General features: G+C 47.8%; 1 protein-coding gene and 1 long non-coding RNA gene across 2 annotated transcripts; one reads left to right on the top strand and one right to left on the bottom strand.

Moving 5' to 3' along the window:
- Positions 1-9,345: 9,345 nt before the first annotated feature.
- LOC144590580 (ribonuclease T2-like) lies at positions 9,346-36,987 on the bottom strand. Its single transcript, XM_078395099.1, has 9 exons — positions 36,886-36,987; positions 33,736-33,794; positions 32,328-32,382; positions 24,879-24,937; positions 21,992-22,078; positions 20,031-20,064; positions 16,453-16,497; positions 11,147-11,179; positions 9,346-9,810 (listed from the first exon to the last, which is right to left on the bottom strand). The coding sequence occupies exons 1-9, from the start codon at positions 36,985-36,987 to the stop codon at positions 9,778-9,780; spliced, it is 507 nt and encodes a 168-aa protein (XP_078251225.1). The 3' UTR covers positions 9,346-9,777.
- Positions 36,988-38,886: 1,899 nt separating this feature from the next.
- Positions 38,887-55,034, top strand: LOC144590577 (uncharacterized). The gene is made up of 5 exons (XR_013546450.1): positions 38,887-38,974; positions 43,761-43,794; positions 46,947-46,991; positions 52,248-52,280; positions 54,541-55,034. It is a non-coding gene; the product is annotated as an uncharacterized LOC144590577 (long non-coding RNA).
- The last annotated feature ends 3,749 nt before the right edge of the window (positions 55,035-58,783 follow it).

Below are 58,783 nucleotides of genomic sequence, written 5' to 3'. Positions count from 1 at the left end.
TGAGAATGGGGACTGGGGAGGGGGACAACAGGGGTCGTCCGGAGGGGGCTTGGTGGTGGGGGGAATAGGGGTACTGGGAAAAGGGGAGGTCGTGGGGAAAGGGGGAGTGTGGGGAGAGTAAGATTAGGGTTGGGGGAGGAGAGAATGGGGGGTGTGGGAATGGGCCCAATGGGAGGAAGCCAGCTTCGGGGAGCGCCGTGAATTGGAGGTTGTCAGGTTGGGAAACAAGGGAATGGGAGGTAGCCAGCTTGGGGGAGTAAGGGATGGGAGATAGCCAGCTTACGGGGGTAAGGGATGTGAGCATGCCAGGTTGGGAGAGTACTGTGGCTGAAATGAAGCCAGCTTAGGCGAATTAGGGATTGGGAGACTGCCAGCTTGGGGGAGAAAGGGTTGGGTGGTAGCCAGCTTGGGGGAATAACGAATGGGAGGTTGCCAGCTTAGAGGGGTAAGGGATGTGAGGATGCCTGCTTGGGCGAGTAAGTGGATTGGGAATTTGTGGGAGTATTGGGAATGGGAGGAAGACCGCTTGGAGAAGTTAGGGATGGGAGGAAGCCCGCTTGTGGGAGTAAGGGATAGGAGGAACCCCGCTTGTGGGAGTCCGGTGAATGGGAGTTAACCAGTTTGGGGGAGTAGGGGATTAGAGGTAGCCAGTTTAGGGGGGGGGGGTAAGGGATGGGTGGTAGCAACCTAGCGGGAGTAAGGGATTGGACGTGGCCAGATTGGGGGAGTAAGGGATGGGAGGTGGTCAGCTTGGGGGAGTAAGGGATGGTCGGCAGGCCGCTCATGGGAGTAAGGGATGGGATATAGACAGCTTGGGATATTGAGTGGAAAGGGAGGAAAACAGCTTAGGTTAGTAAGTGGTGGAGGTAGGGAGTGACGTATGGGAGAAGTGACGTATGGGAGGTTGCCAGCTTGGGGGAGTTAGGGAAATGGGAGCTACCAGCTTGGGGATGAATGGGTTGGGTGGTAGACAGCTTAGGGGAGGAAGCGGAATGTGAAGTCACCAACTTAGGCGAGTAATAGATGGGAGGCAGCCAGCTTGGGGTGTAACGTTTGGGACGTGGACAGATTGAGGGGGGGGGGGGGAGGGGTGAGAGGATGCCAGCTTGGGCGAGTAAGGGTGTTGGGATGTTGGGGGTGTATTGGGAATGAGAAGAAGACAGCTTGGGGGAGTAAGGGATGGGAAACAGCCAGCTTCGGGGTGTATGCGGAATGGGAGGCAGCCAGGTTGGGAAAAAAAAGAAATGGGAGTTAGCCAGATTGGGCGAGTAAGGGATGGGAGGTAGCCAGCTAGGGGGAACTGTAACTGTAACATTCTCTCTCCAGAACGGAGACGTGACCTTTGTTCTGTGCCGTGTCTCCGTTCCCGTTGCGGCCTACCACCGGCCATGCACCTGGGACCACCTGGGTCTCTGGTTCGCAGAGCCCACGGCCCGGACTCACCACCTGCGGCGCTGGCTGCCTGCGGATGCTGCGGGAGCGGCTGCGACTCGTCTCCGGAGGCTCCGGCGCGGGCCGCGTGGACGTCGGTAGCCCGCAGGCCCCTGGGTGGGGGCCGACATCGGGAGCTCCAGCAGCGGCAGAGGCAACGTGTTCGCCCGCCCCGAATCGCGGGGCTTGGGTCGGCCCCCCGCGGACCTTTCACCGTCCGGCGGGGGCTTCAATATCGGGAGCCCCGACCGCCCCGACGTGGCAACTCCAACAGCCTGACCTCGGGAGAAGACGGCAGGGAAGAGAAAAGACATTCTGGCCTTCCATCACAGTGAGGAGGGACTGGAGGAGACTCACTGTGATGGATGTTTCTTTTTGTTTGGTGTTAGTTGTGATTGTATGTGTTATTGCATTTTTATTGATTAATCTTATTGGTCTTATTGTTCAACTGCGGGTAATGTTTCATTTTACTACACATTTATGTGTATGTAACAAATAAACCACTATTGACTATTGACTATTGAGTTGGGGGAATGGAATGTAGCCAGGGTGGGTAAAAAGGGAATGGGAGGTAGCCAGCTTATGGGGGTAAGGGATGTCAGGATGTCAGCTTTGGGGACTATTGGGACTGGATGGAAGCCATCTTAGGGGAATTAGGGATTGGGACGCTGCCAGCTTGGAGTAAGGGAAATGTGAGGTACCATCTTGGGTGAGAAAGACTTGGGTGGTAGCCAGCTTGGGGACATAGCGGATGGGAGATTAATGTTGAGCTGTACTGTGGGAGGGGCAGTACTGATGGAGCGCCACACTGTGGGAGGGGCTGTACTAAGGGAGCGCCGTACTGTGGGAGGGGCAGTACTAAGGGAGTGCCACACTGTGGGAGGGGCAGTACTAGGAGCGCCGCACTGTGGGAGGGGCAGTACTAAGGGAGCGCCGCACTGTGGGAGGGGCAGTACTAAGGGAGCACCACACTGTGGGAGGGGCAGTACTAAGGGAGCACCACACTGTGGGAGGGGCAGTACTAAGGGAGCGCCACACTGTGGGAGGGGCAGTACTAGGAGCGCCACACTGTGGGAGGGGCAGTACTAAGGGAGCGCCGTACTGTGGGAGGGGCAGTACTAAGGGAGTGCCACACTGTGGGAGGGGCAGTACTAGGAGCACCACACTGTGGGAGGGGCAGTACTAAGGGAGCGCCACACTGTGGGAGGGGCAGTACTAGGAGCACCACACTGTGGGAGGGGCAGTACTAGGAGCACCACACTGTGGAAGGGGCAGTACTAGGAGCACCACACTGTGGGAGGGGCAGTACTAAGGGAGCAGTGTGGGCGACACATATCCTTCTGAACCGTTCTTATCCATGTACCTGCCCAAATGTTCTTTGCCAATGTCGTTATAGTCCCGACCTGAACTAACCACTCGGACAGTCCGCCCAATATACCGACCACCCTCTGTGTACAAACATTGTCCGTACGGTTCGTAATCATTTGTCTTTTTGCACAATTACCAACTGCTCCCTTGTTCTTGATACCATTACTCAAAAAAATACACAAAAAAATACTCTGCCCATCTAACTTATCTATTTCTCTCCTGATTTTGTACACCAGCTGTCATCCTCCTGCGCTCTATGCAATACAACCCGCGCCGTCGAAAACGTTCCCTTTAAGTCCTACCTCTTGGCATGATATTAAAAAGAGATAGGTATTGATCAGGTGAGGGGAGGGGGGATAAAGTTGATGGAGGGGGGAAGGAGTGTGTGACTGGGGTTCTTTAAAACAACCTTAACTCAATTTCAGTTAATGTAGGGGGGGTTTTGGGGAGCTTTTAAGTGGGGGTTATCTTTAACAGCTCAGCAGCAAATAAAATCTTTATACAAAAACTCTTGTTTGTTTGTTCCGGGACTACAGCCAAAACGGTACACGTTAGCACGACAATTTTAAGCCCACCTTACCATCGTCCGGTGGTCTTATTGGAAGACGTTTCATCGAAATAGGTGTTATATTTTTTTAAGTTATTCACATTTTAAAGTTTAAATCTGTCTCCTTGGGAGGAGGGGGGAGGGAGGAAAGGAGAGGGGGGGAGAGAGGAGAGGGGGGAGAGAGGAGAGGGGGCGAGGGAGGAGAGGGGGAGAGGGGGGAGGGAGGAAAGGAGAGGGGGGGAGAGAGGAGAGGGGGAAGAGAGGAGAGGGGGAGAGAGGAGAGGGGGGAGAGAGGAGAGGGGGAGGGAGGAGAGGGGTGTGAGGGAGGAGTGGGGGTCAAGGAGAGGAGGGGGAGAGCAGGGGGGGAGAGAAGAGAGGAGAGGGGGGAGAGGAGAGGGGGAGAGGAGAGGGGGAGAGGAGAGAGGGTGGGAGAGAGAGGGGGAGAGGAGAGGGGAGAGGAGAGAGGGCGGGAGAGAGAGGGGGGAGAGGAGAGGGGGAGAGGAGAGGGGGAGAGGAGAGAGGGTGGGAGAGAGAGAGAGAGAGGGTGGGAGAGAGAGGGGGGAGAGGAGAGGGGAGAGGAGAGGGGAGAGGAGAGAGGGCGGGAGAGAGAGGGGGGAGAGGAGAGGGGAGAGGAGAGGGTGGGAGAGGAGGAGGGAGTAGAGGGGGGCAGAGGAGAGGGGGGAAAGGAGAGGGGGGAGAGGAGAGGTGGGGGGAAAGGAGGGGGGGGGAAGAGGTGATCGGGCGCTGCGCGAATGCGGGAGGAGTTTGGGCCCAGCTGGTCCGCTTGGTCTAATCAGTCTGATAGGTGGGCCTAAAAATGTTGTGCTATCTAGTACAGTTTTGGCTGAAGTTCAGTCACAAATAAACAAACAAACAAGAGTTTTTGTATATAGATAGATGACTGTATGGTAACTCAAATTTCACTGTACATGTGACAATAAATTGGATCTTGAATCTTGAATCCTGAATCTAGTACGTGCCTCAACTCCGGCAGCTCGTTCCATACACCCACCACCCTCTCTGTGAAAACGTTACTGCTCAGTTTCCTATTAAATCTTTTCCCCTCTCCTTAAACTTATGTTCTCTGGTTTGTGATTCCCCTACTCTGGGCAAGAGACTTTGTGCGACTACCCTATCGTTTCTTCTCATGATTTTGTACACGTCTATATGATCACCCCTCATCCTCCTGCGCTGCAAGGAATAGAGTCCCAGCCTGCTCAACTTCTCCCTGTAGCTCAGGCCCTCGAGTCCTGGCAAAATCCTCATAAATCTTCTGTGCACCCTTTCCATCTTGACATCTTTCCTATGTCATGGTGCCCAGAACTGGACACAACCCTCTCAATGCTGCCTCACCAACGTCTGATACAACTAAATCATGACCTTCCAACTTTTATACTCAATACTCTGAATGATGAAAGCCAATGTGCCAAAAAGCCGTTTTGACCGCCCGATCTGCCTGTGATGTCACTTTCAACAAACTATGTATCTGCACTCCTAGATTGTCTGCTTTCCAACACTCCCCAGAGCCTTAACATTCACTGTGTAGGTCTTGCCCATGTTTGACTTTCCAAAATGCAACACCTCACATTTCTCAGTGTTAAATTCCATCAAGTATTTCTCAGCCCACATGGCCAACTGATCAAGATCCTGCTGCAATTTGAGTTGTGATGGTGGGTGGGTTTATTGGCTGTTTTGAATTGCCCTCAGGGTGTGCGTGTGCTGGGGGGGTGTTGGTGTGAATGTGGGGAGAGTGAAGTGGGTGAATGTGGGATCAGTGTAGATGGGTGTGTGGGTGGTCACTGCACGGCTGGAGGCACTGCCACTGTGCTGTATGACTGAGAGCATCTCTCCCTCCCACCACCAACATCACAGAATCCAGTCCATTCCCCACTCCGTATCAGTCAGCTACTGCCTTGCTGTGGTTCTCAGCTCTCCCTCAGTGGCAGGCACACCATGGAATCAGAGCCTCCACCTTACCATCCACGGTAATGATACAGCCCTGCAATCTCTCGAACCCCGCTCGACCACCCTCTGATACAGAGGTATCCACTTGGCATGCAGTCTGCTGCTCTTCCTTGGGTGCTTGCTGTTGGGATCAGCCAGCCACTGAGCCGCTATCATGGCTTTGCCCACGTTGATGGAGTCTCCACCCTTCATCCCCTCATTTATCGAATATTGTGCCGAACCTGATGCCAAATTAAACCAATCCCCCCTGCATGCACATAATCCATATCCCTCCATCCCCTGCATATCCATGAGCCTGTCTAAAGCCTTTTAAATCCCACTATCATATCTGCCTCTACCATCACTCCCAACAGCACATTCCAGGCACTCCCCACTTTATGTTGTAAAAACTAAATTTTCCCCTTATATTCAACCTCCCAAAATGCAATTCCGCATATTTGCCCGGGTAAACACTGCCTGCCATTTCTCCGCTCACATCTGTAACTAAGTTATATATACATTTGAGTCTTTTTTTCACTGTCCCTGAGCACCAATTTGTGCATCATCTGCACATTTACTGGCCAACTAATTTTCATCGCTATCATTAATATATATACTGTTAAAATAGGTGCCAGCACTAATCCCTGTGGAACTCCACTGGTTATGGGCCTCCAGTCAGAATAACATCCTTTCGCCACAGCCCTGTGTCTTCCCTGGGTGAGCCAGTCTGAATCAAACTATCACTGGTCATCTATTGTATATATTGTACGTGTTTATAGTATGATGTTCATAATGCATAGGAGCAGAATGAGGCTATTCAGCCCATCGAGTCTACTCTGCCATTCAATCCTGGCTGATCTATCTTTCCTCTCAACCCCATTCTCCTGCCTTCTCCCCATAACCTTTGTCGGAGCCATGTGTATTTGCTAGCTGTCTTAGCATATTATATTCTTTTGTATCCTATTTTTGGGGGTTGTCGTCAGATGAATACTAGGCTTACATACATGGGCATATGTGCATATATGGACTGGGAGGAGCCAGGGGAGGGGCCAGAATTATAATTGGGAAGACAGCGATGTTATGCGATAGACACGAGAGGAGCTGTGGTGGGATACAATTCTTACCAAGTCAATGACTAGAGATATACTAATCTGTTTGTATAACTACTTCAATAAACGACTAATTAAACTGAAACGTCATGAAGATTTCTGTCGTTGTTTGCGTCAAGAATGTTCACTCCACTCCTTTCGTAAAAGTGGTAAGCTTAAGGACTTTATTGGGAAGGACTAAGTTGCTGCTACAACCTTTGACGCCCGGACTAATCAAGAATCTTGATTAGGTTGAAGGAGCCGAGAGAGGGAAGAAGGTCCAGAAGAGGCTCATGAGAGTTATCCGGGGGGTGATTGGGTTAACCCGTGATGTGTGTTTGAAAGCTGTTTGTCAGAGGGTGGTGAACCTGTGGAATTCTTTGCTGGCTGTGGAGGCTAAGTTATTGGGTATTAGAGAAGAGAGTCTAAAACTAAAGGGCATACGTTGACGCAGAGAGGGAAAAGATTTAAAAGGGATACAAGGGGCAACTGCTTCCCCATACAGAGGGCTGTGTACATATGGAGCTGTCAGATGCCATGGTAGAAGCAGCTACAATTATGACATTTGAAAGCCACTGACAGCTACATAGAAGGGGGTGTTTGAAGGGATAGACAGAGTGCTGGAGTAACTCAGCATCTGCAGTTCCTTGATAGACACAAAAAGTTGGAGTAACTCAGCGGGACAGGCAGCATCTTTGGAGAGAAGGAATGGGTGACGTTTCAGGTCGAGTCCCTTCTTCAGACTGGTTAGGGATAATGGAAACGAGAGATATAGATAGCGATGTGGAGAGATACAGAAGAATGAATGAATGATTGACAATAGACAATAGACAATAGACAATAGGTGCAGGAGTAGGCCATTCAGCCCTTCGAGCCAGCACCGCCATTCAATGCGATCATGGCTGATCACTATCAATCAGTACCCCGTTCCTGCCTTCTCCCCATACCCCCTCACTCCGCTATCCTTAAGAGCTCTATCCAGCTCTCTCTTGAAAGCATCCAACGAACTGGCCTCCACTGCCTTCTGAGGCAGAGAATTCCACACCTTCACCACCCTCTGACTGAAAAAGTTCTTCCTCATCTCCGTTCTAAATGGCCTACCCCTTATTCTCAAACTGTGGCCCCTTGTTCTGGACTCCCCCAACATTGGGAACATGTTATCTGCCTCTAATGTGTCCAATCCCCTAATTATCTTATATGTTTCAATAAGATCCCCCCTTGAATGAAACAATGAATGCAAAAAAGATATGCAGTTCCTTGTTTCTATCAAGGGTTGAGGGGATATGGGCCTGGTACAGGCAAGCTGTGGCTGGATAGTATGCAAAATAAAATATTTCATTGCATCTCGGTACACGTGACAGCAATAACAGAACTAAACTAAACCAATTGTCTCGATCAGGCTGCCATGAGGAACTTTATCAGGATGCATCTCTGCTTGGCTTGGGAACAACTCCATCCAAGACCACGAATTGTGGACGCAACCCAGACCATCACACAAACCAACCTCCCTTGTATTGACTCTATTTATATCTCATGCTGCCTCGGCAAGGCCAGCAGCATAATCAAGGACATCACACCTTAGCCACTACCTCTTCTGTCCTCAGGCAAAAGGTATTAAATGTGAAAACGCACACCTGCCGATTCAGGGACAGTTTCTTCACAGCTGTTATCTGGAAAGTGAACTATCCTATCACAGCCAGAGAGCAGTTCTGAACTACTCTCTATCTGTTATGGTAACCCCCAGATTTCACTGACACTAATGTCCATGAAGCCGGAATTAAGAACAGAGTTAGGCCATTTGGCCCATCGAGTCGACTCTGCCATTTATTCATGACCGATCTATCTTTCCCTCACAACCCATTCTTCAGCCTTCTCTCTGTAACCTTTGACACCCTTACTGACCAGGTCAGCAGCAACATTCACTGACACTCTTGTCCATGAATCCGGAATTACGAGCAGAGTTCGGCCATTTGGCCCATCGAGTCTACTGTGCCATTCAATCATGACCGAACTATCTTTCCCTCTCAACCCATTCTCCTGCCTTCTCTCTGCACCCTTTGACCCCCTTACTAGTCAAGAACCTGTCAACCTCTGCTTTGAAAATACCCAATGACGGCCTGCACAGCTGTCTATGGTGATGAATTCCACAGATTCACCACCGTCTGGCGAAAGATATTTCACCTCATCTCCATTCTTATGGTCCGTCCTTTCATTCTGAGGCTGTGCCCTCTGGTCCCAGACTCTGCCACTAGTGGAAACATTCTCTCCACATGCACTCTATGTAAGCCATGTCTACTGGTCACTGCAAACCTCCCATGGCCTCTGCATTGTCCTCCACTACCTCCCCCCCCCCCCCTCACCCCAACCACACACACTGAACTACAAACAATTAACCCCTTCAAAACCTTTACACATTTCTGGATTTCTTTATGAGGAAAGCCCTTTCAGTCCTTCCAGTCTGTGCAATCGTATTGGCCCACAAAGTTTACCTGTGGCCCAGGATGGGCTACCAGAGTGACCGATCACCCCGTGGGGCAGGGGATGTGGGAGGAGTGCCAGGGGAACCCACGGACACAGGAAGAGCATATAAACTGCACACGGATTAGAGCTGGCAGACAGCAGCACTAACTGCTGCTCCACTGTACCCTCTACTTGGTTTTCTTTCTTCCAGCCTGTTTCATCTGCTTTGCAGACTCATTTACTGAAGGCACCCAGCGGTCCTGAATCATTGTGGGTTTCCCTTCACCCTGCCAATCCAGCTCTGAGCCTGACCATTCAGTTTGGCTGCCCTGCCCCAGGAATCCAAGTCCTTCCTCTTGCATCAGTTGTGGGTCACACATTCACCTGCACCCCCTCCTGTCTCCATCCATGGCACCAGGAGAGGTCCAGACATACATAACCAATACAAGACAAGTTTTGAAATGATTTTTTATTGCTTAAAAGCCACAAAGCAAAGCATAGCTCGCATTTGCTGAACCCCTGGAGTTTCAATCTGTCTATCACACCACTTCTTTGCCTGTTTGTGTGGTGTCCTTCCTCTGCTTGTACATATGTTTCCTCTAGGTCTCTCCCCATAATAATTTTGAGAACATTGAAAGGTGCATGTCCATGTAGTGACGATGTGTGATGTGAGCACAGGTCACAGCTGAGTCTCCAATAAAGAATATTACCTTCAGGTGATAACTGCAGTGAGAATTTAGCAGCTCGACAGGACTAACACATGAACACCTCCAACTTTCTCTCTTTCCCTCTTTCAACCTGCCTCTTTTTCCTGTTTATCCATCCACCAGAGTGTCTCTGGCAGTCTCTGTTCTTCCATCCCTTTCCATCCCCTGTCCCGCTGAGCATTTGCAGAATCGTAGCGTGCTGTGCAGTTGATTGGCTGTGAGCTCTGTACGGTTACTTGAGATACAATAGTGCTTCAGTAATAATCTGCGGGCAAAAGAAAGTGGTGAAAACCTTTCTGGGAAAGGAGCTGGAGTGAGGGTGACCAACAGTCGGTGAAGGGTCACCCCTCACTCACTCACTGTGCAAACCCCCCATTAACTCAGACTATCACCCCAACCCACTGGCAGGCCCTTGTCCTTGTCAACCCAAACCCTACTACCTCTCCCCCCCCCCCTCCCCCCCATTCACTGACGACCACCGCCCCATCCACCCATTCATCCTCTGGGGCTCTGTCACTCCAGGTCTGTCCCTGCCCAAGAATAGATGGGAAAACCATGCTGCTAGGGGAAGTGAGCAGGTTAGGCAGCATCTGTGGAGGGAAGGCACAGTGGACAGGACTAAATAATCTAGAAATAATTTACCAGAATTTTTCATGGCTTGATGGCCTGAGTTAGAGAGAGTGATGTGTTTTGGGTGTTTAAAATCATGAGGAGAGTGAATAGAGTCTTTTATCCAGGATAGACAATCAAAAGTCAGAGGTCCTAGATTTAAGGAGAAAGGGGCAAGATGTAATAGGAACCTGAAGACCACTTTTTTCAATCAGAGGATGTTGGGTCATGGAATTAGGTGCCAGTGGAGATCATTCTTGCAGGAACTATAACAGCATTTAAAAGACTCTTGAACAGGCACATGGATATGAAAGACATTGAGGGATATGGGCCAAACACAGGCAAATGGAACTTGCTTATATGAGGCATTTTGGTCGGTGTGGACAGGTTAGGCCGAAGCAGCTGTATCCATGCTGTAAGAGATAGATTGTAGGAAATGTTTCCCAATGGTACATGTGTCTAGGGACAGAGGGTGTTGGTCTAAGGAGGATCCGAGGAAGACCTTTATCCATTCAGAGGGTGATTGGAATCTGGAATGATCTCCTTGAAGGGATGGTGGAGGCAGAAATTTTCAGTGTTGAAGAAACATTTGCATGAGCTCCTGAATTACCAAGACTGAGTAGGGTGCGGACCAAGTGGTTGGAGTTGGATACCTAATGGTCAGCATGGACACAATGGACTGAGGGTTCTGTGTTGCATGATGTGGCCATAACCCTTGCATTTCTCTTTGCCACTCTTTCTTCTCTTCTCTATTTCCCTCTCCTTCCTCCCGGTCTACCTATCTGCCTCCCTCACACTCTCCCCCCAAACTATCTCTCCCCTGTACCCCTCTCACCTCACTCTGCCTTCCAGTTCTCTGTTTCACTTCTCTCACTCACTTCCTGTTCCACCCATTGTCCTGTCACCAACATCACTTCTCCCCACTAGCGCTTAGTTGCAGACACCTTCTCTGGATCGAGTGTTCGCTTTTATACTCAGGACTTGATACTCACTTTATTTCCATTTACGTTTCCCCAGATTATTTGCTGTGAACAGAGAGCGGAAAGATAAGGTTACCAGGTACGGACGGATCTAAGTTAGGACATCAGGAGCAGAAATAAGGAGAGATTATCAACTACTGAACCGTGGAGAGGGAGAGCCAGGCACAGGGTGGGAACAAGTCCCACATCCCCTCCCCCTCTGGAATTCTAGATTGGATTTGAGAATCGGTGAATGACAGGAGTCCACTCAGCCCATCAGGCTTGTTCCAGCTTGATGGTGGAGCTCCTTGCTGAGTCTCACTCCCCATTCCTCCCCACAGTCCAGACTTTCTCCAGTTCCCTTTACCCAATGCTGTGAATCTACTGAGCTCCATTCAGGCAGCACATCCCAGATCACTGGAGTTCCTCGCCTGAAACATCTCTGCTGTTGTCAATCCCCTTCCCCCCCCCCCCCCCCCCCGTATCTTCTGCTCTCCCTCTCTCCTGCCATCCTCCATCTATTCAATCTCTGAGAGGGCTTTCAGGGGTTTGATGAAGTCCTACCCTCAAGGCTGTGTGAAACTGGGCCAGAGGGGGTTAAAGATTGGGTAGCAGCATGGACCGGCAGCTGAGAGTGGGGGATAATTGTATTTCAGACTGTAGGCAATGGAAACATCAAATTCATATCAAATCCAGTAAAAATTTGTGTTTCAATGAGATCACCTCTCATTCTTGGAACTAGAGTTTAGACCAAGTTTGTTCGTTCTCTCTACAGAGGAGCAGCCAGACCCCATCCCAACCCACCATTCAACCTGGTAAAGCAATGCGGCTCACCCTCCATTGAGGGTAATCTTTCCTCAGGCAGGTACAGCAGATCTGTACATATTCCAGATCCTGTCTCACCAGTGCCCCATATAATTGGAGCAATCCTCTTAAAATAAAGCTCAACACACAACAAATAGCTCACTACCCTACATGTGAACTTTCAGTGGTTGGTGTGCAAGAACCCCATACTTGGACCTCTCCCAACACCAACGCCGTTCATTTTCCCACCATTTAAAATTCTCCACCTTTCTCCACATTATTTTCCATCCGCCATGTTCTGCCCGATGTCTCTGCATAATCCTGGCTTGGTATCGTCAGCTACCTTGGATACATCATGTAGTGAGCTGGTGCAGGATCCTGACCCCAAACAGGCACCATCCCTCTGCCTCCACTGATGCTGAGTTCCTCCAGCAGTTTGTGTTTTGCTTGGACATATCCAACCTGATCTTCTAATACAATTCAGGGATATCAATTGTGAGCAGCTGGGCCCAGCATTAATCCAGCATCATTCCTGGTCACAGCCACCCAGTCCAAAAAATGACCCATTTTATCCCACTCCATCTTCTCTCAGTTGACCAAGTCCTGGCTCGTATATTATCCTCATGGCCGAGCATGTAAATTTTGTTTAATAACCTCCTATACTCCACTTTATTAAAGGCCTCTGAGTCCAAATACATATCAACTGGGTCCTCTTTTTCATTCCTGCCTGTTGCAACTTCGAAAGACATTAAGGTTTCAGGTTGGGACACTTCTTTGGACTGATTTTGGGGGTGGGTGGGGTGGGAAGGAAGTTGGATGAGAGGAGGGGCAGGACAAAGCCTATGAGTCACGGGTGGACACAGACAAAGGTTTTTTGATCAGCGAATGGTTGAACAAAGTCCAGAGGGTGAGTTGAAAATTGTGAAGCTAGAGGAAGGAATGTAGTTGGAAGGAAATGGGTGAGAGAGAAATGGTTATGAGTCCAGGTGTAGCACAGGGAAGAGAGATGGACTGGGGGGAAGGAAGGGGGGAAGAAGGTGGGGGAGTTTGGTAAGTTACCCAAATTGGAGAATTAAATGTCCATATTATTAGGTTGTAAGCGACCCGTGGAATTTGAGGCACTGTTCCTCTAGTTTGTGTCTGGCCTCACTCTGGCAATGGAGGAAGCACAGGACAGAAAAGTCAGTGTTGGAATGGGAAGGGGGTTTAATGTGGTTAGTAACTGGGAAATCCAGTCATCTTTGGTGGGTCGAGCTCAAGTGTCCGGCAAAACAGTCGCTGAATCTATGCTTTGTGTCACCGATAGAATGAAGGCCACATCCGGAACACCTGGAACATCTGGAAGGTTAGATCGCATGTGATCTAAGGAGAGATAGCTGGATGGATAGAAAATTGGCTTCATGAAAGGAAGCAGAGGCTGATGGTGGAAGGTTTCTTTTCACAGACTCGAGGCCTGTGACTGGTGGTGTACCTCAGGGTTTGGTGGTGGGCCCATTGCTGTTTGTCATCTATATCATTGATTTGGATGGGAATGTACATGATTAGCAAGTTTGCAGATAACACGAAAGTGGGTGGTATTTTAGATAGTTAAGATGGAGCTTAACTACAGCGCCTTCGAGAGCGAGTTGGCAAGCTCGCACCTGTGCCGACGTCCCGCCATGGTACATTCCGCCTGTTCATGCCATCGGCCCTCCGGGACTGCACCCATGTGTTCCTGCGCCGTGACACCCACCGGACGCCACTCCAGAGGCCTTATGAGGGCCCGTACCGGGTGCTGGAGCACGGACAGACAACCTTTGTCTTGGACATGGGGGGCCGGACGGAGGCCATGTCAATTGACCACTTGAAGCCGGCCCACTTGGACATCGACCAGCCTCGGTCACGAGGTTGCCCCTCTTTGCAGGTCCCACCACCTGTCCCTCCAACTGTGCCTCCGCCGGCCCCTCTGTTGGCCGATTTTCGTACGCAGTCCGGTCGGGTAGTGCGACCACCAGTGCGTTTCGTGCCTCCGGTTCTGGGGGGCGGTATCCTGTGGCGGCTCCCAAGGGTCGGGCCATACCACTACCGACCCCTCGGCACGGGAATGGACCGGTTCAGGGGGGCAGCCCTTTGCTACGGTTATAAAGGACAAGGTTTTGGGCACGATTTCACTCTGACAGACTTGACCGGTCTAGCAAACGTAATAAAATCAAACCTCCCGAAATACCCGGCTCCTTGCCTTTATTTCGGGCCTTTCTCGATACGTTGCCACAGTTGTCAAAAATTGCAGCAGGATCTTGATCGGTTGGCCAGGAGGGCTGAGGAATGGTTGATGGAATTCAATCAGAGAAATGTGAGGTGTTGCATTTTGGGAAGACTAAAATGGGCAGAATCTACACAGTGAACGGTAAGTCTCTGGGGAGAGTTGTAGAGAAGGAAGATCTAGGAGCGCAGGTACATAGTTTGTTGAAAGTGGCAACACAAGTAGATAAGGTGGTCAAAAAGGTTTTTGGCACACTGGCCTTCATCTGTCAGAGTATTAAGTATAGAAGTTGGGAAGTCCTGTTGCATTTATATCAGACATTGATTAGGCATTAGGCAAGATGGTGTCAAGCTGGAAAGGGTGCAGAGAAGATTTACAAGAATCTTGCCAGGATTCAAGGGCCTGAGATTTATGAGTCGTAATTATATGGAGGTTGAGCAAGCAGGACTCTATTCCTTGGAGCGCAGGAGGATGAGGGGTGATCTTATAGAGGTGTACAAAATCATGAGAGGAATAGATTGGGTAGACAAACTGAGCCTCTTGCCCAGTGTAGGGGAATCAAGAACCAGAGGACATAGTTTTAAGGTGAGGGGGGGGAAAGTTAATAGGAACCTAGGGGTAACTTTCACACAGGTTGTGGATGTATGGAATGAGCTGCCGGAGGTAGTAGAGGCAGGTAGTATCACAATGTTTAAGAAACATTTGGACAGGTGCATGGATAGGACAGGTTTAGAGAGATATGGGCCAAACATAGGCAGGTGGGGCCAGTGTAGATGGGACATGTTGGTTGGTGTGGGCAAGTTGGGCCGAAGGGCGTGTTTCCGCGCAGTATGACTATCCTCCTGTCGCCTTCAGTTCTCTCTCCAACGCCATTCTTGCGAAGTACATTAATGACTTGGATGAAGGGATTAAAAGTACCATTAGTAAATTTGCAGATGATACAAAGCTGGGTGGCAGTGTGAACTGTGAGGAAGATGCTATGAGGATGCAGGGTGATTTGGACAGGTTGTGTGAGTGGGCAGATGCATGGCAGATGCAGTTTAAGGTGGATAAATGTGAGGTTATCCACTTTGGTGGAAAGAACAGGAAGGCAGATTATTGTCTGAATGGTGTCAAGTTAGGAAATGGGGAAGTACAAAGAGATCTGGGTGTCCTTGGTCATCAGTCACTTAAAGTTAGCATGCAGGTACAGCAGGCAGTGAATAAAGCTAATGGCATGTTGGCCTTTATGACAAGAGGAGTTGAGTATAGGAGCAAAGAGGTCCTTCTGCAGTTGTACAGGGCCCTAGTGAGACCACACCTGGAGTTCTGTGTGGAATTTTGGTCTCTAAATTTGAGGAAGGACATTCTTGCTATTGAGGGCGTGCAGCATGGATTCACTAGGTAAATTCCCAAAACGGTGGGACTGTCGTATGTTGAAAGACTGGAGCGACTAGGCCTGTATACGGTGGAATTTAGGATGAGAGGCGGTCTTATTCAAACATATATTATTAAGGGATTAGGCACATTAGAGGCAGAAAACATGTTCCCAATGTTGGGGGAGTCCAGAACCAGGGGCCACAGTTTAAGAATAAGGGGTAAGCCATTTAGAACGGATATGAGGAAATACTTTTTCATTCAGAGAGTTGTAAATCTGTGGAATTCTCTGCCTCGGAAGGCAGTGGAGGCCAATTCTCTGGATGCTTTCAAGAGAGAGCTAGATAGAGCTCTTAAAGATAGCGGAGTCAGGGGGTATGAGAAGAAGGCAGGAACGGGGTACTGATTGTGAATGATCAACCATGATCACATTGAATGGTGGTGCTGGCTCAAAGGGCCGAATGGCCTACTCCTGCACCTATTGTCTATTGTCAAAATCTGTTGTAATTTTAAGGGGTTGCAGCTCAGGGTGAACTTGTTGTGGTACATTTGGACCAGAGTGATTTTATCCTGAGGAGAGATTAAGCAGAATGGGCCTGTCCTCTCGAGTGGAAAATAATGAGTAATAACCTCTTGATGATTTGCATATCCATTATAGGCTTTGGGAGGGGATTTATTGCAATGTTGGTTCCTCTAGTTGAGAAGTGTAGAAGTAGGGGGTTGTTGGGATTGCAAGTTGGGACAGGCTGTTGAGTACTGAGATAAGAAAAAAATCCCCATCCTCATAGGTGGCGATTCTTTAGATTTCATCACACAGGGGTGTGGGAGCTCAGCCACTGAGGGCATTCACAACAGAGATTACTAGATTTCTGGATATCAAGGGGAACATGGATTATGGGCTGGTTGTGAGCTTTTTCCTTCAGGACCTGATACTTACACATCTCTTCACAGATGGTAGATTTGTGAAGCATGCTTTGGCTTTCTGTGAACAAAGGAAAGTGGAGGTTACCAGGAGTGGACTGACCAGCTATGATCCTTCAGACAGAAAAGACGATGACAAACTAATGAAACGCAGAGAGGGAAGTGCTCCGAGCACATTACATCAGCACGTATTACTGGATGACGGATTGGCTGGAAATCTAAATAAAATAGAAAACAATAAATAACCTCAGCAAGTCAGGTAACGTTTATGGGGAAAGAAACAGATTTAACATTTCAGGTTCAAGATCCCACTACAGTATCGGCAAAGGAAAGCACAAAAGGTAATTGAAGTTGCAGAAACGTCCTGAAAAGGTCAGGAAAAAGGAGGCTTGGATCAGGTCCAGGTGGCTGGGACAAAGCGTATCCCTGGAGAATGTAGTGGACTGCAGGGCACATTTATAGTAATGGAATCACACAGCACAGAAACAGGCCCATAGGCACAACCTGCCCATGCTGACCAATATGCCCCATCTATATTAGACAGTAGATAATAGGTGCAGGAGGAGGCCATTCGGCCCTTTGAGCCAGCACCGCCATTCAATGTGATCATGGCTGATCATTCTCAATCAGTACCCCGTTCCTGCCTTCTCCCCATACCCCCTGACTCCGCTATCCTTAAGAGCTCTATCTAGCTGTCTCTTGAATGCATTCAGAGAATTGGCCTCCACTGCCTTCTGAGGCAGAGAATTCCACAGATTCACAACTCTCTGACTGAAAAAGTTTTTCCTCATTTTTTTTCTTCTTTTTTTTTCTTTCATATTTCAGATACAGCACGGAAACAGGCCTTTTTGGCCCACCAAGTCCGCGCCGCCCAGCGATCCCCGCACACTAACACTATCCTACACACACTAGGGACAATTTTTACATTTACCCAGTCATTTAAACTACATACCTATCCATATCATCTCCGATCTAAATGGCCTACCCCTTATTCTTAAACTGTGGCCCCTGGTTCTGGACTCCACCAACATTGGGAACATGTTTCCTGCCTCTAACGTGTCCAACCCCTTAATAACCTTATACATTTCGATAAGATCTCCTCTCCTCCTTCTAAATTCCAGTGTATACAAGCCTAGTCAATCCAGTCTTTCAACATATGACAGTCCCGCAATTCCAGGAATTAACCTAGTAAACCTACGCTGCACGCCCACAATAGCAAGAATATCCTACCTCAAATTTGGAGACCAAATCTGCGAATTTGCTAATGGTACTTTTAATCTCTTCATCCAAGTCATTGATGTATACTGTAATTCGCTGCGGTCCCAGCACCGAGCCTTGCGGTACCCCACTAGTCACTGCCTGCCATTCTGAAAGGGACCCATTTATCCCCACTCTTTGCTTTCTGTCTGTCAACCAATTTTCTATCCATGTCAGTACCCTACCTCCAATACCATGTGCTCTAATTTTGTCCACCAATCTCCTATGTGGGACCTTGTCGAAGGCTTTCTGAAAGTCGAGGTACACCACATCCACTGGCTCTAGCCTGTCAATTTTCCTAGTTACATCCTCAGAAAATTCCAGTAGATTAGTCAAGCATGATTTCCCCTTTCGATAAGATCCCCTCTCATCCTTCTGAATTCCAGTGTATACAAGCCTAGCCACTCTAGTCTTCCAACATATGACAGTCCCGCCATTCCATGAACTAACCTAGTATACCTACGCTGCACGCCCTCAATAGCAAAAATATCCTTCCTCAAATTTGGAGACCAAAACTGCACACAGTACTCCCGGTGCGGTCTCACTAGGCCCCTGTACAACTGCAGAAGGACCTCTTTGCTCCTATACTCAACTCCTCTTGTTATGAAGGCCAATATTCCATTGGCTTTCACTGCCTGCTGCACCTGGAGCTTCCTTTCAGTGAATGATGCACTAGGACACCCAGATCTCGTTGTACGTCCCCTTTTCCTAACTTGACACCATTCAGATAATAATCTGCATTCCTAATCTTACCACCAAAGTGGATAACCTCACACTTATCCACATTAAACTGCATCTGCCATGCATCCGCCCACTCACACAACCTGTCCAAGTCACCCTGCAACCTTATACCATCTTCCTCACAGTTCACACTACTACCCAGATTTGTATGATCTGCAAATTTGCTAATGGTACTTTTAATCCCTTCATCCAAGTCTTTAATGTATATATTAAATAGCTGCGGTCCCAGCACCGAGCCTTGCGGTACCCCACTAGTCACTGCCTGCCTTTCTGAAAGGGACCCATTTATCCCCACTCTTTGCTTTCTGTCTGCCAACCAATTTTCTATCCATGTCAGTACCCTACCCCCAAACCCATGTGCTCTCATTTTGCCCACTAATCTCCTTTGTGGGACCTTGTTGAATGCTTTCTGAAATTCGAGGTACACAACATCCACTGACTCTCCGCTGTCAATTTTCCTAGTCACATCCTCAAAAAATTCCAGAAGATTAGTCATGCATGATTTCCCCTTGGTAAATCGATGCTGACTCGGAACGATCCTGTTACTGCTATCCAAATGCTCTGCAATTTCATCTTTTATAATTGACTCCAGCATCTTCCCCACCACTGATGTCAGACTAACTGGTCTATAATTTCTCGTTTTCTCTCTCCCTCCTTTCTTAAAAGTAGGATAACATTAGCTACCCTCCAATCCACAAGAACTGATCCTGAATCTATAGAACATTGGAAAAGGATCACCAATGCGTCCACAATTTCTAGAGCCACCTCTTTAAGTACCCTGGGATGCAGACCATCAGGCCCTGGGGATTTATCAGCTTTCAGTCCCATCAGTCTACCCAACACCATTTCCTGCCTAATGTTCCTTCAGTTCCTCCGTTACCCTAGGATCTCTGGCCACTAGAACATCTAGGAGATTGTTTGATTGTTATACTAGTCCCACCTACTTGCACTTGGCCCATATCCCTCCTTCATTATCCATGTACCCATCCATATACCCAACATTCCATTTACCCACCACCCTCTGTGTGAAAAAGTTGCCCCTTAGGTTCCTATTAAATCTTTCCCCTATCACCCTAATCCTATGGCTTCTGATTCTTGATTCCCCTACTCTGGGTAAAAGACTGTGCATTCACCTTATCTATTCCACTCATGATCTTATACTCACTCCTCTGTAAGTTCATTCCTCATCCTCCTGCATTCCAGGGAATAAAGTCCTAGACTGCCCAATCACTCCCTGTAGCTCAGGCCCTCAAGTCCTGGCAACATCCTTGTAAAGGATGTTCGTAAAGGAAAACTAAAGGGCAAAAAAATAAGGCCTGGCAGACCTCTGGCAGATAAGATGCAAGAGACTCCAATGAGTTTTTGTAACATTTTATGCGTGGGTTGGGGGTGGGAGACACGACATGGGGGGGGGGAGATATGACACGGGGGGGGGGGGATATGACACGGGGTGGGGGGGGGAGATATGACACGGGGGGGGGGGGGGGGGATACGGAAGAGACGGCGCCGAGGACTCCTGTACATTGGTAACATTAGGTCCCTGTCTCATAACATAAACACCTTGTAACAAAGAACCATTAATTGAGCATGACTTACCTCTGGGTCTTGGTCTACACAACCTTTCACACGTCTGCAACAAAACAAAGAAGTTTTGTTTCCGCTGCACATCAACATTCAACGCTCATAAGTAAATACAAATTATTGTATCCCTTCCTCCCCCTCACCAACATACCGTCCCCACATTCCTCACCCTCTCTGCTTAATCCCCATTAACCCATGCGCTCCCTCTCAGTATTCCCACCTCTCCACACACTCTCCCTCTCTGGCACACAATCACATTGGAGAGTAGCAACGATTTGTGAACAAAAACTGATCTGTGTTCCTGTTGCATTGTGCAGCTCTCTGTCCATCTACACAGGTTCACAACCCAATGGTATGAACATTGAATTCACCAATATCAAGTAATACCCCCATGCCCTCTCTCGTTTCCGTTCCCCCCTCCGACACCTGGTGCAGCCCATTTATTTCACTATCTCCCATCTGCCCCTTCACACCCCACCATTTTCCTTCCTCAGTGTGCTCATCTCCCATCCCCAGATCCCTCATTTCTCTTTTATTCCCCCCTCTTCCCCCCCACACACAATACTGCACACAATACTCCAAATGTGCCCTGACCATAGTTTATAAAGCTGCAACATGATCACCTGATTGTAAAACCCACATCTGACTGATGAAGGTAAGCAAGCTGTCTGCCTTCTTTACCTCCCTATCCATGTTGTGCTTCCACTTTCAGTGAACTATGGACTTGCTCCTCAAGATTCCTCTGCAGATAATGCTATGGAGGGTTTAATTTATAAGGACCAGACTCAAAGAGCAGAGGGCAAAGCTTTAAAGTGAGAGGGGCAAAGTTTAAAGGAGAGTGGTGGGTGCCTGGAACACACTGCTGAGGGTGGTGGTGGAGGCAGATACAATAGTGACATTTGAGGCCTTTAAATAAGTACATGGATATGCAGGGAATGGAGGGATGTGGATCATGTGCAGGTGGAGGAGATTAGTTTATCTTGGCATCATGAACAGCACTGACATTGTGGGCCAAATGGCCTGTTCCTGTGCTGCATTGTACTGATAGGCCTGGAACAATGCAGGGTGTAACACAGGGAACTTCGATCATGTGGATGATCACAGTCTTTTCCCAAGGGCGGGAAAGTGTAAAACTAGATTTTCGATGAGAGGGGAAAGATTTAAAAGAGATCTGAGGGTGGTGGGAGTATGAAATGAGCTGCCAGAAGAGGTAGGAGGAGCGAGTACAATAACAATATTTCAAAGTTATACGGACAGGTACATGGATTGGAAAGGTTTAGAGGAGTATGGGCCAAACGCAACCTAATGGGTGTGGCTCGAGGTGAACACTTTGGTTAGCATGGAAGAGGTGCTGAAGGCCCTGTTTCCATGCTGCATAGCACTCTGTCTATATGATCTATATTCTGCCTCTCCCTCTACCCATCCATCTCTTTCTCCCTGCCTGTATAGCTCTCCATCTCTTCACATCTGTCCTCCTCCCCTCTTTTCACACATCTATCTGTAACTATCTATCTATCTTCCTGTGTCTGCCTGTTTCCCACATCTGTTTGTTTTGTCAGGCATCTGTGCATCTCCCCCTTCTCTCTCTCCCTCGCTGCATCCTTTATCTCCCACTCTCTCTCTGCCACTCACACTCTGTTGCTCTCTCCTTCCACTCTCCATCTTTTCCCATCTCTTTGTGCTCTGTCCTCAATCTCCCCTCTCCTTCTCATTGTCTCCCCCTCTGTCACTCTTACTCTCTCCATCACTTCTCCCTCAGACTCTCTCTCTGTCCGTCCTCCTCCTCTCCCTCCTTCCATCTCTCTCTCTCTCTCTCTCTCTCTCTCTCTCTCTCTCTCTCTCCATCTCCCTGCCTCTGTCTCTCTTCTTCCATATATTTGTCTCTCTGCCACCCTTCCTCATTTTGTCTCTCTCTCCTCCTGTGGATGGTGGTGGTGGGGCTGTATGTCAGTGAGATACACACATCAGGTCCTCACCTGTAGTAGTTCAGACCTTTCTCAAAGTACCGATGCACTGTTAATGTCTGAGTAGCAGGCTTACCGTATGTATCCCACTGTTGGGGCCTGTGGAAAGAGATTAGGAACAGCAATGTTTCAATATGAAGAGTTTTCAAGAGTGCAGAGCTGAAAGATGGATTGAAGGAGAAACAGAAACTGTCTTTGAATGATATTGTTGGTGAGACCACACTTGGACTATTGTGCAGAGTTCCAGTCACCCAACTACAGGAATTATTCCAACTAAATATATAGGAATAATTTCAACAATGGGAACCCCGTCATTAAGTTGGAAAGGGTACAGAAGAGATTGATGAGGATGTAACAGGGACAGGAGGGATTGAATGATATGGAGGGACTGGACAGGCTGGGGCTGTTTTCACTGGAGCGAAGAAGGCAATAAAGTGACTGCTTTCCCAGGGTTCGGGTGTCTAAAACATGAGGGCATAGGTTTAAGGTGAGAGGGGAAAGATTTAAAGGGGACCTAAGGGGCAATCTTTTCCACACAGACGGTGCTACATTTATGGAATAAGCTGACAAAGGTCATGTAGAGATGGATTTAAAAGACATTTGGACAGGCATTTGGATAGAAATGTTTAGAGGAAATTAAAAACAAGTTGGTGGAGACCAGACAGTATCTACAGGGAGAAAATGCACAGATGACCATTTTTTCCAGTCTGAAGATCAGGAACCAAAACATTATTTGTCCAGTTGGAAGGGGAGGGGAGGGGGGGGGGGGTGGGGAGAGTGGGTGATGAAGGAGAGTGTCCATGGTGGGGGTGGGGGTGGGGGTGGGGAGAGTGGGTGATGAAGGAGAATGTCCATGGGAGGGGAGCGATGATGGGGGAGAATGTCCACAGGAGGGGTGGGGGCAGGGAGGGTGGGTGATGAGGGAGAGTGTCCGTGGGTGGGGAGGGGGTGGGGAGAGTGAGTGGTGGGGGAGAGTGTTCAGAGGAGGGGTGGGGGCAGGGAGAGTGGGTGATGAGGGAGAGTGTCCATGGGAGGGGAGGGGTGATGGGGGAGAATGTCCACAGGAGGGGTGGGGTTGGGGTGAGTGGGTAATGAGGCACAGTGTCCATGGGTGGGGAGAGTGGGTGATGGGGGAGAGTGTCCGTGGTAGGGGTGTAGAGTGGGTGATGAAAGTGTCCGTGGGAGGGGTGTAGAGAGTGGGTGGTGCGAGTGTCCGTTGAAGGGTGGGAAGGGGGTGGGGAGAGTGGGTGATGGGGGAGAGTGTCCATAGGAGGGGTGGGGATGGGGAGAGTGGGTGATGAGAGTGTCCATGGGAGGGATGGGGATGGGGAGAGTGGGTGATGGGGGAGAGTGGGTGATGGGGGAGAGTGGGTGATGGGGCAGAGTGGTGGGGAGAGTGGGTGATTGGGGCAGAATGGTGGGGAGAGTGTCCGTGGGAGGGGATCCAGTGGGTTGGAGATTTGACTGATATGAAGGTACAGCACAGCAGTCAGTTATTTGGCTTATTGAGTCTGCACTGACCACCAAGCACCCATTTTATGATCAATTGCCCCATAGATTCTCCCCCTTCATTTATAGCAGCCAATTAACGTAGCCCTCACACATCTTTTGAATATGGGAAGAATCCAGAGCACCCTTGGGAAGCCCACAGAATAACAGGGAGAATGTACAAACACAGGCAGCAGCAGATATCAGGATTGAACCAGGGGTTACTGGAGCCGTGTGGTGGTAGCTTTACTAGTTGTACCACTGTGCCACCTAAACCATTGAACAGACAAACTTTGGTGTTCAAACCCAAGGATTGCAGGTGTGCAGTACACAAGGTTGCCAGCACAGGTGTGCACAATATTTCCCTTCATTTGTCAGGCACTAAATAAGAACAGTGTTACAACTTTATCTATGGGTCAGGCCACACCTGGAGAACTGTATAATTCTGATCTAGGATTAGGCACCTGAATTATGAGGAACGACTGGATAGACAGCGTTAGCTTTCCCGGGAGTTGAGGAGGCTGAAGGGGACCCGGTGGACATGCACAAAGGTATGAGAGTAAGAGACAGAGCAGATAGTAGGAAACTAGATGGCTCACTTTTAGGAGAAGTGGGAAAAGATTTAGAGATCTGAAAATAACTTTTTCAAGAGAGGGTAGTTGGAATCTGAAACACACTGCTCGAGGCAGTGGAAGCAGTGACTCTCACAACATTTAGAAGTTAGAAGAGGATTGATGAGGGCAGTGTGGCCTGCTAAATTCAGCAAGGCCTTTGACAAGGTATCGCATTGTAAGCTCGGCTGGAAGGTTAGATCACATGGGATCCACGGCAAACTAGCCAATTGGTGAGAAAATTGGTTTGATGGCAAGAGCCAGAGGGTATAGTAAAGAGTTGTTATTCAGATTGGAGATCAGAAACCAGTGGTGTGCCACAGGGATCGATGCTGGGTCACTATTGTGGAATGACCGAATGGCCTAATTCTGCTCCAATCACTTATGACCTTGTCATGGCCCAGCTAATGTCCACATAGACAACGATCTTTAACCTCAATCAATCCTCTTGGTCACCTCTTTAAAAAACTGTCTGCTTTGTGAGATATGATTTCCTATGATTATCCCTGATCAGTCTTTATCTATCAACTGCTGGTAAATGATGTCCCTCAGAATCACCTGCAGTTACGTACCCACTACTGATGCAGGCTCACTCACCAGTGGTGCCCTGGCTTGTCCTTGGTGCCCTTAAATAACTGTACATTAGCCACCCTCCAGTCTACTGGAACTTCACCTGTGCCTAAAGATGATGGTAATATCTGTGCAAGGGCTCCACAATTTCTACCCGAGCTTTTCACAAGGTGCAAGTATACATTTGGTCAACCCCTGGGGATTTATCCACCTGAGGTACAAACCATTACCAAAGAGCGTTATGGCTAGACAGATCGGGCCAAACGACGGTCAACTCTTCCATTAAATCCTGAAAATAAACAAATTAAGTTTGTGTCAGGACAAGAGTGAAATAAAAACTGAAAATACAAGAAAGAGAACATCACATCACAATAGCAGCTGGATTGCAAACAAGTTGGTCCATACCGGCCAGCAGTGGCCCAGCTACCCTAGTCCCATTTGCTTGGTCCATTATACTACAAACCTGTCCTATCCATGTACTTGTCCAACTGTTTCTTAAACAATGGGATAGTCCCATCCTCAACTACCTCCTCTGGTAGCTTGTTCCATACACTCATCACCCTCTGTGTGAAAAGGTTACCACTCGGATTACGATTAAATCTTTGTCCCTTCACCTTGAACCTATGCCCTCTGGTCCTTGATTCTCCTACTCTGGGTAAAAGACTCTGTGCATCTACCCGATCTATTCCTCTCATGATTTTGTTTACCTCTATAAGATCTCCCCTCATCCTCCTACGCTCCATGGAATAGAGACCCAGCCTAGTCAACCTCTTCCTATAGCTCACACCCTCTAGTCCTGGCAACATCCTTGTAAATCTTTTCTAAACCCTTTCAAGCTTGACAATATCTTTGCTATAACATGGTGACCAGAACTGAACACAATATTCTAAATGTGGTCTCACCAACGTCTTATAAAACTGTAACATGACCTCCCAACTTCTATACTCAATACTCTGACTGATGAAGGCCAAAGTGCCGAAAGCCTTTTTGATTACCTTATCTACCTGCGACGTGACCTTCAAGGAACCATGCACCTGTACTCCTCGATCCCTCTGCTCTGTAACACTACACAGAGGCCTACCATTTTACTGTGTAGGTTCTACCCTTGTTCGACGTCCCAAAATACAACACCTCACACTTCTCTGCATTAAATTCCATCACAACTCCTCCGCCCACCTTGCCAATCGATCCAGATCCTGCTGCAATTGTTCACAACCATCTTCACTATCTGCAAAACCACTAACTTTGGTATCATCAGCAAATTTGATAATCTTGCCCTGTATGTTCTCATCCAAATCATTGATGTAGATGACAAACAGTAATGGGCCCAGCACCAAACCCTGAGGCACACCACGCGTCACAGGCCTCCATTCTGAGAAGCCACCTTCCACCATCACCCTCTGCCTCCTTCCATGGAGCTAATTTGCTATCCTTTCAGCTGTCTCTCCTTGGATCCCATGAGATCTAATCTTCCAGAGCAGCCTACCATGTGGAACCTTGTCGAACACCGTACTGAAGTCCATTAACACAACTTCTACAGCTCTGCCCTCATCAACCTTTTTGCTCACGTCTTCAAAAAAATCAATCAGAATTCTGAGACATGACCTCCCACGTACAAAACCATGCTGACTATCCCTAATTAGCCCTTGCCCATCCAAATGCCTGTATATTCTATCCCTCCGAATACTCTCCAGCAACTTACCAACTACAGATGTTAAGCTCACCGGCCTATAGTTCCCAGCATTTTCCCTGCAGCCTTTCTTGAAAAGAGGCACAACATTTGCCACCCTCCAATCTGGCACCTCTCCTGTATTTAAGGATGACTCATAAATTTCAACCAGGGCTCCCGTAATTTCCTCTCTAGTTTCCCGGAATGTCGTCGGATATATCTGATCAGGCCCCGGAGATTTGTCTACCTTCATACACGACAGTACCTTCAGTACTTCCTTGACGGTAACAATGACTCTCATGACACTTCCAGTGACTGCTCCAATTTCCTCTGTCCTACTGTCTTTCTCCTCAGTAAATACAAAGGAGAAATTCTCATTTGAGGACCTTGCCCATCTCCTGTGGCTCCACACAGAGGTGACAGTTTTTATTCCTGAGATGTCCCACTCTCTCTCTAGTTACCCTTTCTCCCTTAATTATTTATAAAATCTTTTGGAATTGTTCTTGAGGCTACTCGCAAGAGCTATCTCCTGGCCTCTTTTTTGCCCTTCTGTTCTCCTTTTTTTAGTTGCTCCTTAGTTCCCAAAACTCCTCCAGGGGTGCACTTGATCCCAGCTGCCTATACCTGTCCCATGTATCCTTCTTGTTTTTGACTAACATCTCAATTTCCCTCATCAGCCAAGCTGCCTTGTTTGCCTGCTATGCCTTTCACTCTAACGGGGACGTACACATCCTGAGCTCTCTTTAGTACACTTTTAAAAACATCCCACTTGGCCGATGTTCCTTTCCCCATCAAATAACCTGCTCCAGTCAACTTGAAGGTTCTCTCATACCCTCAAAGTTGGCCTTGCCACAGTTGAGCATTTTAACACATGGACCCTCTCCATCCCGATCCATAGCTTTCTTAAACCTCATCTGAACCCTTCATGCTATGATTTTCCCAGTCTATATTAGGAAAGTTAAAATCCCCTACTACAACAACCTTATTTGACCTGCAGCTGTCTGCAATCTCCTGGCACATTTGCTCTTCTAATTCCCGTTGATTATTTGGACGTTTGTAGTACACCCCTTTCCTGATCATCCCTTTCTTGTTCCTCAGCTCCACCTATATAGTTTCAATAGACGAACCGTCCGTAATGTTACCTCTGAACTTAACCTCTGAACCTAGCCGTGCCATCCTCCTTAATCAACAATGCAACTCCCCCTTTGCTTTTTTCGTCACCCATGTCTCTCCTGAAGTTTCTGTACCCCGGATCATTGAGCTGCCAGTCCTGCCCCTCCCTTTTCCAGGTTTCAGTCATGGCTACAACGTCCCAGTCGTTCGAACCTAACCACGTCCTAAGCTCATATGCCTTACCCATCAAGCCCTTGCATTAAAATACATGCAGTTTAAACCATCCCTCCTTCCACACTCTCCGGCTTTTTCCCTCTTCTGTCCATCAACCTTTCCTACACCACCCTCCATTCTAACCTCTCCTGTGCCTCTGTCCTGCACGAGATCCCACCCCACTGCCAATCTAGTTTAAAGCCTCCCATGTAGCATTAGCAAACCTTCCCGCTAGGATGCTGGTCCCCCTCCAGTTTAGGTGCAACCCGTCCCTTTTATACAGGTCACCCCTGCTCTGGAAGAGATCCGAAAGATCCTGAAATCCGAATCCCTGCCCCGTGCACAAACTCTTCACGGAGTTGGACAAAAGAAAATTCACCAGGATGTTGCCTGAAAAGGAGGTTGATAAAGGATAATAAGATCATGAGGGGCATAGACAGCATAGATAGTTGGAGTCCTTTCCCCAGGGTAGGAATGTCCAGATACATGGGTAGGAAAGGAATAGAGAGATGAGATCCCAATGTGGTCAAATGGGGTCATGCAGATGAGGATCATGATCAGCATAGACAAGGTTACCTGAAGGAAACGTTTCTGTGCTGCACTACTCTACAACTCTATAAGCATCGAATTGAGCTCTTTGGCATACTGGGTTCATGCAATTTACCCAACTACACTAATCCCATTTGCCCACATTAAGACAGTATCCCTCTCTGCCAAGTCCTATTTAAGCATTTGACTCAAAGCTTTTTAAACATAGGATTCAGATTAACATTCAGCGCGGAAACGGCCCCTTTGGCCCAAGTCCTCGCCAACCAGCGACCCCCGCACATTAACACTATCCTACACACACGAGAGATGGGGTTTTTAACATTTACCAAGCTTACAACCCAAGAGTATGAACATTGAATTCTCCAATTTTAGGTGACCTCTAACAACCCCCCCCACCCCCCGCCTTACCTGGCTCACGCCTATTTCTCCCTTCCCCCTCCTCTTACATCTCTTCCTATGGCTTCACAATTTGTAATCCCCCTCCTCTCTCCAGCTTTCTTTCCCCCCACCTCTTACAATCAGTCTGAAGAAGTATCCTGACTTGAAACGTCTCCAATCCACATTCCTCAGAGATGTTGCCAGACCCACTGAGTTACTCCAGCATTTTGTTTCTTTGTTTAACACAGACCAGACTTAGACCCAACCAGTGACCCAACCAACACAATCACTGACTTGTCAGACCCTGGTCATCCTTCTCCCTGTTCCCTTCCAGCAGAAGGTACAGAAGCTTGAAAGCGTGCAACACTAGACTCCAGAACAGCTTCTTCCCCTCTGTTATCAAGCTTCTGAACGGTCCTTCCATTAACTAGGGGACTAAACCAATTCACCTCTACTGCATTGCAGACATTGGACTTTGTTTCTGGAACTAATGCACTACAAAGCTGAGAAACATATTCTCAGTTACTCCAGCACTCTGTATCTTCCCCTTTGTTCTATCTATTGCATTCGAGTTTGGCTTGATTGTATTTATGTATAGTATTTTCTGATCTGATTGGAAAGCATGCAAAAGAAAGCTTTTCACTGTATCTCGGCACATGTGACAACAATAAACTTAAGCCGAACCTAAACCTAATATTGTGTAGGAAAGAACTGCAGATGCTGGTTTAAATCGAATGTAGACACAAAATGCTGGAGTAACTCAGTGGGACAGGCAACATCTCTGGAGAAAAGGAATGGATAACATTTCGGATAAGACTTCTTCAGACTGAAGGGTCTCGACCTGAAATGTCACCCAGTCCTTCTCTCCAGAGATGCCTCCTGTCCCGCTACACCTAATATTCACAGGTGAAATACTACAAGATTGGAAGGCTTGAGTTATTAGGTGACATTGGATCAGCTGGGGACACAAGAAACTGCAGGCGCCGGAATCTTTAGCAAAAACAATGCTGGAGTAAGATGCTGGATTCAGGCAGCATCTGCAGAGGGAATAGACAGGAGACCTTTTGGGTTGGGAACCTTCTTCAGATTGATCAGACTGAACAGACTAACTAGCCAATAATATAAAGGAGGATAGCAAAAGTTTTTTTAGGTACGTGAAGAGGAAAAAAATAGTCAAGGCAAATGTGGGTCCCTTGAAGACAGAAGCAGGGGAATTTATTATGGGGAACAAAGAAATGGCAGACGAGTTAAACCGTTACTTTGGATCTGTCTTCACTGAGGAAGATACACACAATCTCCCAAATGTTCTAGGGGCTGGAGAACCTAGGGTGATGGAGGAACTGAAGGAAATCCACATTAGGCAGGAAATGGTTTTGGGTAGACTGATGGGACTGAAGGCTGATAAATCCCCAGGGCCTGATGGTCTGCATCCCAGAGTACTTAAGGAGGTGGCTCTAGAAATAGTGGAAGCATTGGAGATCATTTTTCAATGTTCTATAGATTCAGGATCAGTTCCTGTGGATTGGAGAATAGCAAATGTTATCCCACTTTTTAAGAAAGGAGGGAGAGAGAAAACGGGTAATTATAGACCAGTTAGTCTGACATCAGTGGTGGGGAAAATGCTGGAGTCAATTATAAAAGACGAAATTGCTGAGCATTTGGATAGCAGTAACGGGATCGTTCCGAGTCAGCATGGATTTACGAAGGGGAAATCATGCTTGACAAATCTACTGGAATTTTTTGAGGATGTAACTAGGAAAATTGACAAGGGAGAGTCAGTGGATGTGGTGTACCTCGACTTTCAGAAAGCCTTCGACAAGGTCCCACATAGGAGATTAGTGGGCAAAATTAGGGCACATGGTATTGGGGGTAGGGTACTGACATGGATAGAAAATTGGTTAACAGACAGAAAGCAAAGAGTGGGGATAAATGGGTCCCTTTCGGAATGGCAGGCAGTGACCAGTGGGGTACCGCAAGGTTCGGTGCTGGGACCCCAGCTATTTACGATATACATTAATGACTTAGACGAAGGGATTAAAAGTACCATTAGCAAATTTGCAGATGATACTAAGTTGGGGGGTAGTGTGAATTGTGAGGAAGATGCAATAAGGCTGCAGGGTGACCTGGACAGGTTGTGTGAGTGGGCGGATACATGGCAGATGCAGTTTAATGTAGATAAGTGTGAGGTTATTCACTTTGGAAGTAAGAATAGAAAGGCAGATTATTATCTGAATGGTGTCAAGTTAGGAGGAGGGGGAGTTCAACGAGATCTGGGTGTCCTAGTGCATCAGTCAATGAAAGGAAGCATGCAGGTTCAGCAGGCAGTGAAGAAAGCCAATGGAATGTTGGCCTTCGTAACAAGAGGAGTTGAGTATAGGAGCAAAGAGGTCCTTCTACAGTTGTACCGGGCCCTGGTGAGACCGCACCTGGAGTACTGTGTGCAGTTTTGGTCTCCAAATTTGAGGAAGGATATTCTTGCTATGGAGGGCGTGCAGCGTAGGTTCACTAGATTAATTCCCGGAATGGCGGGACTGTCGTATGTTGAAAGGCTGGAGCGATTGGGCTTGTATACACTGGAATTTAGAAGGATGAGGGGGGATCTTATTGAAACATATAAGATAATTAGGGGATTGGACACATTAGAGGCAGATAACATGTTCCCAATGTTGGGGGAGTCCAGAACAAGGGGCCACAGTTTGAGAATAAGGGGTAGGCCATTTAGAACGGAGATGAGGAAGAACTTTTTCAGTCAGAGGGTGGTGAAGGTGTGGAATTCTCTGCCTCAGAAGGCAGTGGAGGCCAGTTCGTTGGATGCTTTCAAGAGAGAGCTGGATAGAGCTCTTAAGGATAGCGGAGTGAGGGGGTATGGGGAGAAGGCAGGAACGGGGTACTGATTGATAGTGATCAGCCATGATCGCATTGAATGGCGGTGCTGGCTCGAAGGGCTGAATGGCCTACTCCTGCACCTATTGTCTATTGTCTATTGTCTATTGACTGGGACTGTTTTCCCTGGAGTGAAGGAGGCCGAGGGGTGATCTTATGGAGGTTTATGAAATCATGGGAAGCATAGAGAAGGCGCATGGTCACAGCCTATACTCCAGCATAGGGGAGTCTAAAACTAGAGGGCGCAGCTTTAATGTGAGAGGGGAGAGACTTATTCCCACATAGGGTGCTGGGTATAAGGAAGAAGCTGCCACAGAAATTGGTAGGGATGGGTAGAATTATAACGTTTAAAAGACACTTGTACAGGTTTATGCATAGGAAGGGTTTAGAGGGATATGAGCCAAACAGGCAAAGCTCACTAGCTTTGGTAGACATCTTGATTGGCATGGATAAGCTGACAGGTCTCTTTGCATGCTGCATGATTCTAATATCAGATATCTGTGGGGGAGTAACATGCTTGGATCTATGGCAGGAGTTCAGATAGTTTATGTGTGGAAATAACAGATACCAGAGTTACAGAGTGGGATGTCATTCATTGTCTGTAGGAAGTAATTTACATGTTGAATAACAGATACTGGGAGTGGGTTACAAACTGAAGGTTTTCAATGGGTTTGTGTGTTTCTGTACACAATCTCAAATACTGCAGCTGAGGCCAATGTAAAATGCCCAGAGAACAGACCTGAGGACACTTCCTGTTGCTGTGTGATTTGAAAAGCCCACCCACCCTCTAGAGAAATTGACCAAAGGCCTGTGTGCCAGCGTATCACCCCAGACCCAAATCCCACGATGGTCTTGAACCGTAAGTACTACTGACCTTTATTTTGTTGTAGTTATACGGATCCCTATTCACATTGCGACCCTGGGGGGGCCTGGAAGATAAATGGAAGGGGTGAGTTACTACCTCCAAGCTGAAGAGTTCCTGCACTTTGCTGACAACTTCTTCACAGGGACAACACTTCCTGTTCTGTCTCAGTGCCAGAGACCAGGGGCTCCGTGGTAACTCCAGCGTTGCAGAATCGGTGCTCCCACACTGCAGCTTGGAGCAATGACAGCAAATATACCCCGTCCCGGGTTTGCCGGGTGTGAAGTGTAATAGTGAGGAGGTGTGGGAATTGTGGGAAGAACTGAACTGCTCTCTGTCTTGTTATGAGCACTTCGTACCGTGGAAATAGAACTTTATTTTAGTGAAGTGTCTCATAGGTTGAACATGTCTGACCTTGTACTTTTGATCTTTAATGTTAAGGCTGATAAGGGAAAGAGGAGAATTCTGGATCACAATAGTTAACCATGTTAACAAATATACGTGACCCACTCCACATTTCTTGCTATTAAATATGATATTAAAAGGTCGCATGCTCTGAGTCAGCAGAGCAGTCTCTGGCTTGACACGTTATTGTGAACAAAGAAGTTCATTGTCACTCACGTCTTGAATATATTATTCCAACAGAGGTCTGGCTTTGTCTCTGCAGACCTTTAGTGACATCACAACAGATTCTTGGTCTCTTTATTTAAAGAGAGGTATAGCTGCCATGGAAGCAATAGACAATAGACAATAGGTGCAGGAGGAGGCCATTCAGCCCTTCGAGCCAGCACCGCCATTCAATGCGATCATGGCTGATCACTCTCAATCAGTACCCCGTTCCTGCCTTCTCCCCATACCCCCTCACTCCGCTATCCTTAAGAGCTCTATCCAGCTCTCTCTTGAAAGCATCCAACGAACTGGCCTCCACTGCCTTCTGAGGCAGAGAATTCCACACCTTCACCACTCTCTGACTGAAAAAGTTCTTCCTCATCTCCGTTCTAAATGGCCTACCCCTTATTCTTAAACTGTGGCCCCTTGTTCTGGAGCAGTTGGGTGAATGGTGAAAGGTTGAGTCCTGGGATGGGGTGCTGTATGAGAGATTGAGCAGGTTGGGCCGAAGCTCACTGGAGATTTTGGAATGAGAGGTGATCTTCATGAATTGTCTAAATTGTGCGGGGGACTGACAGGGTTGTGTCAGATTCAGGGGCGGCCATTTGAGGTGGAGCTGAAGACCTTTGCTCAGAATGCAGCCGTGCAGCTGCAGAACCAGCTGTTGTTCTGGCGCTGGTGCCCAGTGCCTGGGCTCAGTGGAGACCACAGCCCAGCACCACAGCCCGACACTACCACTGGAGACCCCCCTGTCAGCTCTCCCTGACAACTCCCATCTCTCACTAGAACCCATCTGAGTAACGAGACTTACCACCAGCCATGGATGGTCCACCACTCAAATTTACATCCTTTGCCGGTCCAGTGATTCACCTGGAGAAAGAACAAAGAAAACCCATCACTGAAACAAAATGGATGAAAAAGTGTAAAAAAAAGATAGATCATTGGGGTCATTGTCAGGCAGAGAGTGGGCAGGCAATGGGAGGGTTTGGCAAAAGGACAGAGGGGTGAGTGAACAAAGGGAGGGGTGGAAGAGACAGGTGGATGGGTCAAAGTGACTGTGGGATTGGTTGCTTCTCTCCAGGTGGATGTTTCTCTGCTTCTCAGGATATGAGTGAAAGGGTGCAGAGGAAAGTGGGACCCAGAACAAGTGGTACACATTGGTACCAATGTGGAGAAGGCAGCAATGGAAGTCTGTCAATGTTGCCAGAGGTGGACAGGTGGCAATCTCTGGGCTGCTGGCACGGCCAGGCTTCAGGGAGAACAGAATATGAAGAGAAGGTGGTAGACTGGTAACATCCATGATGCATGCAGGTACATTCAGATTCAGAGGCAGATGAAACCTGCATGAGATGGACGGGTCACAAGTTAATAGGATTGGGACAATGCCCAAGTCATGACAGTTGAATCAAGATCAGCAGGGTATGGGCATACCAGGCAATAACAGCAAAAATAAATAAGGGGAACAGAGGGTGTGAGTGTTGGATGATGACAGAGAAGGAATTGTTGGATAGGAGCAAATTGAGAGACACAATCTGGTGTCCACAATATACACAGAATGTGATGAGTAAGATTGGTGAGCTGCAGGTACAAAGAGCCATGTGTGATTATGATGTGCTGCTGATCACATGGCTCATTCTCGGCAGAACAGACCTCTTAATATTCAAAGATATGGTGGACAGAAAAGGCAAGGATGGAAAACAGGAGATGGGGGGCAGAGGAAAATGGTATTATAGACTATTGATTAAACATTCCCTTCTCCAAACAAGACAGCATCAAAGCTTCACCGTCGCCTCTCGCCGATGGACGGATGCCAACTACTATAGACTGAAGAGAGGGGATGTCCTTGAGGCCATGCACAAACTCGCTTGGGCTGGAATTCACTTTGCAGAACTTCCTCTTCTTCCCGACGTCGTTCATGCCCACGTGCACAACCACTTCTGGCTGTTCACCCTTCCTCTTGAGGATGTTCTGAAGTCGGTCTGTGACATATTTAACCCTGGCACCAGGGAGGTAACAGACCATCCTGAAGTCCCGCCTGCCGCTACAGAATCTCCTGCCCACACTTCGGACAATGGAGTCACCCACTACTATGGCTCTGCCTGACGTCGGTCTCCCCAGTCGAGTCTCCTTGCCAGGATTGGAGCCACCGACCTGTTCACCGCTTGGACTGGAAGCGTCTTCTGCTCCGACAACTCCTAAGGGGGCATACCTGTTTTCATTCGGCACAGCCACCGGGGTCGCCTGCTCTCCACGTTTACTCCCTTTTCTCCCAGTCACCCACCTGCTCTCCTCCTGAATCACTGGCGTAACAACCTCACTTGTCCAGGAAACTCTCATTTTCCAGGATGGCCCTAAAGTCATCCAGCTGCTTCTCCAGTTCCCCAACACGTTCACTCAGGAGCTGCACCTGGACACAATTCCTGCAGGTGTAGTCTCCAGAAGCTCCATAGGCATCCTTGACCGCCCATAACCTGCAGGAAATACACTGCACCAACCCGCCTGCCATTTCTTCAGTGGACAAAAAATCACAAGTTTCAAAGATCTGGGATACCAAAGAAAATTAGAGATTGCCAAATTTTATTTGGAGAAAAAAATAAATGGACAGAATACTTTTCAACTCGTGTTTCCTTACGCAAGCATAGATAATGTGCTTTGTGTTAGTAGATAGCGATATGGACCGCTCTCCCCAGTCCTCATGTATCACCAGTGTTGATGTTGTGGCAGCTGGCACTGTCACTGAAGAATGGGAGATGTTTTATGTACAGACGAGGAGTATTCCCACACCAGGGAAAAGTAAAGGAACTCTGGTGCTCCCTGGATCACCCAGGAGGGAGTGAAGGAAGGAGTGAGCATGAGGAAGGTGAGACTTCAATGGAAACCCACCTGAATGTGGTGAGATGGGAGAGGCAGTGAGTACAAAAGGAGAGAGGCTTTTCAAGGGAAAGTGGAACAGAGCCTTCCAAAGGCCTGTAAATGGGATGAGCGGAGTGAGGAGATCAGGGTATAACGGAGTGATCTGCATCAAGGTAGAGGCACAGCTGGAACATGGCTGAGGGCATTGTATCACCCGTTATCAGGAAATGGGAGCTGCCAGAAGCGGAGGGATGCAGATCTGGGAGAGGGGGTGGGGGTAACTGATGAGGAGGAGGAGGTAACACTAACAAGTCACTTGCACTGGAAGGGATAATCCCAGGTTGTTAAAGGAGGCAAGGGTCGTGGAGCAGGTGGCTGTAATCTATGTTGCCACCACCTTCTGTGTGAAGAAATTGACCCTCAGGTTCCAATCAAATCTTGCCCCACTCACCTTTAACCTAAGTCTTCTTGTTCTTGATTCCCCCACGTTCGGTAAAATACCCTATCTATTCCCCTCAAGACCTTATACTCCTTTATAAGATCATTGCTCATCTTCCTGCACTCCAAAGAATAACGTTCTCACCTACACAACCTCTCTCTGTAGCACAGGCTCACAAGTCCTGGCAACATCCTCTTCTAGCTTCTCTGTGCTCTTTACAGCTTAATGACATCCTTCCTATTGCAGAGTGACCAAAACTGAACACAATACTCCAAATGCAGCCTGAAAGTCTTGTGCAACTGTAACACAATATTGCAACTTCTTTACTCAACACCCTGATTAATGAAGGTATCAAAAGCCGTTACTACCCATTCCTCAAACCTCCCTGAGAGGATGTTGGTCCTTTTCCAGTTTTGATGCACCCTGTCCCTCTTGTACAGGTCACACCTGCCCAGAAGTTATCCCAGTGATCTCATCAGCTAAAGGCCTGCCTTCTGCACCAGTTCTTCAGCCATGCGTTCATCTATTCTAGTGTTACCATCATTGGCATATGGCACTGAGAGGAATTTTGAGATTACACTCTGGAAGTTCTGCTTTGTAAACTTCTACCAAACTCTCTAAGTTCACCCTGTCGGATCTCACCTCTCGTTCTGCCTAGGTTGTCAGTACCATTGTGTACAACAATCTCAGCTGTTTTCTCTCCCCTTTCACAATGTCCCGGATCCAATCCAAGACATCCCTGTCCTTGACACGTGAGAGGCAACAAACCATCCTGGGATCTCGCTCTGAGCCAAGGGGAAGTCCATCTCTTCCCCACACCACAGCTCACTGAGATGTTTCCTTGCCCTGCTGTGCATCACAGCCAACTGTGGTGCCACACCTTGGCTACTGCTGCAACTTTCCTCTGAGAGACCTACTCTGTCTGCAAGGGGAATGACCACAGGGCACTCACTCCTGCACGACCTGCCTGCACTTACTGCTCCAGGTGTGGCCTGACCAATAGATAAAGTTGTAACACTGTTCTTATTTAGTGCCTGACAAATGAAGGGAAATATTGTGCACACCTGTGCTGGCAACCTTGTGTACTGCACACCTGCAATCCTTGGGTTTGAACACCAAAGTTTGTCTGTTCAATGGTTTAGGTGGCACAGTGGTACAACTAGTAAAGCTACCACCACACGGCTCCAGTAACCCCTGGTTCAATCCTGATATCTGCCTCTGCCTGTGTTTGTACATTCTCCCTGTTATTCTGTGGGCTTCCCAAGGGTGCTCTGGATTCTTCCCACATTCAAAAGATGTGTGAGGGCTACGTTAATTGGCTGCTATAAATTAAGGGGGAGAATCTATGGGGCAATTGATCATAAAATGGGTGCTTGGTGGTCAGTGCAGACTCAGTAAGCCAAATAACTGACTGCTGTGCTGTACCTTCATATGAGTCAAATCTCCAACCCACTGGATCCCCTCCCACGGACACTCTCCCCACCATTCTGCCCCATCACCCACTCTCCCCACCACTCTCCCCCATCACCCACTCTCCCCCATCACCCACTCTCCCCATCCCCACCCCTCCTATGGACACTCTGCCCCATCACCCACTCTCCCCACCCCCTTCCCACCCTTCAATGGACACTCACACCACCCACTCTCTACACCCCTCCCACGGACACTCTCCCCCATCACCCACTCTCCCCATCCATGGACACTGTGCCTCATCACCCACTCTCCCCAACCCCACCCCTCCTGTGGACATTCTCCCCCATCACCCCTCCCCTCCCACTGACACTCTCCCCCAACACTCACTCTCTCCACCCCCTCCCCACCCACGGACACTCTCCCTCATCACCCACCCTCCCTGCCCCCACCCCTCCTATGGACATTCTCCCCCATCATCGCTCCCCTCCCATGGACATTCTCCTTCATCACCCACTCTCCCCACCCCCACCCCCACCATGGACATCACCCACTCTCCCCACCCCCACCCCTACCCCTACCCCTCCCCTTCCAACTGGATAAATAATGTTTTGGTTCCTGGTCTTCAGACTGGAGAAAGGTCCTGATCTGAAAAGTCATCAGTCCATTTTCTCCCTGCAGATACTGTCTGGTCTGCTAAGTTCCTCCACCAACTTGTTTTTAACTTCCTCTAAACATTTCTATCCATATGCCTGTCCAAATGTCTTTTAAATCCATCTCTACATGACCTCTGTCAGCTTATTCCGTAAATGTAGCACCGTCTGTGTGGAAAAGATTGCCCCTTAGGTCCCCTTTAAATCTTTCCCCTTTCACCTTAAACCTATGCCCTCATGTTTTAGACACCCCAACCCTGGGAAAGCAGTCACTTTATTGCCTTCTTCGCTCCAGTGAAAACAGCCTCAGCCTGTCCAGTCCCTCCATATCATTCAATCCCTCCTGTCCCTGTTACATCCTCATGAATCTCTTCTGTACCCTTTCCAACTTAATGACGGGGTTCCCATTGTTGAAATTATTCCTATATATTTAGTTGGAATAATTCCTGTAGTTGGGTGACTGGAACTTTGCACAATAGTCCAAGTGTGGTCTCACCACCAATATCATTCAAAGACAGTTTCTGTTTCTCCTTCAATCCATCTTTCAGCTCTGCACTCTTGAAAACTCTTCATATTGAAACATTGCTGTTCCTAATCTCTTTCCACAGGTCCCATGAATGGGAGGCACACGGTAAGCCTGCTACTCAGACATTAACAGTGCGTGAGTACTTTGAGAAAGGTCTGAACTACTACAGGTGAGGACCTGATGTGTGTATCTCACTGACATACAGCCCCACCACCACCATCCACGGGAGGAGAGAGAGACAAAATGAGGAAGGGTGGCAGAGAGACAAATATATGGAAGAAGATAGACAGAGGCAGGGAGATGGAGAGAGAGAGAGATGGAAGGAGGGAGAGGAGGAGGACGGACAGAGAGAGAGTCTGAGGGAGAAGTGATGGAGAGAGTAAGAGTGACAGAGGGGGGACAATGAGAAGGAGAGGAGATTGAGGACAGAGCACAAAGAGATGGGATGGAAAAGATGGAGAGTTCAAGGAGAGAGCAACAGTGTGTGAGTGGCAGAGAGAGAGTGGGAGATAAAGGATGCAGCGAGGGAGAGAGAGAAGGGGGAGATGCACAGATGCCTGACAAAACAAACAGATGTGGGAAACAGGCAGACACAGGAAGATAGATAGATAGTTACAGATAGATGTGTGAAAAGAGGGGAGGAGGACAGATGTGAAGAGATGGAGAGCTATACAGGCAGGGAGAAAGAGATGGATGGGTAGAGGGAGAGGCAGAATATAGATCATATAGACAGAGAGCTATGCAGCATGGAAACAGGGCCTTCAGCACCTCTTCCATGCTAACCAAAGTGTTCACCTCGAGCCACACCCATTAGGTTGCGTTTGGCCCATACTCCTCTAAACCTTTCCAATCCATGTACCTGTCCGTATAACTTTGAAATATTGTTATTGTACTCGCTCCTCCCACCTCTTCTGGCAGCTCATTTCATACTCCCACCACCCTCAGATCTCTTTTAAATCTTTCCCCTCTCATCGAAAATCTAGTTTTACACTCTCCCGCCCTTGGGAAAAGACTGTGATCATCCACATGATCGAAGTTCCCTGTGTTACACCCTGCATTGTTCCAGGCCTATCAGTACAATGCAGCACAGGAACAGGCCCTTTGGCCCACAATGTCAGTGCTGTTCATGATGCCAAGATAAACTAATCTCCTCCACCTGCACATGATCCACATCCCTCCATTCCCTGCATATCCATGTACTTATTTAAAGGCCTCAAATGTCACTATTGTATCTGCCTCCACCACTACCCTCAGCAGTGTGTTCCAGGCACCCACCACTCTCCTTTAAACTTTGCCACTCTCACTTTAAAGCTTTGCCCTCTGCTCGAGTCTGATCCTTATAAATTAAACCCTCCATAGCATTATCTGCAGAGGAAATCATGAGGAGCAAGTCTATAGTTTACTGAAAGTGGAAGCACAACATGGATAGGGAGGTAAAGAAGGCAGACAACTTGCTTACCTTCATTAGTCAGATGTGGGTTTTAGAATCAGGTGATCATGTTGCAGCTTTATAAACTATGGTCAGGGCACATTTGGAGTATTGTGTGCAGTATTGTGTGTGGGGGGGGAAGAGGGGGGAATAAAAGAGAAATGAGGGATCTGGGGATGGGAGATGAGCACACTGAGGAAGGAAAATGGTGGGGTGTGAAGGGGCAGATGGGAGATAGTGAAATAAATGGGCTGCACCGGGTGTAGGAGGGGGGAACGGAAACGAGAGAGGGCATGGGGGTATTACTTGATATTGGTGAATTCAATGTTCATACCATTGGGTTGTGAACCTGTGTAGATGGACAGAGAGCTGTACAATGCAACAGGAACACAGATCAGTTTTTGTTCACAAATCGTTGCTACTCTCCAATGTGATTGTGTGCCAGAGAGGGAGAGTGTGTGGAGAGGTGGGAATACTGAGAGGGAGCACATGGGTTAATGGGGATTAAGCAGAGAGGGTGAGGAATGTGGGGACGGTATGTTGGTGAGGGGGAGGAAGGGATACAAGAATTTGTATTTACTTATGAGCGATGAATGTTGATGTGCAGCAGAAACAAAACTTATTTGTTTTTGCGCGTAGTATAAAAAATAAAGTGGATGAGCTTGAGGCTCAGTTAGTCATGGGCAAGTATGATGTTGTAGGGATCACTGAGACATGGCTACAAGAGGACCAGGGCTGGGAACTGAATATTCAGGGGTACACAACGTATAGAAAAGACAGACAGGTGGGCAGAGGGGGTGGGGTTGCTCTGATGGTAAGGAATGATATTCATTCCCTTGCAAGGGGTGACATAGAATCAGGAGATGTTGAATCAGTATGGATAGAAATGAGAAATTGTAAGGGTAAAAAGACCCTAATGGGAGTTATCTATAGGCCCCCAAACAGTAGCCTCGACTTAGGGTGCAAGTTAAATCAGGAGATAAAATTGGCATGTCAAAAATGTAATGCTACGGTGGTTATGGGAGATTTCAACATGCAGGTAGACTGGGAAAATCAGGTTGGAAATGGACCCCAGGAAAGAGAGTTTGTAGAGTGCCTTCGAGATGGATTCTTAGAACAGCTTGTACTGGAGCCTACCAGGGAGAAGGCAATTCTGGATTTAGTGTTGTGTAATGATCCTGATCTGATAAGGGGACTAGAGGTAAAAGAGCCATTAGGAGGCAGTGATCACAACATGATAAGTTTTACTCTGCAAATGGAAAGGCAGAAGGGAAAATCGGAAGTGTCGGTATTACAGTATAGCAAAGGGGATTACAGAGGCATGAGGCGGGAGCTGGCCAAAATTGATTGGAAGGAGGCCCTAGCAGGGAAGACGGTAGAACAGCAATGGCAGGTATTCCTGGGAATAATGCAGAGGTTGCAGGATCAATTTATTCCAAAGAGGTGGAAAGACTCTAAGGGGAGTAAGAGACACCTGTGGCTGACAAGGGAAGTCAGGGACAGCATAAAAATTAAGGAGAGGAAGTATAACATAGCAAAGAAGAGTGGGAAGACAGAGGATTGGGACTCTTTTAAAGAGCAACAAAAGTTAACTAAAAAGGCAATACGAGGAGAAAAGATGAGGTACGAGGGTAAACTAGCCAATAATATAAAGGAGGATAGCAAAAGTTTTTTTAGGTACGTGAAGAGGAAAAAAATAGTCAAGGCAAATGTGGGTCCCTTGAAGACAGAAGCAGGGGAATTTATTATGGGGAACAAAGAAATGGCAGACGAGTTAAACCGTTACTTTGGATCTGTCTTCACTGAGGAAGATACACACAATCTCCCAAATGTTCTAGGGGCTGGAGAACCTAGGGTGATGGAGGAACTGAAGGAAATCCACATTAGGCAGGAAATGGTTTTGGGTAGACTGATGGGACTGAAGGCTGATAAATCCCCAGGGCCTGATGGTCTGCATCCCAGAGTACTTAAGGAGGTGGCTCTAGAAATAGTGGAAGCATTGGAGATCATTTTTCAATGTTCTATAGATTCAGGATCAGTTCCTGTGGATTGGAGGATAGCAAATGTTATCCCACTTTTTAAGAAAGGAGGGAGAGAGAAAACGGGTAATTATAGACCAGTTAGTCTGACATCAGTGGTGGGGAAAATGCTGGAGTCAATTATAAAAGACGAAATTGCTGAGCATTTGGATAGCAGTAACGGGATCGTTCCGAGTCAGCATGGATTTACGAAGGGGAAATCATGCTTGACAAATCTACTGGAATTTTTTGAGGATGTAACTAGGAAAATTGACAAGGGAGAGTCAGTGGATGTGGTGTACCTCGACTTTCAGAAAGCCTTCGACAAGGTCCCACATAAGAGATTAGTGGGCAAAATTAGGGCACATGGTATTGGGGGTAGGGTACTGACATGGATAGAAAATTGGTTAACAGACAGAAAGCAAAGAGTGGGGATAAATGGGTCCCTTTCGGAATGGCAGGCAGTGACCAGTGGGGTACCGCAAGGTTCGGTGCTGGGACCCCAGCTATTTACGATATACATTAATGACTTAGACGAAGGGATTAAAAGTACCATTAGCAAATTTGCAGATGATACTAAGTTGGGGGGTAGTGTGAATTGTGAGGAAGATGCAATAAGGCTGCAGGGTGACCTGGACAGGTTGTGTGAGTGGGCGGATACATGGCAGATGCAGTTTAATGTAGATAAGTGTGAGGTTATTCACTTTGGAAGTAAGAATAGAAAGGCAGATTATTATCTGAATGGTGTCAAGTTAGGAGGAGGGGGAGTTCAACGAGATCTGGGTGTCCTAGTGCATCAGTCAATGAAAGGAAGCATGCAGGTTCAGCAGGCAGTGAAGAAAGCCAATGGAATGTTGGCCTTCGTAACAAGAGGAGTTGAGTATAGGAGCAAAGAGGTCCTTCTACAGTTGTACCGGGCCCTGGTGAGACCGCACCTGGAGTACTGTGTGCAGTTTTGGTCTCCAAATTTGAGGAAGGATATTCTTGCTATGGAGGGTGTGCAGCGTAGGTTCACTAGATTAATTCCCGGAATGGCGGGACTGTCGTATGTTGAAAGGCTGGAGCGATTGGGCTTGTATACACTGGAATTTAGAAGGATGAGGGGGGATCTTATTGAAACATATAAGATAATTAGGGGATTGGACACATTAGAGGCAGATAACATGTTCCCAATGTTGGGGGAGTCCAGAACAAGGGGCCACAGTTTGAGAATAAGGGGTAGGCCATTTAGAACGGAGATGAGGAAGAACTTTTTCAGTCAGAGGGTGGTGAAGGTGTGGAATTCTCTGCCTCAGAAGGCAGTGGAGGCCAGTTCGTTGGATGCTTTCAAGAGAGAGCTGGATAGAGCTCTTAAGGATAGCGGAGTGAGGGGGTATGGGGAGAAGGCAGGAACGGGGTACTGATTGATAGTGATCAGCCATGATCGCATTGAATGGCGGTGCTGGCTCGAAGGGCTGAATGGCCTACTCCTGCACCTATTGTCTATTGTCTATTGTCTATTGTTGCAGACGTGTGGAAAGTTGTGCAAACGTAATACCAAAGGTATGTAATGCTCAATTAATGGTTCTTTGTTGCAAGGTGTTTGTGTTGTGAGACAGGGACCTAATGTTACCAATGTACAGGAGTCCTCGGCGCCGTCTCTTCCGTATTCCACCCCCCCCGTGTCATATCTCCCCCCCCCCCCCCCCGTGTCATATCTCCCCCCCCCCCCCCCCCCCCGTGTCATATCTCCTCCCCCCCATGTCATGTGTCCCACCCCCACCCACGCATAAAATGTTACAAAAACTCATTGGAGTCTCTTGCATCTTATCTGCCAGAGGTCTGCCAGGCCTTCTTTTTTGCCCTTTAGTTTTCCTTTACGAACATCATTTACAAGGATGTTATCATATCATATATCATATCATATATATACAGCCGGAAACAGGCCTTTTCGGCCTCCAAGTCCGTGCCGCCCAGCGATCCCCGTACATTAACACTATCCTACACCCACTAGGGACAATTTTTACATTTACCCAGCCAATTAACCTACATACCTGTACGTCTTTGGAGTGTGGGAGGAAACCGAAGATCTCGGAGAAAACCCACGCAGGTCACGGGGAGAACGTACAAACTCCTTACAGTACAGCACCCGTAGTCAGGATCGAACCTGAGTCTCCGGCGCTGCATTCGCTGTAAAGCAGCAACTCTACCGCTGCGCTACCGTGCCGTGCCAGGACTTGAGGGCCTGAGCTACAGGGAGTGATTGGGCAGTCTAGGACTTTATTCCCTGGAATGCAGGAGGATGAGGAATGAACTTACAGAGGAGTGAGTATAAGATCATGAGTGGAATAGATAAGGTCTTTTACCCAGAGTAGGGAAATCAAGAATCAGAAGCCATAGGATTAGGGTGATAGGGGAAAGATTTAATAGGAACCTAAGGGGCAACTTTTTCACACAGAGGGTGGTGGGAAAATGGAATGTTGGGTATATGGATGGGTACATGGATAATGAAGGAGGGATATGGGCCAAGTGCAAGTAGGTGGGACTAGTATAACAATCAAACAATCTCCTAGATGTTCTAGTGGCCAGAGATCCTAGGGTGACGGAGGAACTGAAGGAACATTAGGTAGAAAATGGTGTTGGGTAGACTGATGGGACTGAAAGCTGATAAATCCCCTGAGCCTGATGGTCTGCATCCCAGGGTACTTAAGGAGGTGGCTCTTGAAATTGTGGACGCATTGGTGATCCTTTTCCAATGTTCTATAGATTCAGGATAAGTTCCTGTGGATTGGAGGGTAGCTAATGTTATCCCACTTTTAAGAAAGGAGGGAGAGAGAAAACAGGAAATTATAAACCAGTTAGTCTGACATCAGTGGTGGGGAAGATGCTGGAGTCAATTATAAAAGATGAAATTGCGGAGCATTTGGATAGCAGTAACAGGATCGTTCCGAGTCAGCATGGATTTACGAAGGGGAAATCATGCTTGACTAATCTTCTGGAATTTTTTGAGGATGTAACTAGGAAAATTGACAGGGGAGAACCGGTGGATGTGGAGACTTTCAGAAAGCGTTCGACAAGGTCCCACATAGGAGATTAGTGGGCAAAATTAGAGCACATGGTTTTGGGGGTAGGGTACTGACATGGATGGAAAATTGGTTGGCAGACAGAAAGCAAGGAGTGGGGATAAATGGGTCCCTTTCAGAATAGCAGGCAGTGACTAGTGGGGTACCGCAAGGCTCGGTGCTGGGACCGCAGCTATTTAATATATACATTAATGACTTGGATGAAGGGATTAAAAGTACCATTAGCAAATTTGCAGTTGATACAAAGCTGGGTGGTAGTGTGAACTGTGAGGAAGATGTTATGAGGTTGCAGGGTGACTTGGACAGGTTGTGTGAGTGGGCGGATGCATGGCAGATGCAGTTTAATGTGGATATGTGTGAGGTTATCCACTTTGGTGGCAAGAATAGGAAGGCAGATTATTATCCGAATGGTGTCAAGTTAGGAAAAGGTGACGTACAACAAGATCTGGGTGTCCTAGTGCATCAGTCACTGAAAGGAAGCATGCAGGTACAGCAGGCAGTGAAGAAAGCCAATGGAATGTTGGCCTTCATAACAAGAGGAGTTGAGTATAGGAGCAAAGAGGTCCTTCTGCAGTTGTACAGGGCCCAAGTGAGACCGCACCTGGAGTACTGTGTGCAGTTTTGGTCTCCAAATTTGAGGAAGGATATTCTTGCTATTGAGGGCATGCAGCGTAGGTTTGCTAGGTTAATTCCCGGAATGGTGGGACTATCATATGTTGAAAGACTGGAGTGGCTAGGCTTGTATACACTGGAATTCAGAAGGATGAGAGGGGATCTTATCGAAACATATAAGATTATTAAGGGGTTGGACACCTTAGAGGCAGGAAACATGTTCCCAATGTTGGGGTAGTCCAGAACCAGAGGCCAGTTTAAGAATAAGGGGTAGGCCATTTAGAATGGAGATGAGGAAAAACTTTTTCAGTCAGAGAGTTGTAAATCTGTGGAATTCTCTGCCTCAGAAGGCAGTGGAAGCCAATTCTCTGAATGCATTCAAGAGAGAGCTAGATAGAGCTCTTAAGGATAGCGGAGTCTGGGGGTGTGGGGAGAAGGCAGGAACGGGGTACCGATTGAGAATGATCAGCCATGATCACATTGAATGGCGGTGCTGGCTCGAAGGGCCGAATGGCCTACTCCTGCACCTATTATCTACTGTCTAATATAGATGGGGCATATTGGTCAGCATGGGCAGGTTGTGCCTATGGGCCTGTTTCTGTGCTGTGTGATTCCATTACTATAAATATGCCCTCCAGTCCGCTACATTCTCCAGGGATACGCTTTGTCCCAGCCACCTGGACCTGATCCAAGCCTCCTTTTTCCTGACCTTTTCAGGATGTTTCTGCAACTTCAATTACCTTTTGTGCTTTCCTTTGCTGATACTGTAGTGGGATGTTGAACCTGAAATGTTACATCTGTTTCTTTCCCCATAAACGTTACCTGACTTGCTGAGGTTATTTATTGTTTTCTATTTTATTTAGATTTCCAGCCAATCCGTCATCCAGTAATACGTGCTGATGTAATGTGCTCGGAGCACTTCCCTCTCCGCGTTTCATTAGTTTGTCATCGTCTTTTCTGTCTGAAGAATCATAGCTGGTCAGTCCACTCCTGGTAACCTCCACTTTCCTTTGTTCACAGAAAGCCGAAGCATGCTTCAGAAAGCTATCAATTGTGAAAGATTGCGTAAGTATCAGGTCCTGATGAAAAAAGCTCACAACCAGCCCATAATCCATGTTCCCCTTGATATCCAGAAATCTAGTAATCTCTGTTGTGAATGCCCTCAGTGGATGAGCTCCCACACCCCTGTGTGATGAAATCTACAGAATCGCCACCTATGAGGATGGGGATTTTTTTCTTATCTCAGTGCTCAACAGCCTGTCCCAACTTGCAATCCCAACAACCCCCTACTTCTACACTTCTCAACTAGAGGAACCAACATTACAATAAATCCCCTCCCAAAGCCTATAATGGATATGCAAATCATCACGAGGTTATTACTCATTATTTTCCACTCGAGAGGACAGGCCCATTCTGCTTAATCTCTCCTCAGGACAAAATCACTCTGGTCCAAATGTACCACAACAAGTTCACCCTGAGCTGCAACCCCTTAAAATTACAACAGATTTAGACAATAGACAATAGGTGCAGGAGTAGGCCATTCGGCCCTTTGAGCCAGCACTGCCATTCAATGTGATCATGGCTGATCATTCACAATCAGTACCCCGTTCCTGCCTTCTCCTCATACCCCCTGACTCCGCTATCTTGAAAGCAGCCAGAGAATTGTCCTCCACTGCCTTCCGAGGCAGAGAATTCCACAGATTTACAACTCTCTGAATGAAAAAGTATTTCCTCATATCCGTTCTAAATGGCTTACCCCTTGTTCTTAAACTGTGGCCCCTGGTTCTGGACTCCCCCAACATTGGGAACATGTTTTCTGCCTCTAATGTGTCTAATCCTTTAATAATATATGTTTCAATAAGACCGCCTCTCATCCTAAATTCCAGCGTATACAGGCCTAGTCGCTCCAGTCTTTCAACATACGATAGTCCCACCGTTTCGGAATTTACCTAGTGAATCTTTGCTGCACGCCCTCAATAGCAAGAATGTCCTTCCTCAAATTTGGAGACCAAAATTCCACACAGTACTCCAGGTGTGGTCTCACTAGGGCCCTGTACAACTGCAGAAGGACCTCTTTGCTCCTATACTCAACTCCTCTTGTCATAAAGGCCAACATGCCATTAGCTTTCTTCACTGCCTGCTGTACCTGCATGCTAACTTTAAGTGACTGATGACCAAGGACACCCAGATCTCTTTGTACTTCCCCATTTCCTAACTTGACACCATTCAGACAATAATCTGCCTTCCTGTTCTTTCCACCAAAGTGGATAACCTCACATTTATCCACCTTAAACTGCATCTGCCATGCATCCGCCCACTCACACAACCTGTCCAAATCACCCTGCATCCTCATAGCATCTTCCTCACAGTTCACACTGCCACCCAGCTTTGTATCATCTGCAAATTTGCTAATGGTACTTTTAATCCCTTCATCCAAGTCATTAATGTACTTCGCAAGAATGGCGTTGGAGAGAGAACTGAGGGCGACAGGAAGATAGTCATACCGTGCGGAAACAGGCCCTTCGGCCCAACTTGCCCACACCAACCAACATGTCCCATCTACACTGGCCCCACCTGCCTATGTTTGGCCCATATCTCTCTAAACCTGTCCTATCCATGCACCTGTCCAAATGTTTCTTAAACATTGTGATACTACCTGCCTCTACTACCTCCGGCAGCTCATTCCATACATCCACAACCTGTGTGAAAGTTACCCCTAGGTTCCTATTAAATTTCCCCCCCCCCTCACCTTAAAACTATGTCCTCTGGTTCTTGATTCCCCTACACTGGGCAAGAGGCTCAGTATGTCTACCCAATCTATTCCTCTCATGATTTTGTACACCTCTATAAGATCACCCCTCATCCTCCTGCGCTCCAATGAATAGAGTCCTAGCTTGCTCAACCTCCATATAATTACGACTCATAAATCTCAGGCCCTTGAATCCTGGCAAGATTCTTGTAAATCTTCTCTGCACCCTTTCCAGCTTGACACCATCTTGCCTAATACCTAATCAATGTCTGATATAAATGCAACAGGACTTCCCAACTTCTTTACATAATACTCTGACAGATGAAGGCCAGTGTGCCAAAAACCTTTTTGACCACTTATCTACTTGTGTTGCCACTTTCAACAAATTATGTACCTGCGCTCCTAGATCTTCCTTCTCTACAACTCTCCCCAGAGACTTACCGTTGACTGTGTAGATCCTGCCCATTTTAGTCTTCCCAAAATGCAACACCTCACATTTCTCTGTATTGAATTCCATCAACCATTCCTCAGCCCTCCTGGCCAACCGATCAAGATCCTGCTGCAATTATTGACAACTGTGGCGCGTCGAGAAAGGCCCGAAATAAAGGCAAGGAGCCGGGTATTTCGGGAGGTTTGATTTTATTACGTTTGCTAGACCGGTCAAGTCTGCCAGAGTGAAATCGCGCCCAAAACCTCGTCCTTTATAACCGTAGCAAAGGGCCGCCCCCCTGAACCGGTCCATTCCCGTGCCGAGGGGTCGGTAGTGGTATGGCCAGACCCTTGGGAGCCGCCACAGGACCCCCCCCCCTAGAACCGGAGGCACGAAACGCACTGGTGGTCGCACTACCCGACCGGACCGCGTACGAAAATCGGCCAACAGAGGGGCCGGCGGAGGCACAGTTGGAGGGACAGGTGGTGGGACCCGCAAAGAGGGGCAACCTCGTGACCGAGGCTGGGCAACCCGTTGGTCGATGTCCAAGTGGGCCGGCTTCAAGCGGTCAATTGACATGGCCTCCGGCCGGCCCCCCATGTCCAAGACAAAGGTTGTCTGTCCGTGCTCCAGCACCCGGTACGGGCCCTCATAAGGCCTCTGGAGCGGCGTCCGGTGGGCGTCACGGCGCAGGAACACATGGGTGCAGTCCCGGAGGGCCGATGGCATGAAAAGGCGGAATGTACCATGTCGGGACGTCGGCACAGGTGCGAGCTTGCCAACTCGCTCTCGAAGGCGCTGTAGTTAAGCTCCATCTTAACTATCTACAATACCACCCACTTTTGTGTTATCTGCAAACTTGCTAATCATGTACATTCTCATCCAAATCAATGATATAGATGACAAACAGCAATGGGCCCACCACCAAACCCTGAGGCACACCACCAGTCACAGGCCTCGAGTCCGAAAAGAAACCTTCCACCATCAGCCTCAGCTTCCTTCCATGAAGCCAATTTTCTATCCATCCAGCTATCTCTCCTTAGATCACATGTGATCTAACCTTCCAGATGTTCCAGGTGTTCCGGATGTGGCCTTTATTATATCGGTGACACAAAGCATAGATTCAGCGACTGTTTTGCCGGACACTTGAGCTCGACCCACCAAAGATGACTGGATTTCCCAGTTATTAACCACATTAACCCCCCTTCCCATTCCAACACTGACTTTTCTGTCCTGTGCTTCCTCCATTGCCAGAGTGAGGCCAGACACAAACTAGAGGAACAGTGCCTCAAATTCCACGGGTCACTTACAACCTAATAATATGGACATTTAATTCTCCAATTTGGGTAACTTACCAAACTCCCCCACCTTCTTCCCCCCTTCCTTCCCCCCAGTCCATCTCTCTTCCCTGTGCTACACCTGGACTCATAACCATTTCTCTCTCACCCATTTCCTTCCAACTACATTCCTTCCTCTAGCTTCACAATTTTCAACTCACCCTCTGGACTTTGTTCAACCATTCGCTGATCAAAAAACATTCGTCTGAATCCACCCGTGACTCATAGGCTTTGTCCTGCCCCTCCTCTCATCCAACTTCCTTCCCACCCCCCCCCCCCCCACCCCCAAAATCAGTCCAAAGAAGTGTCCCAACCTGAAACCTTAATGTCTTTCGAAGTTGCAACAGGCAGGAATGAAAAAGAGGACCCAGTTGATATGTATTTGGACTCAGAGGCCTTTAATAAAGTGGAGTATAGGAGGTTATTAAACAAAATTTACATGCTCGGCCATGAGGAAAATATACGAGCCAGGACTTGGTCAACTGAGAGAAGATGGAGTAGGATAAAATGGGTCATTTTTTGGGCTGGGTGGCTGTGACCAGGAATGATGCTGGATTAATGCTGGGCCCAGCTGCTCACAATTGATATCCCTGAATTGTATTAGAAGATCAGGTTGGATATGTCCAAGCAAAACACAAACTGCTGGAGGAACTCAGCATCAGTGGAGGCAGAGGGATGGTGCCTGTTTGGGGTCAGGATCCTGCACCAGCTCACTGCATGATGTATCCAAGGTAGCTGACGATACCAAGCCAGGATTATGCAGAGACATCGGGCAGAACATGGCGGATGGAAAATAATGTGGAGAAAGTTGGAGAATTTTAAATGGTGGGAAATTGAAAGGTGTTGGTGTTGGGAGAGGTCCAAGTATGGGGTTCTTGCACACCAACCACTGAAAGTTCACATGTAGGGTAGTGAGCTATTTGTTGTGTGTTGGGCTTTATTTTAAGAGGATTGCTCCAATTATATGGGGCACTGGTGAGACAGCACCTGGAATATGTACAGATCTGCTGTACCTGCCTGAGGAAAGATTACCCTCAATGGAAGGTGAGCCGCATTGCTTCAGCAGGTTGAATGGTGGGTTGGGATGGGGTCTGGCTGCTCCTCTGTAGAGAGAACGAACAAACTTGGTCTAAACTCTAGTTCCAAGAATGAGAGGTGATCTCATTGAAACACAAATTTTTACTGGATTTGATATGAATTTGATGTTTCCATTGCCTTCAGTCTGAAATACAACTATCCCCCACTCTCAGCTGCCGGTCCATGCTGCTACCCAATCTTTAACCCCCTCTGGCCCAGTTTCACACTGCCTTGAGGGTAGGACTTCATCAAGCCCCTGAAAGCCCTCTCAGAGATTGAATAGATGGAGGATGGCAGGAGAGAGGGAGAGCAGAAGATACGGGGGGGGGGGGGAAGGGGATTGACAACAGCAGAGAAGTTTCAGGCGAGGAACTCCAGTGATCTGGGATGTGCTGCCTGAATGGAGCTCAGTAGATTCACAGCAATGGGCAAAGGGAACTGGAGAAAGTCTGGACTGTGGGGAGGAATGGGGAGTGAGACTCAGCAAGGAGCTCCACCATCAAGCTGGAACAAGCCTGATGGGCCGAGTGGACTCCTGTCATTCACCGATTCTCAAATCCAATCTGGAATTCCAGAGGGGGAGGGATGTGGGACTTGTTCCCACCCTGTGCCTGGCTCTCCCTCTCCACGGTTCAATAGTTGATAATCTCTCCTTATTTCTGCTCCTGATGTCCTAACTTAGGTCCGTCCGCACCTGGTAACCTTATCTTTCCGCTCTCTGTTCACAGATAATAATCCGGAAAGAATCATCTGGAAAGCGAGTGAGTATCAAGTCCTGAGTATAAAAGCGAACACTCGATCCCGAGAAGGAGTCCACAACTAAGCGCTAGTGGGGAGAAGTGATGTTGGTGACAGGACAATGGGTGGAACAGGAAGTGAGTGAGAGAAGTGAAACAGAGAACTGGAAGGCAGAGTGAGGTGAGAGGGGTACAGGGGAGAGATAGTTTGGGGGGAGAGTGTGAGGGAGGCAGATAGGTAGACCGGGAGGAAGGAGAGGGAAATAGAGAAGAGAAGAAAGAGTGGCAAAGAGAAATGCAAGGGTTATGGCCACATCATGCAACACAGAACCCTCAGTCCATCGTGTCCATGCTGACCATCAGGTATCCAACTCCAACCACTTGGTCCGCACCCTACTCACTTGGTAATTCAGGAGCTCATGCAAATGTTTCTTCAACACTGAAAATTTCTGCCTCCCCATCCCCTCAAGGAGATCATTCCAGATTCCAATCACCCTCTGAATGGATAAAGGTCTTCCTCGGATCCTCCTTAGACCAACACCCTCTGTCCCTAGACACATGTACCATTGGGAAACATTTCCTACAATCTATCTCTTACAGCATGGATACAGCTGCTTCGGCCTAACCTGTCCACACCGACCAAAATGCCTCATATAAGCAAGTTCCATTTGCCTGTGTTTGGCCCATATCCCTCAACGCCTTTCGTATCCATGTGCCTGTTCAAGAGTCTTTTAAATGCTGTTATAGTTCCTGCAAGAATGATCTCCACTGGCACCTAATTCCATGACCCAACATCCTCTGAGTGAAAAAAGTGGTCTTCAGGTTCCTATTACATCTTGCCCCTTTCTCCTTAAATCTAGGACCTCTGACTTTTGATTGTCTATCCTGGATAAAAGACTCTATTCACTCTCCTCATGATTTTAAACACCCAAAACACATCACTCTCTCTAACTCAGGCCATCAAGCCATGAAAAATTCTGGTAAATTATTTCTAGATTATTTCCAGTTTAATGACATGCAGTGCATTCAGAAAGCATTCAGACCCCATCATCTTTTCCACATTTTGCTACGTTACAGCCTTATTTTAAAAGATGGTTGTGAAACGGTGAACGGTAGGGATCTGGGGAGTGTTGTAGAGCAGCTGGATCGAGGAGTATTTATAGTACTGTGTTCAGTTTTGGGCACCAGGTTACAGGAAAGATGTTCTCAAGCTGGAAAGAGTGCAGAGAAGATTTACGAGGATGTTGCCAGGACGCGAGGGCCTGAGCTATAGGCTATGACTATAGCTTGGAGCGCAGGACGATGAGGGGTGATCTTATAGAGGTGTAGAAACTCATGAGAGGAACAGTTTGGGTAGATGCACAGTCTCTTGCCCATAATAGGGGAATCGACAACCAGAGGACATAGGTTTAAGGTGAGGGGGAAAAGATTTAATAGGAATTTGACGGGTATTATATTCACAAAAAAGGGTGACAGGTGTATGGAACGAGCTGCCGGAGGAGGTAATTGAGGCAGGTACTATCGCAACGTTTAATAAACATTTAGACAGATTCATGGATAGGATATGTTTGGAGCGATATGGGCCAAAGCAGACAGATGGGACGAGTGCAGATGGGACATGTTGGTCGGTTTGGGCAAGTTGGGCCGAAGGGCCTGTTTCCACACTGTATGACTCTGTATGCATGGTATAGGAGAGATAGAGGGTAAAAGAGGTGAGTGAGTTGTTTTATTGATTAAGGAGAATGTCACGGCACTAGCCTGAGATTACATTACGGATGGTTTGCCCAGTGAGGCTATATGCGTGCAGCCAATTTATATATCCTGCCTATTCTGTCCTCCAACTTTATTTCATCACCACCCATATGGACTTCCAGCCTGTCACCTGCCTCAGTCCCGCATTGAATCCCGCCCATCTGCCTTTCAAGTTTAGTCCCGTCCACTGTGCCTTCCCTCCACAGATGCTGCCTAACCTGCTCACTTCCCCTAGCAGCATGGTTTTCCCATCTATTCTGGCAGGGACAGACCTGGAGTGACAGAGCCCCAGAGGATGAATGGGTGGATGGGGCAGTGGTCTTCAGTGAATGGGGGGGAGGGGGGGGGGGGAGAGGTAGTAGGGTTTGGGTTGACAAGGACAAGGGCCTGCCAGTGGGTTGGGGTGATAGTTTCTGAGTTAATGAGGGGTTTGCACAGTGAGTGAGTGAGGGGTGACCCTTCACCGACTGTTGGTCACCCTCACTCCAGCTCCTTTCCCAGAAAGGTTTTCACCACTTTCTTTTGCCCGCAGATTATTACTGAAGCACGTTTGTATCTCAAGTAACCGTACAGAGCTCACAGCCAACCAACTGCACAGCACGCTACGATTCTGCAAATGCTCAGCGGGACAGGGGATGGAAAGGGATGGAAGAACAGAGACTGCCAGAGACACTCTGGTGGATGGATAAACAGGAAAAAGAGGCAGGTTGAAAGAGGGAAAGAGAGAAAGTTGGAGGTGTTCATGTGTTAGTCCTGTCGAGCTGCTAAATTCTCACTGCAGTTATCACCTGAAGGTAATATTCTTTATTGGAGACTCAGCTGTGACCTGTGCTCACATCACACATCGTCACTACATGGACATGCACCTTTCAATGTTCTCAAAATTATTATGGGGAGAGACCTAGAGGAAACATATGTACAAGCAAAGGAAGGACACCACACAAACAGGCAAAGAAGTGGTGTGATAGACAGATTGAAACTCCAGGGGTTCAGCAAATGCGAGCTATGCTTTGCTTTGTGGCTTTTAAGCAATAAAAAATCATTTCAAAACTTGTCTTGTATTGGTTATGTATGTCTGGACCTCTCCTGGTGCCATGGATGGAGACAGGAGGGGGTGCAGGTGAATGTGTGACCCACAACTGATGCAAGAGGAAGGACTTGGATTCCTGGGGCAGGGCAGCCAAACTGAATGGTCAGGCTCAGAGCTGGATTGGCAGGGTGAAGGGAAACCCACAATGATTCAGGACCGCTGGGTGCCTTCAGTAAATGAGTCTGCAAAGCAGATGAAACAGGCTGGAAGAAAGAAAACCAAGTAGAGGGTACAGTGGAGCAGCAGTTAGTGCTGCTGTCTGCCAGCTCTAATCCGTGTGCAGTTTATATGCTCTTCCTGTGTCCGTGGGTTCCCCTGGCACTCCTCCCACATCCCCTGCCCCACGGGGTGATCGGTCACTCTGGTAGCCCATCCTGGGCCACAGGTAAACTTTGTGGGCCAATACGATTGCACAGACTGGAAGGACTGAAAGGGCATAAGAAAATAACTGCAGATGCTGGTACAAATCGATTTATTCACAAAATGCTGGAGTAACTCAGCAGGTCAGGCAGCATCTCGGGAGAGAAGGAATGGGTGACGTTTCGGGTCGAGACCCTTCTTCAGAAGGGCTTTCCTCATAAAGAAATCCAGAAATGTGTAAAGGTTTTGAAGGGGTTAATTGTTTGTAGTTCAGTGTGTGTGGTTGGGGTGAGGTGGGGTGGGGTGGGGGGGGGGGGGGGGGGGTGAAGGTAGTGGAGGACAATGCAGAGACCATGGGAGGTTTGCAGTGACCAGAAGACATGGCTTACATAGAGTGCATGTGGAGAGAATGTTTCCACTAGTTGGAGAGTCTGGGACCAGAGGGCACAGCCTCAGAATGAAAGGACATACCTTAAGAATGGAGATGAGGTGAAATATCTTTCGCCAGAGGGTGGTGAATCTGTGGAATTCATCGCCATAGACGGCTGTGCAGGCTGTCATTGGGTATTTTCAAAGCAGAGGTTGACTGGTTCTTGATTAGTAAGGGGGTCAAAGGTTACAGAGAGAAGGCTGAAGAATGGGTTGTGAGGGAAAGATAGATCGGTCATGAATAAATGGCAGAGTCGACTCGATGGGCCAAATGGCCGAACTCTGTTCTTAATTCCGGCTTCATGGACATTAGTGTCAGTGAAATCTGAGGGTTACCAAAGAGATAGATAATAGTTCAGAACTGCTCTCTGGCTGTGATAGGATAGTTCACTTTCCAGATAACAGCTGTGAAGAAACTGTCCCTGAATCTGCAGGTGTGCGTTTTCACATTTAATACCTTTTGCCTGAGGAAAGAAGAGGTAGTGGCTAAGGTGTGATGTCCTTGATTATGCTGCTGGCCTTGCCGAGGCAGCATGAGATATAAATAGAGTCAATACAAGGGAGGTTGGTTTGTGTGATGGTCTGGGTTGCGTCCACAATTCGTGGTCTTGGATGGAGTTGTTCCCAAGCCAAGCAGAGATGCATCCTGATAAAGTTCCTCATGGCAGCCTGATCGAGACAATTGGTTTAGTTTAGTTCTGTTATTGCTGTCACGTGTACCGAGATGCAATGAAATATTTTATTTTGCATACTATCCAGCCACAGCTTGCCTGTACCAGGCCCATATCCCCTCAACCCTTGATTGAAACAAGGAACTGCATATCTTTTTTGCATTCATTGTTTCATTCAATCATTCATTCATTCTTCTGTATCTCTCCACATCGCTATCTATATCTCTCGTTTCCATTATCCCTAACCAGTCTGAAGAAGGGACTCGACCTGAAACGTCACCCATTCCTTCTCTACAGAGATGCTGCCTGTCCCGCTGAGTTACTCCAACTTTTTGTGTCTATCAAGGAACTGCAGATGCTGATTTACTCCAGCACTCTGTGTCTATCCCTTCAAACACCCCCTTCTATGTAGCTGTCAGTGGCTTTCAAATGTCATAATTGTAGCTGCTTCTACCATCGCATCTGACAGCTCCATATGTACACAGCCCTCTGTATGGGGAAGCAGTTGCCTCTTGTATCCCTTTTAAATCTTTTCCCTCTCTGCGTCAACGTATGCCCTTTAGTTTTAGACTCTCTTCTCTAATACCCAATAACTTGGCCTCCACAGCCAGCAAAGAATTCCACAGGTTCACCACCCTCTGACAAACAGCTTTCAAACACACATCACGGGTTAACCCAATCACCCCCCGGATAACTCTCATGAGCCTCTTCTGGACCTTCTTCCCTCTCTCGGCTCCTTCAACCTAATCAAGATTCTTGATTAGTCCGGGCGTCAAAGGTTGTAGCAGCAACTTAGTCCTTCCCAATAAAGTCCTTAAGCTTACCACTTTTACGAAAGGAGTGGAGTGAACATTCTTGACGCAAACAACGACAGAGATCTTCATGACGTTTCAGTTTAATTAGTCGTTTATTGAAGTAGTTATACAAACAGATTAGTATATCTCTAGTCATTGACTTGGTAAGAATTGTATCCCACCACAGCTCCTCTCGTGTCTATCGCATAACATCGCGGTCTTCCCAATTGTAATTCTGGCCCCTCCCCTGGCTCCTCCCAGTCCATATATGCACATATGCCCATGTATGTAAGCCCCAAAAATAGGATACAAAAGAATATAGTATGCTAAGACAGCTAGCAAATACACATGGCTCCGACAAAGGTTATGGGGAGAAGGCAGGAGAATGGGGTTGAGAGGAAAAGATAGATCAGCCAGGGTCTATGGCTGGAGAATGGCAGAGTAGACTTGATGGGCTGAATAGCCTCATTCTGCTCCTATGCATTATGAACATCATACTATAAACGCGTACAATATATACAATAGATGACCAGTGATAGTTTGATTCAGACTGGCTCACCCAGGGAAGACACAGGGCTGTGGCGAAAGGATGTTATTCTGACTGGAGGCCCATAACCAGTGGAGTTCCACAGGGATTAGTGCTGGCACCTATTTTAACAGTATATATATTAATGATAGCGATGAAAATTAGTTGGCCAGTAAATGTGCAGATGATGCACAAATTGGTGCTCAGGGACAGTGAAAAAAAGACTCAAATGTATATATAACTTAGTTACAGATGTGAGCGGAGAAATGGCAGGCAGTGTTTACCCGGGCAAATATGCGGAATTGCATTTTGGGAGGTTGAATATAAGGGGAAAATTTAGTTTTTACAACATAAAGTGGGGAGTGCCTGGAATGTGCTGTTGGGAGTGATGGTAGAGGCAGATATGATAGTGGGATTTAAAAGGCTTTAGACAGGCTCATGGATATGCAGGGGATGGAGGGATATGGATTATGTGCATGCAGGGGGGATTGGTTTAATTTGGCATCAGGTTCGGCACAATATTCGATAAATGAGGGATGAAGGGTGGAGACTCCATCAACGTGGGCAAAGCCATGATAGCGGCTCAGTGGCTGGCTGATCCCAACAGCAAGCACCCAAGGAAGAGCAGCAGACTGCATGCCAAGTGGATACCTCTGTATCAGAGGGTGGTCGAGCGGGGTTCAAGAGATTGCAGGGCTGTATCATTACCGTGGATGGTAAGGTGGAGGCTCTGATTCCATGGTGTGCCTGCCACTGAGGGAGAGCTGAGAACCACAGCAAGGCAGTAGCTGACTGATACGGAGTGGGGAATGGACTGGATTCTGTGATGTTGGTGGTGGGAGGGAGAGATGCTCTCAGTCATACAGCACAGTGGCAGTGCCTCCAGCCGTGCAGTGACCACACAC

The sequence above is a fragment of the Rhinoraja longicauda genome, unplaced genomic scaffold (assembly GCF_053455715.1).
Source record: "Rhinoraja longicauda isolate Sanriku21f unplaced genomic scaffold, sRhiLon1.1 Scf000217, whole genome shotgun sequence".
In the NCBI taxonomy this organism is placed as follows: domain Eukaryota; kingdom Metazoa; phylum Chordata; class Chondrichthyes; order Rajiformes; family Arhynchobatidae; genus Rhinoraja; species Rhinoraja longicauda.
Note: the sequence above shows the minus strand (reverse complement) of the source record. Positions and strands in the feature narration are given on the sequence as shown.

Coding starts and splice junctions, on each gene's coding strand:
- LOC144590580 (XM_078395099.1), bottom strand. CDS start 36,987: ATGGTTTGTTGCCTCTCACGTGTCAAGGACAGGGATGTCTTGGATTGG. Junction 22,079..24,878: donor TCTAGCCATAACGCTCTTTG/GTAATGGTTTGT, acceptor CTCTTTCCACAG/GCCCCAACAGTGGGATACAT. Junction 16,498..20,030: donor GTGTAGACCAAGACCCAGAG/GTAAGTCATGCT, acceptor CTTTGTTCACAG/AAAGCCAAAGCATGCTTCAC.